This window comes from Phalacrocorax carbo, chromosome 19 (genome assembly GCF_963921805.1).
Source record: "Phalacrocorax carbo chromosome 19, bPhaCar2.1, whole genome shotgun sequence".
NCBI classification, from domain to species: Eukaryota; Metazoa; Chordata; class Aves; order Suliformes; family Phalacrocoracidae; genus Phalacrocorax; species Phalacrocorax carbo.
Window position 1 is genome coordinate 4,877,234 of NC_087531.1, and position 71,090 is coordinate 4,948,323.

At 48.9% G+C, this 71,090-nt stretch overlaps 4 protein-coding genes across 4 annotated transcripts; all 4 read left to right on the top strand.

The window, feature by feature from the left end:
• Positions 1-2,983: 2,983 nt before the first annotated feature.
• On the top strand, positions 2,984-5,623 carry LOC135316349 (adenosine 5'-monophosphoramidase HINT1-like). The gene is given in 4 exon segments (XM_064469550.1): positions 2,984-3,192; positions 3,194-3,223; positions 4,339-4,443; positions 5,283-5,623. Coding segments are annotated over 4 exon segments (450 nt in total). The 5' UTR covers positions 2,984-3,042; the 3' UTR covers positions 5,448-5,623.
• A 9,840-nt stretch (positions 5,624-15,463) lies between these two features.
• On the top strand, positions 15,464-18,103 carry LOC135316346 (adenosine 5'-monophosphoramidase HINT1-like). The gene is given in 4 exon segments (XM_064469547.1): positions 15,464-15,672; positions 15,674-15,703; positions 16,819-16,923; positions 17,763-18,103. Coding segments are annotated over 4 exon segments (450 nt in total). The 5' UTR covers positions 15,464-15,522; the 3' UTR covers positions 17,928-18,103.
• Positions 18,104-27,943: 9,840 nt separating this feature from the next.
• LOC135316323 (adenosine 5'-monophosphoramidase HINT1-like) lies at positions 27,944-30,583 on the top strand. The gene is given in 4 exon segments (XM_064469491.1): positions 27,944-28,152; positions 28,154-28,183; positions 29,299-29,403; positions 30,243-30,583. Coding segments are annotated over 4 exon segments (450 nt in total). The 5' UTR covers positions 27,944-28,002; the 3' UTR covers positions 30,408-30,583.
• A 29,508-nt stretch (positions 30,584-60,091) lies between these two features.
• On the top strand, positions 60,092-62,454 carry LOC135316322 (adenosine 5'-monophosphoramidase HINT1-like). The gene is given in 4 exon segments (XM_064469490.1): positions 60,092-60,287; positions 60,289-60,318; positions 61,089-61,193; positions 62,115-62,454. Coding segments are annotated over 4 exon segments (450 nt in total). The 5' UTR covers positions 60,092-60,137; the 3' UTR covers positions 62,280-62,454.
• The last annotated feature ends 8,636 nt before the right edge of the window (positions 62,455-71,090 follow it).

A 71,090-nucleotide genomic window follows, 5' to 3' on the forward strand; every position in this document is an offset into this window, starting at 1 on the left:
GACTACTCTAGTGGCCTTCTGCGATGGAGTGACTGCATCAGTGGACAAGGGAAGAGCAACTGATGCCCTCTACCTGGACTTCTGTAAGGCCTTTGACACGGTCCCCCACAACGTTCTTGCCTCTGAATTGGAGAGAGATGGATTTGAGGGCAGGACTGTTTGGTGGATAAGGAATTGGTCGGATGGCTGCATCCAAAGAGTTACCATCAACAGCTCAATGTCCAAATGGAAAGCAGTAACGAGTGGTGTCCCTCAAGGGTCCGTACTGGGACCGATGCTGTTTAATATCTTCACTAATGACACAGCTAGTGGTATTGAGTGCACCCTCAGCAAGGTTGCGGATGCCACCAAGCTGAGTGTTGCAGTTGATACTCCAGAGGGAAGGAATGCCATCCAGAGGGGCCTTGGCGGGCTGGAGAAGTGGGCCCGTGTGATCCTCATGCAGTTCCACAAGGCCAAGGGCAAGGTCCTGCACCTGGGTCGGGGTAGTCCCCAATATCAGTACAGACTGGGTGACGAGTGGATTGAGAGCAGTCCTGCAGAGAAGGACTTGGGGATAGTGGTGGACGAAAAATTGGACGTGAGCTGGCAGCGTGCGCTTGCAGCCCAGAAAGCCAATCAAATTCTGGGCCACGTAAAAAGAAGCGTGGCCAGCAGGTCGAGGGGGGTGATTCTCCCACTCTGCTCTCGTGAGACCCCACCTGGAGTACCACGTCCAGCTCTGGGGTTCCCAGTACAAGAAGGACGTGGACCTATTAGAGCAGGTCCAGAGGAGGGCCACGAAAACGGTCAGAGGGCCGGAACACCTCTCCTGTGACGAAAGGCTGAGGAGAAGAGGAGGCTCCTGGGTGACCTCATTGAGGCCTTTCAATACTTAAAGGGGGCTTATAAGAAAGATGGAGAGAGACTTTTTTACCAGGGCCTGTAGTGACAGGACAGGGGGTAAGGGATTTAAACTAAAAGATGGTAGGTTTAGGTTGGAAATAAGGAAGAATTATTTTTTTTTTTATTTTATTTTTTTTTTTTTACAACGAGGGTGGTGAGACACTGTAAAACAGGTTGCCCAGAGAAGTTGTGGATGCCCCATCGTCGGAAGTGTTCAAGGTCAGGTTGGACGGGGCTTTGAGCAACTGAAAGATGTCCCTGCCCATTGCAGAGGGGTTGGGCTAGACGATCTTTAAAAGGTCCCTTCCTACCCAAACCATTCTCTGATTCTATGACTGAATGCCTCCTTTGCCTCAGTCTTTGCTAGCAAGACCAGCCTTTGGAAATCCCAGGCCCCAGAGACCAGGGGGAAAGTCTGGAGCAAGGAGGATGTACCCTTGGTAGAAGAGGATCTGGTCAGGGAGTACTTAAGCAAACCAGAAGTACATAAGTCCACGGGCCCTGATGGGATGCGCGCATGAGCGCTGGGGGAGCAGGCAGATGTCATTGTGAAGCCGCTCTCGACAATCTTTGCTCGATCGTGGTGATTGGGAGAGGTGCCTGAGGACTGGAGGAATGCAAATGTCACCCCTCTCTTCAAGAAGGGCAAGAAAGAGGGCCCGGGGAACGACGAGCTGGTCAGCCTCACCTCGATCCCTGCGAAGGTGATGGAGCAGCTAATCCTGGAAACCACTCCCAGGTGCGTGAAGGAGAAGAGGGTCATCAGGAATAGTCAGCATGGATTCGCCAAGGGCGGGAGGCATGCCTGACCGGCCCGATAACCTGTGATGAAACGACTGGCTTGGTAGATGAGGGGAGAGCAGCGGACAATGCCTACCTAGCCTTCAGGAAGGCTTTTGACACTGTCTCCTGTAAGATCCTCATAGAGAAGCTGATGAAGTATGGGCTGGATGAGCAGACAGCGGGGTGGATTGAAAACTGGGCTGAACAGCTGGGCCCAGAGGGCGGTGATCAGCGACATGAAGTCGAGTTGGAGGCCAGTAACTAGCGGTGTACCCCGGGGGTCAGTGCTGGGTCCGATCCTGTTCAACATCCTACCTAACGATCTGGATGATGGGTAGGCAGGCTGTACCCTCAGCGAGTTTGCTGATGATACGAAACCAGGAGGCGTGGCTGATACACCAGAGGGTTGTGCTGCCGTCCAGAGAGACCTCGACAGGCTGCAGAAATGGGCAGGCAGGAGCCTCGTACGGTTCAACAAGGGGAAGTGCAAAGTCCTGCGCCTGGGGAGGAACGACCCCATGCACCAGCACATGCTGGAGGCTGACCGGCTGGAAAGCAGCTTTGCAGAAAAGGGCGCGGGGGGCTCCCGGTGGACACCAAGTTGAACACGAGCCGACAATGCGCCCTTGCCGCAGAGAGGGCTAAGGATATCCTTAGCCCAATATAGAGGAAATCAGGGTTTATATATGTTCCGGTACAGTTGTGTAGACCAATCAAATTGCTCGCCATCCCCGGGGGAGCAGGGCACCACAGATCACCTTTGGGCAGCTGTGGGGGCACTGCCTTTTTTTCTCAAAGCCTCCTACCCAGCTTAGCGCAAATCCTACCTTGATCTGCCCTCCAGCCCTCAAGCCACCAGTGCTGAACACGCGCTTTCTGTTTTATTTTGTCCCAGGAGGCGTGCAGCTTAGAAACGTCTGCAATTGAGGTGGGGCTTTCAGGGAACAATTGAGAGCAACTTCTGTTGGTTCTGCAGAACGTTCTGAAAAGTTAAGGCCTGCCCTGGCCAAAGCAGGCATTTGACTGGAGGGAGCAGCACCAAAAAGCCACAAGCACGTTTGGGGTGGACTTGATGCGGTAATAAATAACAATAAATAGCGCTTCTGGCTACGACAGCCTCTTCTGAGACCTCGTTGCCCGCCCACAGGGTCAGAGCACCACACGACACAGACCCCTCCGCGGACTCGCCCAGCGCCTTCTCCCTTCACCCCCAGGTCGGATCCCTCCGCGCCCCGAGGGCACGCAAACTCCCTGAGCCCCGGTAAGCACCAGGTCGGCGAGGGCGGACTCGCCAAGGGGGCGGGGACAAGTGAAATCGACAGACGAGACAGCCAATCGAGACGCGGGATCGGCCGGCGGCGATCCGGCGGCCCAATGGGCGCCGCGGAGGGAGGGCCTGGCCGAGTGGAGGAAGAGCGGGGGCGACAACGGGCGTTGTCGTGGCCGACGAGATCGTTTGGGGCGTGGGCTGCCCGGCCTGGTGGCGCCACTACTGTCTTCGGAAAGGTCGTCGGCAAGGCGCTTCCCCGCCAACGTCATCTACGAGGACGAGGAGGTAGCCGCGGCTTTGCTCTGTGCGCGGTTCCTCTTCCCTTCCCTTCCCCCGCTCCCCTCCCTTTCCCCCCGCGCTCGCAGGCACCCTGAGCCGAGGACCCGTTGCGCGGTGCCCGTGAGCGCGGCAGGGCGGGTGGCGGCGTTGCTGCGGGTGGGTGGGGGAGCGGGGACGGACGGGGCCTCTGTGGGTTGTGGCGCTCTCTACTGCACCACCCCTAAAACATCGCGCTTCTTCGGTGCCCCACCCCCATGCCCCTCGGCTGCCGCGGCCCGCGCTGGGTTCCTGGTGCTTTCCGGCTCGCCTCGGTTCGCAGCCCTACCGTGTCGTGCGCGCGCGCGCGCGCGTAGAGGAGGGCCTCTGGCGGTGACGCACTTGGCGGCAGGCGCAGGCGTTTGCCGCGTCATATCCCTTTGGCACTGCAAGTCGTGCAAAGTTTGCTGCCGAGGGATGGGAGTGATCCTACCTCGTGTAGGATGGCGGTCTGGAAGCCTTAGATTAAGCACACGCAGTCGGTCTCCTCGGGGATTCCAGATCTGTCTGTGTGTGTATGTAAAGAGTGAACGTCTGAGTAGTGACCGTAATGAGTTAGTTCTGCATAGGAGAAATGCAGGTCTCGATGTGCCTTGTAATAGCATTTTAGCGATTTCACACCTCTGCTGTGCTAGGCTTTAGTTCTGAGCCCCCACACCGGTTTATGAAAGCAAGGAGTTACAGCTCCTCTTACTTTTCATTAAAACCAAAAACAACAAACAAAAACAACCAACAAACAAACCAACAAGGTACGTCTAGAGACCGGTCCCCCTGCAGGCTGGAGAAGCTTCCCAGGCCTTGTTTCTGTGGTGACGTGGGACTGTGATAACAGCATGCTTGCAAGGTTCACGGATGCTGGTGCAGCACAACGTGCTAAGAACTAGGTCGAGCTCCTTGGACCGTGGGGAAAAATGCAGCCGTTGCCTGTGCGACATTAACTTGAAGTTAGTATCCCGTATAATTTATTTTTTATTAAAATGCTGAGGATTACCAGTTAGGGATGTCTTCTGCTTTTGAAGGTAGGTTTCTCTGAAGGTACCTTTCTCTGAAGCCAATTACGTTTTAACTGTCTACTCTTCCTCCAGTGCCTTGCGTTCCATGATCTTTCACCCCAAGCTCCGATGCTTTTCCTAGTCGTGCCTAAGGAGCCAATCATCATGTTATCTGAAGCAGAAGATTCTGGTGAATCTGTAAGTACCGTGGAAGCTTGCTGTGCGCTAAACCGTACCTGTAATTAGTTCCTAGTCTAGTAGTCTTTCCCATCCCCTCTTTTCCGCTTGATAGGGCACGGTAGGCTACTTTGTTTTTTCTGGCGCTATAATCCTTTGCCTCTAGCTTGTAATGGAATTGAGCTTTTTGCCTAAAAGTAGTGATCTAAAGCAATGCTCGTCCCTGGGTATGTACTTCTGGTGCAAAACACAGTGTTGTTTTGGAGCGCAGTCTGATGCCTACTGTCGTGGTTTAGAGTAAGGGTAGTAGTACTTCTTCTAATACAGAGAAAGAGGGCTTGGGGATTTTGGCAGGTCAGGGGTGAGGAGGGGCAAAGCTGTTTGAGAGGTGCTGGGTGGTTCACTTTTAGCTATAAAAGTCAAGTTCAAAGACTTTGTAAACCCACGCAAAAGGCAGGCTAAAGCTTATTTTCCACCAGGATGGCTTATGTTGCCTGAAGATATAATGGGGGCTTTAACCCGGAGACAAGCTTGGCTTCTGTGGCTGTTTTGTAGTCTGTTACTGTCTAGCTTGAAAAAAATTGCATAGCTGGTTTTTCTGTTGTTGTTGGTTTTGGGTTCCCCCCCCACCACCACCCTTGTAGCATGCATAATTGGTCTTTGTAGCTTTGCTTGGAAAGTGTCGGTTGCAGGCAGACAGACAGTAACTTGAAGCGCAGTGGTCGAATTGCTAGGAATTGGCTGACTGGTTTCTCTGGGTGGGTGGTTCTCTGCTCTCATTCCTTCCCTAACTGCCCTCTCCCCTCTTTGTGTGTGGCTTTTAATTTTGTTTATTTATGGTTTTGTGCTTCCTTCTCCAGCGCCTTGGGCATTTAATGATTGTTGGCAAGAAGCGTGCTGCTCACCTGGGCCTGACCAATGGATTCCGGACGGTTGTGGATGAAGGGTGTGAGGGTGGGCGGTCTGTCTGTCACGTACATCTACGTATTCTGGGTGGCTGTCAGTTGGGCTGGCCGCCTGGCTAAGGTTTTTGCACCACGAGAGTTGCTGCGTGTGTTCAAATCGCCACTGAATGGATTTTGTCTGTTGCCCTTCAGTCTAGCCACTGTTGATGTCTAATTTTTTTGTGACGTGTGTCTGTGGAAGGTAACAGAAGCTCTGAGCAGCAGTTGCACAATAAAGATTTAGCATGGGGATATCACCTCTGTCTTGTGCGTCTTACTGAGGGAAACAGTTCTGCAAGTTAAAATGGCGTCTCGCCGGAGTGTATGTATGTGGAATGTTTCAGTCTGTTAACAGTGTTCTATAGACAGACAGTGATTTGCCCAGTCACATGAAGCGTGACGCTGGAACCACTTTGCAGTCTCCTGCGTCTTGTAGGAGGCAAACTCTTATCTTTTTGGAAGTGGTATGCAAATGTGCATAAAGCCAGTGTGGGCTGCTGCTAATACCTTAGAAAATACTGTATGTGACGCTACAGGCATGCCATACAGGGGTGGTTTTGGCACAGTGCACTGTGTCGGGAGCATCCAACTCCTGTCAGAGTACTTTATCAATGGCCATGTGATAAGGCCCTGTTGATATCCCTTTTCTGGCGAGGAGGGCTATGGCAGGAGCAAACAATCAGTCTGAATGGCAGCTGCGGTGCTTCCATAGCACAGTGGAAGATTATTTTTTTTTATTACTTTATTTTTGTTTTTGTCAATTTGGGTCAGCTGTCCTGGCTCTGTCCCCTCCCAACCTCTTGCCCACCCACAGCTTACTGGACTTTTGGGGTGGGGTGGTTGGAGAGAGAGCCTCCGTGCTGTGGGAGCACCGCTCAGCGGTAGCCAAAACATTGGTGTGTTATCAACACCCTTCTAGCTACTACTACAAAACACAGCACTATGAGGGCTGCTATGGGGAAAGCTAACTCCATTCCAGCCAGATCCAGTGCAGGATGTGCTGTGTGTTTGATGCCTTGCTGTCCTCCCTCTTTTGCATCTGTTTGCATATAAAAAGGCATGATTGTATTGCATAATAATAGCATCAACAACTGACAGTCCTAGACTAATAGAAAAAATAAGGATTGAAGAAAGCTTCCAGGTATCACCTGTTGTATGCCCCTGTCCCAAGGCAGAAAAAACTCTACCTGTATTGTTTCTGACAGATGTTTGCCAACCTGTTCTTAAATAAGCTGTCTTTGAAAGACAGCGATGCATGGGTGAAAATTAGAGGCCAAGCCAACAAGGGAAACCTCATAGTTGGTGTCTACTATAGGCCGCCCGCTCAAGGGGAGGATGTTGACGAAGCGTTCTTACTTCAGCTACCAGAAGCATCACACTCACAGGTGAAGAGTAAAGTCAAGACCTTGAATTTAGGAGAGTGAGATTTCAGGTGTTTAAAGAGCAAGTGGATGGGACCCCCTGGGAAACTGCGCTCAGGGATAAAGGAGCAGAAGGGAGCTGGCAGCTCTTTAAGGCTGTTTTTCTTTGAGCAGAAGAGCTCTCGATTCCCATGCGTTAAGAAATCAGGCAAGGAGGGCAGGAGACCAGCATGGCTGAGTAAGGGCCTTCTGGTCGAGCTGAAGTGCATAGGCAGTGGAAGCAGGGGCACGCATCCTGGGAAGAATATAGGGATGCTGCCTGGGCGTGTAGGGATGGGATCAGGAAAGCTGAGGCACAGCTGGAGCTGAATTTGGCAAGGGGTGTGAAGAATCATAAGAAGGGCTTCTACAGGTGCGTTGGTCAGAAAAGGCAAAAGAAAACGTGTGTACGCACGCACGCACAAGCCCACTCCCATAAATAAGACAGGAGATCTAGCGACAACCGACATGGAGAAGGCTGAGGTAGTCCACGATGGTTTTTTTGCCTCCGTTTTCACTGGCAATCACTCTTCCCACATCTCTCAAGTCCCTGAACCTCAAGGCAGGGACTGGGGGACCAAAGTCCCTCCCATCGTAGGAGACGATCCGGTTCGAGGCCACCTGAGGAACCTGAACATACACAAGTCCATGGGACCTGACGAGATGCATCCCAGGGTCCTGAGGGAACTGGCAGACGTAGTTGCTAAGTCCCTGTCCATCGTATTTGAAAAGTCATGGCAGTCAAGCAAAGACCCAAGTGACTGGAGAGAAGGGAACATCACACCCATTTTTAAAAAGGCGGACCCTGGGAACGACCGACCAGTCAGCCTCACCCCTGTGCCCGGTATAATCATGGAGCATGACGGAAAACCAGCGGGAGACAGGCACCATCCGATGATGATCATCAAGTCTCGTTTATTGGCAATTAGCAAATATCTTTTATACCGTTCGTTAATTAGCTCATACATATTGCAAAAGCGCAGCTCATCATTGGCTGGGAGGTAAATGCCAACTCCTCCCATGCTTATCTCTTGTGTTCAGCCTTGCAATTAGCAGTTACTTGTTTCTCACACTCCTTTACCGGTCAACAACAGCTGGGCCCAAGGTCGCTCCGACCCTGAGCCTGTCCTTCTACTTCAATGCCCGCTTTCTGCTAGCCGTTCCCAGGCTAGAGTTTCCCACATCTCCCCCTTTTTCTTTTGTTCCTTGAGAAAGGAACACGGCACTCATACTTCTTTCCATCATTTGTTGCATACATTGCGATATACAAGGGACATACATTAATATAATAATAAACAGTATAAATATTATTAATCCCATCTGCAAAATACTCTTGATCCAATTGCCAATGCCCCATCCATTAAACAAGCTGTTAAACCAATGCCATGGATCATCTTGTCTTACAGAGTCTACATCTAGTAATAAGTCAGATAATGCCTTTGATGTGGCATTTGTTTGCTTAGCTAGCCAACACCCTACCTTGTTTAATGTCGTGAGGCTTTGAGCAACACCAACTCCAGGAGCCAAGAAGGAAACAGCTATGATCTTTGTAGGATTCCAAAATTCAGCTGTAGAGTCACAGTTATCCTCAAACTTATGAGTGCTCCTTTCGCTTCTCATCTTTCTATGATGTTGATAAATCATTGAAGTGTTAGGGGTAAGAAACGTTAGGCGACCTATAGAGCAAGGCCCTCCCTTTATATGTGACGGGATGCCAGGCCAAGCCCGATCTCCACAAATTAAAAACAAACCTGCAAGTAGCGCAATAGGCATATTGTTAGAGCGTGATATATTTACAGAGGTATAGTTACACCAAGCAGTAGCATTAAGAGAGCCCGCAAGGGCAAGCTCTTGTGGTTCTGGGCCTACGGGGAGTACATCATCCCAGATATCATACTCAACAAACACCGAAGGGGCGTCACGCCACTTAAAGGGAAGCTTCCGAGTTATATTATGCTGCTGTTGCAGCTCCGCTACGGACTGAGTAAAAGTCATAAAGGTTGCATTACTTAAAGGCACCCCAATAAGACATGTGATAAATGGGGAGTCGGGCGTTGCTAGGCTGGCACAAAAGCTAGTTGTATTCAATGATCTAGCTAGCGTGACCCAGATATTTTCTCGTGGGTCAAAAACGTTAGGCACAAAGGCAGTGCTACATACACTTAAAAGGGCTAATACCCATAATTTCTGTTCAGCAGAGCTCATTATCAGTCCGCCTTGTATTCTCGGTCGAAACCAGACCAAACCTCGGGCGCTATGCACCCTCTGGGACCTTTGTTCCTCCTGGACCGTGGTTATTCACTGGTGAGTGCTGCACAGCGCTCCTCTGGGGTTCCTTCCGCTGATCCCAACCGTTCAGGTGCCGCTTCGGCTGGTGCCGCGGTGGGCAACTGTTCTGCGTCGCGCTGTGTGGGGGAGGTGGCGGGTCTGGCACATCTAGCTGGAATCCATTGCGGCCCTGTAGGGGTAGAAACACAGAGATACCCCCTCCCCCAATATAAAACCTCCACAGGCCCTAACCATACACCCGTACGCGGGTCTTTGTATTTGACCCAAACTCGGGGTAGCTCCCATTCGTCTTTTTTCTGTCTATAGTGAACGATGACAGCAGGCACTCCCTCAGAGCCAAATACGCACAAATAGTTTAACACAAACAGTGCTTTTACCAGCCGCTCCTGCGGGTCTTTTATATCTGCATACTTTTGAACATAGGTTTTCAGCAACCCATTAGCTCGTTCCACTATTGCTTGACCCGTTGGGTTGTGAGGGATACCTGCAATGTGTTGTACTGACGCACCCACGCAGGAGGGTTATCGTGTTCTGCAAATAGGCATAAGTGATTTAATACAAACAAAACTTTTGCACAAACAAAACTTTTGCCATTCCAACACCCTTATCTTCTCCCCCTTTTTCTTTTTGCACTGAGTAAGTGCACCCAAAATGTGAGTAGAACCATGGAGTATGGTGAGATCGATGGGGAGATCGGGGTCCAGGCGGTCTACTGCTCTCTGGACGATCTCGGAGCTAAGACGTTGTATCATAGTGTGTTGTTCAGCAGTCGGTCGGACCGGCACGGCAGGGTCAGTGCCCTTTAACATTGAGCGAAAAACTGAGAGTCACTGATGCGCCACCCAAGGTATTTCCGTACCGGTGAACGTTGAACCTTCTCTGCTGCTATTACTAGGTCGTGTAGCTGGAGCTGTTGCTGTAAATATAATTCTTGCTGTGCTGAGAAAGGCTGTACTCGCGCAAACAAGATGTCATCCATGTAATGGTAAATTATAGCGTCCGGCCATTGCTGCCTCACTTCTTTCAATGCAGCATCTACAAAGAGTTGACACAGAGTAGGGCTATTCTGCATGCCTTGTGGCAATACTGTCCATCCGAAGCGTAAGTCAGGACCCTCTCTGTTGATTGCCGGTAATGTAAATGCAAATCGCTGGGTATCCTGAGGATGCAGCTTTGTAGTAAAAAAGCAGTCCTTTAAGTCAATAATTAGTAAATGCCAGTCAGTTGGTAGCATGGCTGGATTTGGAAGGCTAGGCTGTAAAGCCCCCATCGCTTGCATTTGCTGATTTACTGCCCGTAGATCATGTAACAGCTTGAGATGTCCTTGATCTAATTGTTGTTTTATTAATATACAGGCTTGTTGTAGACTTTCCCGTTTGAGCGGTCACTGCCCGACCCATACTGGCTCTTCTGTGAGCCATGTCAGTGGGATTGGGAAAGTCCATGTGGCAGTGACCCTCTTTGGTTACTGTTGAGAGTTTTTGGCTGGACCCAATGGGGCGAGAGCGGCACAAACTTGTTGCTGAACGTGTACCATTCCTTGCCTAACTTCCCTCAATGCTTCAACTAACATAGCTCGGGGGCCGGGAGGTACCCGACTCATGCGTTCAAGCATCACCTCAATGCCTGCGTCTAGGGGAAGTGTAATTAAAATGCTTTTAGTAGTATGGTTGGAGTTTTCCATAACACATTGACGCAGCAATGGGCCCTTCATAAAAATTTTCCAATCAAGAGGATTATGGTGTGCTAATAAATTTTGATTGTTAGCAGGGTCCGGTTGATAGATGACAGGGAAAGCCTGAGCTAACAAATCGGCAGTCTCTAGGTCCCCGTTCTGTAATGCCTCTAACCCGATTTTTCGCCAGTCAACCTGGCTACGCACAGCAGGCACAGAACGGTGACTAGACAGCGTGCTCGGCTTATTTTCCTTCACCGGAGAGACTACATCACATAAATTTTCAATATCTTCACCTCCCTTTCCCAAGCTTATTCCTCCTCTGCTAGTTTCTACAGATGTAGATTTATCAGGGGAGGGAGGGGGGGGAATAAGGGGTTTTCGAGGTACGACAACTGGGATCCCCGAGAAGGGAGGTGAGAGATTGTCTAAGCTAATTCCAATCTTTCCAGCATTGGGGTCACAGCTGTCTAGCCGATCAGAGGCGGCTGTTGCTAATCTTTTTTCAGTTTTATATTTTTTTCATACAGTTAATCACTTCCCGCCAAGGTTTCATTAACTTTTCCGCTGTCTTATCGTCATCTATCACCCAATCCCACAAACAATCACCATAGGCTCCCCACTCCTCTACTTCAAAAATCGACTCCGGTTCTTTAAAAAACTCTTTCGCTTTACCCACTGCAACTAATCCTGACAAGTCTTTTAACTGACTTACTCCCCGCTTTTCTAAAAAGCGCTTTAATAATTCGAAAGCTACCTCGACCTCCATCGCCCGATGTGAGGAAAATCAGCGTCTTTGTACGGCTCTCGCTCCCGGGTTAGCTTCAGCTGCGGAAAGCGGATCCCCTCTTGAATCCCGAGGTTGGATCCAGGCCGGAGGGTCGGGACGTATCAGAAATGATGCATAAATCGACTCCTCTTTGCCCCCTGGCCGCCGTCGGCCAGTGCATCTCCGTCTCTCGCTGCTGTATCCGAAATAATCCTTTTCAGGTGTGGGTTACTAAAGTGTCCTTTCTCGCATCCCCAGCTTATGAGCAATGGTAGTTCTTTGCGTAGATCTATACCCTTAATGCTACGCCTTTCTAAGAGGGATGTAAAGAAATCATATGCTGCTTGCCTCTGCGTTGTGCTCGTCGGCGCCGTTGCAGCTCCCAAGGTCTCGGCAGCACGTATCGGCTGAGCCCACCTATGTGGTCGCCCAGGGCACGCAGACTGAGCCCACCTATGTGGTCGCCCAGGGTACGCAGACCAGCTGCGCTGTCTGTTTTGCCGTCCCTCTGCTTGCAGGACTCGAACCCTACGCTGGACCGTCCGTGGTATCACGTCAGGGTCACCATTTGACGGAAAACCAGCGGGAGACAGGCACCATCCGATGATGATCATCAAGTCTCGTTTATTGGCAATTAGCAAATATCTTTTATACCGTTCGTTAATTAGCTCATACATATTGCAAAAGCGCAGCTCATCATTGGCTGGGAGGTAAATGCCAACTCCTCCCATGCTTATCTCTTGTGTTCAGCCTTGCAATTAGCAGTTACTTGTTTCTCACACTCCTTTACCGGTCAACAACAGCTGGGCCCAAGGTCGCTCCGACCCTGAGCCTGTCCTTCTACTTCAATGCCCGCTTTCTGCTAGCCGTTCCCGGGCTAGAGTTTCCCACAGAGCAGATTCTCCTGGAAGCTATGTCGAAGCATAGGGAAGACAGCGAGGTGATTGCAGAAAGCCACCGTGGCTTCACCAAGGGCAAATCGTGCCTGACTACTCTAGTGGCCTTCTGCGATGGAGTGACTGCATCAGTGGACAAGGGAAGAGCAACTGATGCCCTCTACCTGGACTTCTGTAAGGCCTTTGACACGGTCCCCCACAACGTTCTTGCCTCTGAATTGGAGAGAGATGGATTTGAGGGCAGGACTGTTTGGTGGATAAGGAATTGGTCGGATGGCTGCATCCAAAGAGTTACCATCAACAGCTCAATGTCCAAATGGAAAGCAGTAACGAGTGGTGTCCCTCAAGGGTCCGTACTGGGACCGATGCTGTTTAATATCTTCACTAATGACACAGCTAGTGGTATTGAGTGCACCCTCAGCAAGGTTGCGGATGCCACCAAGCTGAGTGTTGCAGTTGATACTCCAGAGGGAAGGAATGCCATCCAGAGGGGCCTTGGCGGGCTGGAGAAGTGGGCCCGTGTGATCCTCATGCAGTTCCACAAGGCCAAGGGCAAGGTCCTGCACCTGGGTCGGGGTAGTCCCCAATATCAGTACAGACTGGGTGACGAGTGGATTGAGAGCAGTCCTGCAGAGAAGGACTTGGGGATAGTGGTGGACGAAAAATTGGACGTGAGCTGGCAGCGTGCGCTTGCAGCCCAGAAAGCCAATCAAATTCTGGGCCACGTAAAAAGAAGCGTGGCCAGCAGGTCGAGGGGGGTGATTCTCCCACTCTGCTCTCGTGAGACCCCACCTGGAGTACCACGTCCAGCTCTGGGGTTCCCAGTACAAGAAGGACGTGGACCTATTAGAGCAGGTCCAGAGGAGGGCCACGAAAACGGTCAGAGGGCCGGAACACCTCTCCTGTGACGAAAGGCTGAGGAGAAGAGGAGGCTCCTGGGTGACCTCATTGAGGCCTTTCAATACTTAAAGGGGGCTTATAAGAAAGATGGAGAGAGACTTTTTTACCAGGGCCTGTAGTGACAGGACAGGGGGTAAGGGATTTAAACTAAAAGATGGTAGGTTTAGGTTGGAAATAAGGAAGAATTATTTTTTTAATTTTTTTTTTTTTTTTTTTTACAACGAGGGTGGTGAGACACTGTAAAACAGGTTGCCCAGAGAAGTTGTGGATGCCCCATCGTCGGAAGTGTTCAAGGTCAGGTTGGACGGGGCTTTGAGCAACTGAAAGATGTCCCTGCCCATTGCAGAGGGGTTGGGCTAGATGATCTTTAAAAGGTCCCTTCCTACCCAAACCATTCTCTGATTCTATGACTGAATGCCTCCTTTGCCTCAGTCTTTGCTAGCAAGACCAGCCTTTGGAAATCCCGGGCCCCAGAGACCAGGGGGAAAGTCTGGAGCAAGGAGGATGTACCCTTGGTAGAAGAGGATCTGGTCAGGGAGTACTTAAGCAAACCAGAAGTACATAAGTCCACGGGCCCTGATGGGATGCGCGCATGAGCGCTGGGAGAGCAGGCAGATGTCATTGTGAAGCCGCTCTCGATAATCTTTGCTCGATCGTGGTGATTGGGAGAGGTGCCTGAGGACTGGAGGAATGCAAATGTCACCCCTCTCTTCAAGAAGGGCAAGAAAGAGGGCCCGGGGAACGACGAGCTGGTCAGCCTCACCTCGATCCCTGCGAAGGTGATGGAGCAGCTAATCCTGGAAACCACTCCCAGGTGCGTGAAGGAGAAGAGGGTCATCAGGAATAGTCAGCATGGATTCGCCAAGGGCGGGAGGCATGCCTGACCGGCCCGATAACCTGTGATGAAACGACTGGCTTGGTAGATGAGAGCAGCGGACATTGCCTACCTAGCCTTCAGGAAGGCTTTTGACACTGTCTCCTGTAAGATCCTCATAGAGAAGCTGATGAAGTATGGGCTGGATGAGCAGACAGCGGGGTGGATTGAAAACTGGGCTGAACAGCTGGGCCCAGAGGGCGGTGATCAGCGACATGAAGTCGAGTTGGAGGCCAGTAACTAGCGGTGTACCCCGGGGGTCAGTGCTGGGTCCGATCCTGTTCAACATCCTACCTAACGATCTGGATGATGGGTAGGCAGGCTGTACCCTCAGCGAGTTTGCTGATGATACGAAACCAGGAGGCGTGGCTGATACACCAGAGGGTTGTGCTGCCGTCCAGAGAGACCTCGACAGGCTGCAGAAATGGGCAGGCAGGAGCCTCGTACGGTTCAACAAGGGGAAGTGCAAAGTCCTGCGCCTGGGGAGGAACGACCCCATGCACCAGCACATGCTGGAGGCTGACCGGCTGGAAAGCAGCTTTGCAGAAAAGGGCGCGGGGGGCTCCCGGTGGACACCAAGTTGAACACGAGCCGACAATGCGCCCTTGCCGCAGAGAGGGCTAAGGATATCCTTAGCCCAATATAGAGGAAATCAGGGTTTATATATGTTCCGGTACAGTTGTGTAGACCAATCAAATTGCTCGCCATCCCCGGGGGAGCAGGGCACCACAGATCACCTTTGGGCAGCTGTGGGGGCACTGCCTTTTTTTCTCAAAGCCTCCTACCCAGCTTAGCGCAAATCCTACCTTGATCTGCCCTCCAGCCCTCAAGCCACCAGTGCTGAACACGCGCTTTCTGTTTTATTTTGTCCCAGGAGGCGTGCAGCTTAGAAACGTCTGCAATTGAGGTGGGGCTTTCAGGGAACAATTGAGAGCAACTTCTGTTGGTTCTGCAGAACGTTCTGAAAAGTTAAGGCCTGCCCTGGCCAAAGCAGGCATTTGACTGGAGGGAGCAGCACCAAAAAGCCACAAGCACGTTTGGGGTGGACTTGATGCGGTAATAAATAACAATAAATAGCGCTTCTGGCTACGACAGCCTCTTCTGAGACCTCGTTGCCCGCCCACAGGGTCAGAGCACCACACGACACAGACCCCTCCGCGGACTCGCCCAGCGCCTTCTCCCTTCACCCCCAGGTCGGATCCCTCCGCGCCCCGAGGGCACGCAAACTCCCTGAGCCCCGGTAAGCACCAGGTCGGCGAGGGCGGACTCGCCAAGGGGGCGGGGACAAGTGAAATCGACAGACGAGACAGCCAATCGAGACGCGGGATCGGCCGGCGGCGATCCGGCGGCCCAATGGGCGCCGCGGAGGGAGGGCCTGGCCGAGTGGAGGAAGAGCGGGGGCGACAACGGGCGTTGTCGTGGCCGACGAGATCGTTTGGGGCGTGGGCTGCCCGGCCTGGTGGCGCCACTACTGTCTTCGGAAAGGTCGTCGGCAAGGCGCTTCCCCGCCAACGTCATCTACGAGGACGAGGAGGTAGCCGCGGCTTTGCTCTGTGCGCGGTTCCTCTTCCCTTCCCTTCCCCCGCTCCCCTCCCTTTCCCCCCGCGCTCGCAGGCACCCTGAGCCGAGGACCCGTTGCGCGGTGCCCGTGAGCGCGGCAGGGCGGGTGGCGGCGTTGCTGCGGGTGGGTGGGGGAGCGGGGACGGACGGGGCCTCTGTGGGTTGTGGCGCTCTCTACTGCACCACCCCTAAAACATCGCGCTTCTTCGGTGCCCCACCCCCATGCCCCTCGGCTGCCGCGGCCCGCGCTGGGTTCCTGGTGCTTTCCGGCTCGCCTCGGTTCGCAGCCCTACCGTGTCGTGCGCGCGCGCGCGCGCGTAGAGGAGGGCCTCTGGCGGTGACGCACTTGGCGGCAGGCGCAGGCGTTTGCCGCGTCATATCCCTTTGGCACTGCAAGTCGTGCAAAGTTTGCTGCCGAGGGATGGGAGTGATCCTACCTCGTGTAGGATGGCGGTCTGGAAGCCTTAGATTAAGCACACGCAGTCGGTCTCCTCGGGGATTCCAGATCTGTCTGTGTGTGTATGTAAAGAGTGAACGTCTGAGTAGTGACCGTAATGAGTTAGTTCTGCATAGGAGAAATGCAGGTCTCGATGTGCCTTGTAATAGCATTTTAGCGATTTCACACCTCTGCTGTGCTAGGCTTTAGTTCTGAGCCCCCACACCGGTTTATGAAAGCAAGGAGTTACAGCTCCTCTTACTTTTCATTAAAACCAAAAACAACAAACAAAAACAACCAACAAACAAACCAACAAGGTACGTCTAGAGACCGGTCCCCCTGCAGGCTGGAGAAGCTTCCCAGGCCTTGTTTCTGTGGTGACGTGGGACTGTGATAACAGCATGCTTGCAAGGTTCACGGATGCTGGTGCAGCACAACGTGCTAAGAACTAGGTCGAGCTCCTTGGACCGTGGGGAAAAATGCAGCCGTTGCCTGTGCGACATTAACTTGAAGTTAGTATCCCGTATAATTTATTTTTTATTAAAATGCTGAGGATTACCAGTTAGGGATGTCTTCTGCTTTTGAAGGTAGGTTTCTCTGAAGGTACCTTTCTCTGAAGCCAATTACGTTTTAACTGTCTACTCTTCCTCCAGTGCCTTGCGTTCCATGATCTTTCACCCCAAGCTCCGATGCTTTTCCTAGTCGTGCCTAAGGAGCCAATCATCATGTTATCTGAAGCAGAAGATTCTGGTGAATCTGTAAGTACCGTGGAAGCTTGCTGTGCGCTAAACCGTACCTGTAATTAGTTCCTAGTCTAGTAGTCTTTCCCATCCCCTCTTTTCCGCTTGATAGGGCACGGTAGGCTACTTTGTTTTTTCTGGCGCTATAATCCTTTGCCTCTAGCTTGTAATGGAATTGAGCTTTTTGCCTAAAAGTAGTGATCTAAAGCAATGCTCGTCCCTGGGTATGTACTTCTGGTGCAAAACACAGTGTTGTTTTGGAGCGCAGTCTGATGCCTACTGTCGTGGTTTAGAGTAAGGGTAGTAGTACTTCTTCTAATACAGAGAAAGAGGGCTTGGGGATTTTGGCAGGTCAGGGGTGAGGAGGGGCAAAGCTGTTTGAGAGGTGCTGGGTGGTTCACTTTTAGCTATAAAAGTCAAGTTCAAAGACTTTGTAAACCCACGCAAAAGGCAGGCTAAAGCTTATTTTCCACCAGGATGGCTTATGTTGCCTGAAGATATAATGGGGGCTTTAACCCGGAGACAAGCTTGGCTTCTGTGGCTGTTTTGTAGTCTGTTACTGTCTAGCTTGAAAAAAATTGCATAGCTGGTTTTTCTGTTGTTGTTGGTTTTGGGTTCCCCCCCCACCACCACCCTTGTAGCATGCATAATTGGTCTTTGTAGCTTTGCTTGGAAAGTGTCGGTTGCAGGCAGACAGACAGTAACTTGAAGCGCAGTGGTCGAATTGCTAGGAATTGGCTGACTGGTTTCTCTGGGTGGGTGGTTCTCTGCTCTCATTCCTTCCCTAACTGCCCTCTCCCCTCTTTGTGTGTGGCTTTTAATTTTGTTTATTTATGGTTTTGTGCTTCCTTCTCCAGCGCCTTGGGCATTTAATGATTGTTGGCAAGAAGCGTGCTGCTCACCTGGGCCTGACCAATGGATTCCGGACGGTTGTGGATGAAGGGTGTGAGGGTGGGCGGTCTGTCTGTCACGTACATCTACGTATTCTGGGTGGCTGTCAGTTGGGCTGGCCGCCTGGCTAAGGTTTTTGCACCACGAGAGTTGCTGCGTGTGTTCAAATCGCCACTGAATGGATTTTGTCTGTTGCCCTTCAGTCTAGCCACTGTTGATGTCTAATTTTTTTGTGACGTGTGTCTGTGGAAGGTAACAGAAGCTCTGAGCAGCAGTTGCACAATAAAGATTTAGCATGGGGATATCACCTCTGTCTTGTGCGTCTTACTGAGGGAAACAGTTCTGCAAGTTAAAATGGCGTCTCGCCGGAGTGTATGTATGTGGAATGTTTCAGTCTGTTAACAGTGTTCTATAGACAGACAGTGATTTGCCCAGTCACATGAAGCGTGACGCTGGAACCACTTTGCAGTCTCCTGCGTCTTGTAGGAGGCAAACTCTTATCTTTTTGGAAGTGGTATGCAAATGTGCATAAAGCCAGTGTGGGCTGCTGCTAATACCTTAGAAAATACTGTATGTGACGCTACAGGCATGCCATACAGGGGTGGTTTTGGCACAGTGCACTGTGTCGGGAGCATCCAACTCCTGTCAGAGTACTTTATCAATGGCCATGTGATAAGGCCCTGTTGATATCCCTTTTCTGGCGAGGAGGGCTATGGCAGGAGCAAACAATCAGTCTGAATGGCAGCTGCGGTGCTTCCATAGCACAGTGGAAGATTATTTTTTTTTATTACTTTATTTTTGTTTTTGTCAATTTGGGTCAGCTGTCCTGGCTCTGTCCCCTCCCAACCTCTTGCCCACCCACAGCTTACTGGACTTTTGGGGTGGGGTGGTTGGAGAGAGAGCCTCCGTGCTGTGGGAGCACCGCTCAGCGGTAGCCAAAACATTGGTGTGTTATCAACACCCTTCTAGCTACTACTACAAAACACAGCACTATGAGGGCTGCTATGGGGAAAGCTAACTCCATTCCAGCCAGATCCAGTGCAGGATGTGCTGTGTGTTTGATGCCTTGCTGTCCTCCCTCTTTTGCATCTGTTTGCATATAAAAAGGCATGATTGTATTGCATAATAATAGCATCAACAACTGACAGTCCTAGACTAATAGAAAAAATAAGGATTGAAGAAAGCTTCCAGGTATCACCTGTTGTATGCCCCTGTCCCAAGGCAGAAAAAACTCTACCTGTATTGTTTCTGACAGATGTTTGCCAACCTGTTCTTAAATAAGCTGTCTTTGAAAGACAGCGATGCATGGGTGAAAATTAGAGGCCAAGCCAACAAGGGAAACCTCATAGTTGGTGTCTACTATAGGCCGCCCGCTCAAGGGGAGGATGTTGACGAAGCGTTCTTACTTCAGCTACCAGAAGCATCACACTCACAGGTGAAGAGTAAAGTCAAGACCTTGAATTTAGGAGAGTGAGATTTCAGGTGTTTAAAGAGCAAGTGGATGGGACCCCCTGGGAAACTGCGCTCAGGGATAAAGGAGCAGAAGGGAGCTGGCAGCTCTTTAAGGCTGTTTTTCTTTGAGCAGAAGAGCTCTCGATTCCCATGCGTTAAGAAATCAGGCAAGGAGGGCAGGAGACCAGCATGGCTGAGTAAGGGCCTTCTGGTCGAGCTGAAGTGCATAGGCAGTGGAAGCAGGGGCACGCATCCTGGGAAGAATATAGGGATGCTGCCTGGGCGTGTAGGGATGGGATCAGGAAAGCTGAGGCACAGCTGGAGCTGAATTTGGCAAGGGGTGTGAAGAATCATAAGAAGGGCTTCTACAGGTGCGTTGGTCAGAAAAGGCAAAAGAAAACGTGTGTACGCACGCACGCACAAGCCCACTCCCATAAATAAGACAGGAGATCTAGCGACAACCGACATGGAGAAGGCTGAGGTAGTCCACGATGGTTTTTTTGCCTCCGTTTTCACTGGCAATCACTCTTCCCACATCTCTCAAGTCCCTGAACCTCAAGGCAGGGACTGGGGGACCAAAGTCCCTCCCATCGTAGGAGACGATCCGGTTCGAGGCCACCTGAGGAACCTGAACATACACAAGTCCATGGGACCTGACGAGATGCATCCCAGGGTCCTGAGGGAACTGGCAGACGTAGTTGCTAAGTCCCTGTCCATCGTATTTGAAAAGTCATGGCAGTCAAGCAAAGACCCAAGTGACTGGAGAGAAGGGAACATCACACCCATTTTTAAAAAGGCGGACCCTGGGAACGACCGACCAGTCAGCCTCACCCCTGTGCCCGGTATAATCATGGAGCATGACGGAAAACCAGCGGGAGACAGGCACCATCCGATGATGATCATCAAGTCTCGTTTATTGGCAATTAGCAAATATCTTTTATACCGTTCGTTAATTAGCTCATACATATTGCAAAAGCGCAGCTCATCATTGGCTGGGAGGTAAATGCCAACTCCTCCCATGCTTATCTCTTGTGTTCAGCCTTGCAATTAGCAGTTACTTGTTTCTCACACTCCTTTACCGGTCAACAACAGCTGGGCCCAAGGTCGCTCCGACCCTGAGCCTGTCCTTCTACTTCAATGCCCGCTTTCTGCTAGCCGTTCCCAGGCTAGAGTTTCCCACATCTCCCCCTTTTTCTTTTGTTCCTTGAGAAAGGAACACGGCACTCATACTTCTTTCCATCATTTGTTGCATACATTGCGATATACAAGGGACATACATTAATATAATAATAAACAGTATAAATATTATTAATCCCATCTGCAAAATACTCTTGATCCAATTGCCAATGCCCCATCCATTAAACAAGCTGTTAAACCAATGCCATGGATCATCTTGTCTTACAGAGTCTACATCTAGTAATAAGTCAGATAATGCCTTTGATGTGGCATTTGTTTGCTTAGCTAGCCAACACCCTACCTTGTTTAATGTCGTGAGGCTTTGAGCAACACCAACTCCAGGAGCCAAGAAGGAAACAGCTATGATCTTTGTAGGATTCCAAAATTCAGCTGTAGAGTCACAGTTATCCTCAAACTTATGAGTGCTCCTTTCGCTTCTCATCTTTCTATGATGTTGATAAATCATTGAAGTGTTAGGGGTAAGAAACGTTAGGCGACCTATAGAGCAAGGCCCTCCCTTTATATGTGACGGGATGCCAGGCCAAGCCCGATCTCCACAAATTAAAAACAAACCTGCAAGTAGCGCAATAGGCATATTGTTAGAGCGTGATATATTTACAGAGGTATAGTTACACCAAGCAGTAGCATTAAGAGAGCCCGCAAGGGCAAGCTCTTGTGGTTCTGGGCCTACGGGGAGTACATCATCCCAGATATCATACTCAACAAACACCGAAGGGGCGTCACGCCACTTAAAGGGAAGCTTCCGAGTTATATTATGCTGCTGTTGCAGCTCCGCTACGGACTGAGTAAAAGTCATAAAGGTTGCATTACTTAAAGGCACCCCAATAAGACATGTGATAAATGGGGAGTCGGGCGTTGCTAGGCTGGCACAAAAGCTAGTTGTATTCAATGATCTAGCTAGCGTGACCCAGATATTTTCTCGTGGGTCAAAAACGTTAGGCACAAAGGCAGTGCTACATACACTTAAAAGGGCTAATACCCATAATTTCTGTTCAGCAGAGCTCATTATCAGTCCGCCTTGTATTCTCGGTCGAAACCAGACCAAACCTCGGGCGCTATGCACCCTCTGGGACCTTTGTTCCTCCTGGACCGTGGTTATTCACTGGTGAGTGCTGCACAGCGCTCCTCTGGGGTTCCTTCCGCTGATCCCAACCGTTCAGGTGCCGCTTCGGCTGGTGCCGCGGTGGGCAACTGTTCTGCGTCGCGCTGTGTGGGGGAGGTGGCGGGTCTGGCACATCTAGCTGGAATCCATTGCGGCCCTGTAGGGGTAGAAACACAGAGATACCCCCTCCCCCAATATAAAACCTCCACAGGCCCTAACCATACACCCGTACGCGGGTCTTTGTATTTGACCCAAACTCGGGGTAGCTCCCATTCGTCTTTTTTCTGTCTATAGTGAACGATGACAGCAGGCACTCCCTCAGAGCCAAATACGCACAAATAGTTTAACACAAACAGTGCTTTTACCAGCCGCTCCTGCGGGTCTTTTATATCTGCATACTTTTGAACATAGGTTTTCAGCAACCCATTAGCTCGTTCCACTATTGCTTGACCCGTTGGGTTGTGAGGGATACCTGCAATGTGTTGTACTGACGCACCCACGCAGGAGGGTTATCGTGTTCTGCAAATAGGCATAAGTGATTTAATACAAACAAAACTTTTGCACAAACAAAACTTTTGCCATTCCAACACCCTTATCTTCTCCCCCTTTTTCTTTTTGCACTGAGTAAGTGCACCCAAAATGTGAGTAGAACCATGGAGTATGGTGAGATCGATGGGGAGATCGGGGTCCAGGCGGTCTACTGCTCTCTGGACGATCTCGGAGCTAAGACGTTGTATCATAGTGTGTTGTTCAGCAGTCGGTCGGACCGGCACGGCAGGGTCAGTGCCCTTTAACATTGAGCGAAAAACTGAGAGTCACTGATGCGCCACCCAAGGTATTTCCGTACCGGTGAACGTTGAACCTTCTCTGCTGCTATTACTAGGTCGTGTAGCTGGAGCTGTTGCTGTAAATATAATTCTTGCTGTGCTGAGAAAGGCTGTACTCGCGCAAACAAGATGTCATCCATGTAATGGTAAATTATAGCGTCCGGCCATTGCTGCCTCACTTCTTTCAATGCAGCATCTACAAAGAGTTGACACAGAGTAGGGCTATTCTGCATGCCTTGTGGCAATACTGTCCATCCGAAGCGTAAGTCAGGACCCTCTCTGTTGATTGCCGGTAATGTAAATGCAAATCGCTGGGTATCCTGAGGATGCAGCTTTGTAGTAAAAAAGCAGTCCTTTAAGTCAATAATTAGTAAATGCCAGTCAGTTGGTAGCATGGCTGGATTTGGAAGGCTAGGCTGTAAAGCCCCCATCGCTTGCATTTGCTGATTTACTGCCCGTAGATCATGTAACAGCTTGAGATGTCCTTGATCTAATTGTTGTTTTATTAATATACAGGCTTGTTGTAGACTTTCCCGTTTGAGCGGTCACTGCCCGACCCATACTGGCTCTTCTGTGAGCCATGTCAGTGGGATTGGGAAAGTCCATGTGGCAGTGACCCTCTTTGGTTACTGTTGAGAGTTTTTGGCTGGACCCAATGGGGCGAGAGCGGCACAAACTTGTTGCTGAACGTGTACCATTCCTTGCCTAACTTCCCTCAATGCTTCAACTAACATAGCTCGGGGGCCGGGAGGTACCCGACTCATGCGTTCAAGCATCACCTCAATGCCTGCGTCTAGGGGAAGTGTAATTAAAATGCTTTTAGTAGTATGGTTGGAGTTTTCCATAACACATTGACGCAGCAATGGGCCCTTCATAAAAATTTTCCAATCAAGAGGATTATGGTGTGCTAATAAATTTTGATTGTTAGCAGGGTCCGGTTGATAGATGACAGGGAAAGCCTGAGCTAACAAATCGGCAGTCTCTAGGTCCCCGTTCTGTAATGCCTCTAACCCGATTTTTCGCCAGTCAACCTGGCTACGCACAGCAGGCACAGAACGGTGACTAGACAGCGTGCTCGGCTTATTTTCCTTCACCGGAGAGACTACATCACATAAATTTTCAATATCTTCACCTCCCTTTCCCAAGCTTATTCCTCCTCTGCTAGTTTCTACAGATGTAGATTTATCAGGGGAGGGAGGGGGGGGAATAAGGGGTTTTCGAGGTACGACAACTGGGATCCCCGAGAAGGGAGGTGAGAGATTGTCTAAGCTAATTCCAATCTTTCCAGCATTGGGGTCACAGCTGTCTAGCCGATCAGAGGCGGCTGTTGCTAATCTTTTTTCAGTTTTATATTTTTTTCATACAGTTAATCACTTCCCGCCAAGGTTTCATTAACTTTTCCGCTGTCTTATCGTCATCTATCACCCAATCCCACAAACAATCACCATAGGCTCCCCACTCCTCTACTTCAAAAATCGACTCCGGTTCTTTAAAAAACTCTTTCGCTTTACCCACTGCAACTAATCCTGACAAGTCTTTTAACTGACTTACTCCCCGCTTTTCTAAAAAGCGCTTTAATAATTCGAAAGCTACCTCGACCTCCATCGCCCGATGTGAGGAAAATCAGCGTCTTTGTACGGCTCTCGCTCCCGGGTTAGCTTCAGCTGCGGAAAGCGGATCCCCTCTTGAATCCCGAGGTTGGATCCAGGCCGGAGGGTCGGGACGTATCAGAAATGATGCATAAATCGACTCCTCTTTGCCCCCTGGCCGCCGTCGGCCAGTGCATCTCCGTCTCTCGCTGCTGTATCCGAAATAATCCTTTTCAGGTGTGGGTTACTAAAGTGTCCTTTCTCGCATCCCCAGCTTATGAGCAATGGTAGTTCTTTGCGTAGATCTATACCCTTAATGCTACGCCTTTCTAAGAGGGATGTAAAGAAATCATATGCTGCTTGCCTCTGCGTTGTGCTCGTCGGCGCCGTTGCAGCTCCCAAGGTCTCGGCAGCACGTATCGGCTGAGCCCACCTATGTGGTCGCCCAGGGCACGCAGACTGAGCCCACCTATGTGGTCGCCCAGGGTACGCAGACCAGCTGCGCTGTCTGTTTTGCCGTCCCTCTGCTTGCAGGACTCGAACCCTACGCTGGACCGTCCGTGGTATCACGTCAGGGTCACCATTTGACGGAAAACCAGCGGGAGACAGGCACCATCCGATGATGATCATCAAGTCTCGTTTATTGGCAATTAGCAAATATCTTTTATACCGTTCGTTAATTAGCTCATACATATTGCAAAAGCGCAGCTCATCATTGGCTGGGAGGTAAATGCCAACTCCTCCCATGCTTATCTCTTGTGTTCAGCCTTGCAATTAGCAGTTACTTGTTTCTCACACTCCTTTACCGGTCAACAACAGCTGGGCCCAAGGTCGCTCCGACCCTGAGCCTGTCCTTCTACTTCAATGCCCGCTTTCTGCTAGCCGTTCCCGGGCTAGAGTTTCCCACAGAGCAGATTCTCCTGGAAGCTATGTCGAAGCATAGGGAAGACAGCGAGGTGATTGCAGAAAGCCACCGTGGCTTCACCAAGGGCAAATCGTGCCTGACTACTCTAGTGGCCTTCTGCGATGGAGTGACTGCATCAGTGGACAAGGGAAGAGCAACTGATGCCCTCTACCTGGACTTCTGTAAGGCCTTTGACACGGTCCCCCACAACGTTCTTGCCTCTGAATTGGAGAGAGATGGATTTGAGGGCAGGACTGTTTGGTGGATAAGGAATTGGTCGGATGGCTGCATCCAAAGAGTTACCATCAACAGCTCAATGTCCAAATGGAAAGCAGTAACGAGTGGTGTCCCTCAAGGGTCCGTACTGGGACCGATGCTGTTTAATATCTTCACTAATGACACAGCTAGTGGTATTGAGTGCACCCTCAGCAAGGTTGCGGATGCCACCAAGCTGAGTGTTGCAGTTGATACTCCAGAGGGAAGGAATGCCATCCAGAGGGGCCTTGGCGGGCTGGAGAAGTGGGCCCGTGTGATCCTCATGCAGTTCCACAAGGCCAAGGGCAAGGTCCTGCACCTGGGTCGGGGTAGTCCCCAATATCAGTACAGACTGGGTGACGAGTGGATTGAGAGCAGTCCTGCAGAGAAGGACTTGGGGATAGTGGTGGACGAAAAATTGGACGTGAGCTGGCAGCGTGCGCTTGCAGCCCAGAAAGCCAATCAAATTCTGGGCCACGTAAAAAGAAGCGTGGCCAGCAGGTCGAGGGGGGTGATTCTCCCACTCTGCTCTCGTGAGACCCCACCTGGAGTACCACGTCCAGCTCTGGGGTTCCCAGTACAAGAAGGACGTGGACCTATTAGAGCAGGTCCAGAGGAGGGCCACGAAAACGGTCAGAGGGCCGGAACACCTCTCCTGTGACGAAAGGCTGAGGAGAAGAGGAGGCTCCTGGGTGACCTCATTGAGGCCTTTCAATACTTAAAGGGGGCTTATAAGAAAGATGGAGAGAGACTTTTTTACCAGGGCCTGTAGTGACAGGACAGGGGGTAAGGGATTTAAACTAAAAGATGGTAGGTTTAGGTTGGAAATAAGGAAGAATTATTTTTTTAATTTTTTTTTTTTTTTTTTTTACAACGAGGGTGGTGAGACACTGTAAAACAGGTTGCCCAGAGAAGTTGTGGATGCCCCATCGTCGGAAGTGTTCAAGGTCAGGTTGGACGGGGCTTTGAGCAACTGAAAGATGTCCCTGCCCATTGCAGAGGGGTTGGGCTAGATGATCTTTAAAAGGTCCCTTCCTACCCAAACCATTCTCTGATTCTATGACTGAATGCCTCCTTTGCCTCAGTCTTTGCTAGCAAGACCAGCCTTTGGAAATCCCGGGCCCCAGAGACCAGGGGGAAAGTCTGGAGCAAGGAGGATGTACCCTTGGTAGAAGAGGATCTGGTCAGGGAGTACTTAAGCAAACCAGAAGTACATAAGTCCACGGGCCCTGATGGGATGCGCGCATGAGCGCTGGGAGAGCAGGCAGATGTCATTGTGAAGCCGCTCTCGATAATCTTTGCTCGATCGTGGTGATTGGGAGAGGTGCCTGAGGACTGGAGGAATGCAAATGTCACCCCTCTCTTCAAGAAGGGCAAGAAAGAGGGCCCGGGGAACGACGAGCTGGTCAGCCTCACCTCGATCCCTGCGAAGGTGATGGAGCAGCTAATCCTGGAAACCACTCCCAGGTGCGTGAAGGAGAAGAGGGTCATCAGGAATAGTCAGCATGGATTCGCCAAGGGCGGGAGGCATGCCTGACCGGCCCGATAACCTGTGATGAAACGACTGGCTTGGTAGATGAGAGCAGCGGACATTGCCTACCTAGCCTTCAGGAAGGCTTTTGACACTGTCTCCTGTAAGATCCTCATAGAGAAGCTGATGAAGTATGGGCTGGATGAGCAGACAGCGGGGTGGATTGAAAACTGGGCTGAACAGCTGGGCCCAGAGGGCGGTGATCAGCGACATGAAGTCGAGTTGGAGGCCAGTAACTAGCGGTGTACCCCGGGGGTCAGTGCTGGGTCCGATCCTGTTCAACATCCTACCTAACGATCTGGATGATGGGTAGGCAGGCTGTACCCTCAGCGAGTTTGCTGATGATACGAAACCAGGAGGCGTGGCTGATACACCAGAGGGTTGTGCTGCCGTCCAGAGAGACCTCGACAGGCTGCAGAAATGGGCAGGCAGGAGCCTCGTACGGTTCAACAAGGGGAAGTGCAAAGTCCTGCGCCTGGGGAGGAACGACCCCATGCACCAGCACATGCTGGAGGCTGACCGGCTGGAAAGCAGCTTTGCAGAAAAGGGCGCGGGGGGCTCCCGGTGGACACCAAGTTGAACACGAGCCGACAATGCGCCCTTGCCGCAGAGAGGGCTAAGGATATCCTTAGCCCAATATAGAGGAAATCAGGGTTTATATATGTTCCGGTACAGTTGTGTAGACCAATCAAATTGCTCGCCATCCCCGGGGGAGCAGGGCACCACAGATCACCTTTGGGCAGCTGTGGGGGCACTGCCTTTTTTTCTCAAAGCCTCCTACCCAGCTTAGCGCAAATCCTACCTTGATCTGCCCTCCAGCCCTCAAGCCACCAGTGCTGAACACGCGCTTTCTGTTTTATTTTGTCCCAGGAGGCGTGCAGCTTAGAAACGTCTGCAATTGAGGTGGGGCTTTCAGGGAACAATTGAGAGCAACTTCTGTTGGTTCTGCAGAACGTTCTGAAAAGTTAAGGCCTGCCCTGGCCAAAGCAGGCATTTGACTGGAGGGAGCAGCACCAAAAAGCCACAAGCACGTTTGGGGTGGACTTGATGCGGTAATAAATAACAATAAATAGCGCTTCTGGCTACGACAGCCTCTTCTGAGACCTCGTTGCCCGCCCACAGGGTCAGAGCACCACACGACACAGACCCCTCCGCGGACTCGCCCAGCGCCTTCTCCCTTCACCCCCAGGTCGGATCCCTCCGCGCCCCGAGGGCACGCAAACTCCCTGAGCCCCGGTAAGCACCAGGTCGGCGAGGGCGGACTCGCCAAGGGGGCGGGGACAAGTGAAATCGACAGACGAGACAGCCAATCGAGACGCGGGATCGGCCGGCGGCGATCCGGCGGCCCAATGGGCGCCGCGGAGGGAGGGCCTGGCCGAGTGGAGGAAGAGCGGGGGCGACAACGGGCGTTGTCGTGGCCGACGAGATCGTTTGGGGCGTGGGCTGCCCGGCCTGGTGGCGCCACTACTGTCTTCGGAAAGGTCGTCGGCAAGGCGCTTCCCCGCCAACGTCATCTACGAGGACGAGGAGGTAGCCGCGGCTTTGCTCTGTGCGCGGTTCCTCTTCCCTTCCCTTCCCCCGCTCCCCTCCCTTTCCCCCCGCGCTCGCAGGCACCCTGAGCCGAGGACCCGTTGCGCGGTGCCCGTGAGCGCGGCAGGGCGGGTGGCGGCGTTGCTGCGGGTGGGTGGGGGAGCGGGGACGGACGGGGCCTCTGTGGGTTGTGGCGCTCTCTACTGCACCACCCCTAAAACATCGCGCTTCTTCGGTGCCCCACCCCCATGCCCCTCGGCTGCCGCGGCCCGCGCTGGGTTCCTGGTGCTTTCCGGCTCGCCTCGGTTCGCAGCCCTACCGTGTCGTGCGCGCGCGCGCGCGCGTAGAGGAGGGCCTCTGGCGGTGACGCACTTGGCGGCAGGCGCAGGCGTTTGCCGCGTCATATCCCTTTGGCACTGCAAGTCGTGCAAAGTTTGCTGCCGAGGGATGGGAGTGATCCTACCTCGTGTAGGATGGCGGTCTGGAAGCCTTAGATTAAGCACACGCAGTCGGTCTCCTCGGGGATTCCAGATCTGTCTGTGTGTGTATGTAAAGAGTGAACGTCTGAGTAGTGACCGTAATGAGTTAGTTCTGCATAGGAGAAATGCAGGTCTCGATGTGCCTTGTAATAGCATTTTAGCGATTTCACACCTCTGCTGTGCTAGGCTTTAGTTCTGAGCCCCCACACCGGTTTATGAAAGCAAGGAGTTACAGCTCCTCTTACTTTTCATTAAAACCAAAAACAACAAACAAAAACAACCAACAAACAAACCAACAAGGTACGTCTAGAGACCGGTCCCCCTGCAGGCTGGAGAAGCTTCCCAGGCCTTGTTTCTGTGGTGACGTGGGACTGTGATAACAGCATGCTTGCAAGGTTCACGGATGCTGGTGCAGCACAACGTGCTAAGAACTAGGTCGAGCTCCTTGGACCGTGGGGAAAAATGCAGCCGTTGCCTGTGCGACATTAACTTGAAGTTAGTATCCCGTATAATTTATTTTTTATTAAAATGCTGAGGATTACCAGTTAGGGATGTCTTCTGCTTTTGAAGGTAGGTTTCTCTGAAGGTACCTTTCTCTGAAGCCAATTACGTTTTAACTGTCTACTCTTCCTCCAGTGCCTTGCGTTCCATGATCTTTCACCCCAAGCTCCGATGCTTTTCCTAGTCGTGCCTAAGGAGCCAATCATCATGTTATCTGAAGCAGAAGATTCTGGTGAATCTGTAAGTACCGTGGAAGCTTGCTGTGCGCTAAACCGTACCTGTAATTAGTTCCTAGTCTAGTAGTCTTTCCCATCCCCTCTTTTCCGCTTGATAGGGCACGGTAGGCTACTTTGTTTTTTCTGGCGCTATAATCCTTTGCCTCTAGCTTGTAATGGAATTGAGCTTTTTGCCTAAAAGTAGTGATCTAAAGCAATGCTCGTCCCTGGGTATGTACTTCTGGTGCAAAACACAGTGTTGTTTTGGAGCGCAGTCTGATGCCTACTGTCGTGGTTTAGAGTAAGGGTAGTAGTACTTCTTCTAATACAGAGAAAGAGGGCTTGGGGATTTTGGCAGGTCAGGGGTGAGGAGGGGCAAAGCTGTTTGAGAGGTGCTGGGTGGTTCACTTTTAGCTATAAAAGTCAAGTTCAAAGACTTTGTAAACCCACGCAAAAGGCAGGCTAAAGCTTATTTTCCACCAGGATGGCTTATGTTGCCTGAAGATATAATGGGGGCTTTAACCCGGAGACAAGCTTGGCTTCTGTGGCTGTTTTGTAGTCTGTTACTGTCTAGCTTGAAAAAAATTGCATAGCTGGTTTTTCTGTTGTTGTTGGTTTTGGGTTCCCCCCCCACCACCACCCTTGTAGCATGCATAATTGGTCTTTGTAGCTTTGCTTGGAAAGTGTCGGTTGCAGGCAGACAGACAGTAACTTGAAGCGCAGTGGTCGAATTGCTAGGAATTGGCTGACTGGTTTCTCTGGGTGGGTGGTTCTCTGCTCTCATTCCTTCCCTAACTGCCCTCTCCCCTCTTTGTGTGTGGCTTTTAATTTTGTTTATTTATGGTTTTGTGCTTCCTTCTCCAGCGCCTTGGGCATTTAATGATTGTTGGCAAGAAGCGTGCTGCTCACCTGGGCCTGACCAATGGATTCCGGACGGTTGTGGATGAAGGGTGTGAGGGTGGGCGGTCTGTCTGTCACGTACATCTACGTATTCTGGGTGGCTGTCAGTTGGGCTGGCCGCCTGGCTAAGGTTTTTGCACCACGAGAGTTGCTGCGTGTGTTCAAATCGCCACTGAATGGATTTTGTCTGTTGCCCTTCAGTCTAGCCACTGTTGATGTCTAATTTTTTTGTGACGTGTGTCTGTGGAAGGTAACAGAAGCTCTGAGCAGCAGTTGCACAATAAAGATTTAGCATGGGGATATCACCTCTGTCTTGTGCGTCTTACTGAGGGAAACAGTTCTGCAAGTTAAAATGGCGTCTCGCCGGAGTGTATGTATGTGGAATGTTTCAGTCTGTTAACAGTGTTCTATAGACAGACAGTGATTTGCCCAGTCACATGAAGCGTGACGCTGGAACTGCTTAGCAGTCTCCTGCATCTTGTAGTGGTAGAGTTAGAACTGTTGTGACTAAAACTTGTTGCTTTGGGGGAGTCATAAAGGCTTCAAGACAAGGTCCTAAACAAATTTATGACGACGACATCTGACGTTAGAAAAGCAGATGTGAGAACCATAAATATAAGGATCTGCAAAGGAAACACTAAACCAGAACAGACCATCCTTCAAGGACAGTATATACGTGATCTCAGAACTGAGTTTGCGTAAAAGTTAACTAGCGGACACAGTGAGGAGGAGTATATCCTTCATCCGGAGACCCCTGAAGATCACCCGGAGACACCAACAGGCATGTGCAAAGGACATGTGCATATGATAATGATTTCTTGGAAAGCTAATGAATATGTATGTATAACTTGCATAAGTTATGCAACTAACCCTGTGCAGGCACTCACATTAGGAGGAGTGATCCTTTGTGCATCCAGCACTCCACTAAAGAATACCTGCTTAATAGTCGCTCAGACTATTGAGTCCTGATTTCGGCTTTTCTCAGCATCAGTAGGAAGCAAACTCTTAGCTTTTTGGAAGTGGTACGCAGATGTGCATAAAGCCAGTGTCGGCTGCTGCTGATACTTTAGAAAATACTGTATGTGATGCTACAGGCATGCCATACAGGGGTGTTTTTGGCACAGTGCAATGTATTGGGAGCATCCAACTCCTGCCAGAGCACTTTATCAATGGCCGTGTGATGAGGCCCTGTTGATATCCCTTTTTTGGCGAGGAGGGCTATGGCAGGAGCAAACAATCAGTCTGAATGGCAGCTGTGGTGTTTACATAGCACAGTGGAAGATATATCTTTTGTTTTGTTTTGTTTTGTCAATTTGGGTCTGCTGTCCTGCTCCATCCCTTCCCAGCCTCTTGCCCACCCACAGCTTACTGGACTTGTGGGGTGGGGTGGTTGGAGAGGCAGCCTCCATGCTGTGGGAGCATTGCTCAGCAGTAGCCAAAACATTGGTGTGTTATCAACACCCTTCTAGCTACAAATACAAAGCACAGCACTATGAGCAAACTTCTTTAATGGCTATTAAGAAAGGGAAATGGGTATGGGAAAGCAGGGGGATCCTTTGTTGCCCTTGAACACTTTGTTACTGTGGCATCTGAGATGCCCAGTGGGAGGCGTCTTCATCTTTCCTATATCCCCAAGCAGTCAGGTGAAGTTTGGTGACACAGGTGCATAAATAACCAAGGGAGAAATGACTCAACTCCTACAGTCCTTCCTCATAGGGCAGGTTCTCCAGCCCTTTGATCATCTTCATGGCCTTTCTTGAGACCCTCTCCAGTGTGTCTGCTTTTTTTTTTTTCTTTAATTCTGGGGATCTGAACTAGACACAGTGCTACAGGTGTTGCTTGCAGGGGTGGCTTCTGTGAGAAACCAGCTAGGCACTGGACTCACCATGGGTAAAATCTGAGCAACTCAGCAAAGCTGGTGGTGCCCTGTGAAAACATATTTAGGAAAGGGCAAAACCCTGTGTGGGGCAGGTATTTCCCTGCTGCCCATGGATCCGGCAGGTGGATTTTTCCTGGAGCAGCTTCATCCTATTTTCTCCCTCTGTCAGCAGCTGGGTGGGCCCCTGGCAGCTGGCCAAGGTCAACCTATCACAAAGCCTAAAAGGCAGATTCCTCCATGTAGAAGCTGAAGGGGGGGTGGTCGTTTCAAGACTGATAGTGACTGGGGTAGGAACAGGATGTTTTGGAGATAGGAAAGTCAGGATATATCTGGGGATCCAGTCACTCTGAGGGGGGGAAATTTCAAGTGAAAAAAGCCCTCTTTCTGAGCAATAAGAGGTTCTTGTGAGAAAACGGGTCTAGACTCCATTTTTTTCTCACTTGGCAGTAGAAGGGACAAAGAACTGGAACTCTTGCGTGCAAAGGGATGAAAATGTACGGAGCCTGTTGGATGCGCTTTGTGCGTGTGTTGGAAACCCAGGAACAGCTATAAAGAGGTCATGGTGTAGATGCGAGCTTGGTTAACTTGGTCTTGCTAAACCTGATTAAAACAGAGCCTTAGAGAAGGCGATGCCTTGAGGATGTGAAGGGTAAAAGGACAATAAGTAAGGCTGGAGATGTAATTCCTGACCCTTTTGTCAGGAAGGGTTAGGGCTGAATGTTGATTTGACTGGAGTGCAGGTACCAATCCGTCTTCTCTAACTGAAATTTCAGTAGCAAAGGAGACTCAGTGCTGAGAATTGGGCACCAATGAAGCTTTTGATACCGTCCAGGTGTCGCAGGAGAAGAGTCAGAGATCACTCAGATGTGATCTAGTAGTTAGTTTACTGAGTTCTAATCAGTAAATTTAGGTATTTAAAATATTTAATAAGTGCAGATGGGTTGGCAGTCAATACTCTGCTATTTAATACACTACAAGTTAGTATGGGAGACAAAGATTATCGCGTAAGCTTACTATATGTATCTTAAATGTTACATGTGTGCAAAAAAAGTCACTTACTAACCCACCAATGCCTGGTGTCAGGTAAGTGATCTCTCGGCCTCAAGGGGTAACCTTGAGAGGCATCCCTGCTCAAGGGGAGATCACTGCCATGCAGCTAGCTGCTATGGAGGGAGAGCTCAATGGACCCTGATGGCTGCATATATGTAGAGTGTAAAGCGGTTGACTCGTAGTCAGGTTTTCTGCTGTGTTCATGCAGTTTTGGCCGCTTATGAGCCCAGTCTCTAGCCAAACTGGTTTGTTTGCTTTGGTGCTGGGTTCTCGCTGATAGCTTCACACAGTAGGATTAACTTCGTGTCCTGGTTTCAGCTGGGATAGAGTTAATTTTCTTCATAGTAGCTAGTATGGGGCTGTGTTTTGGATTTTTGCTGTAAACAGCGGTGATAATGTGGAGATGTTTCAGTTGTTGCTATTAGCAGTTACACTGGTCAAGGACTTTTTCAGCTCCCCATGCTCTGCCGGGTGCACAAGAAGCTGGGAGGGGACACAGTGGGACAGCTGACCCAAACTGACCAATGGGATATTACATACCATATGACCTCATACTCAGTATAGAAAGCTGGGGAAGAAGAAGGAAGGGGGGACATTTGGAGTAATGGCATTTGTCTTCCCAAGTAACCGTTACACATGATGGAGCCCTGCTTTCCTGGAGATGGCTGAACACCTGCCTGCTCATGGGAAGTGGTGAATGAATTCCTTGTTTTGCTTTGCTTCCGCACGCAGTTTCTGCTTTACCTATTAAACTGTCTTTATCTCAAACCATGAGTTTCCTTACTTTTACTCTTCCGATTCTCTCCCCCGTCCCACCAGGGGGGAGTGAGCGAGCAGCTGCGTGGTGCTTGGTTGCTGACTGGGGCTAAACCACGACACTTTGGTTAGGCCTACTTGTTGAGCATCTGCCTGGACCCAAGTTCAGTTAGTTCAAACAGGAGGAGTGCATCCGTCACACCAGGTTTCCCCTAGCGATGACCCCAGAGCTCTGAGGACGGGGGTCAAGGGCGTGGGGGCCCAGGTGGTGTTCTCCTCAGTCCTGCCGGTGAGGGGAAAGGGTGGGAGGAGGAGTGCACTGATAATGCGGGTCAGTAATTAGCTGTGGAGCTGGTGCTGGCAACAGGGTTTTGGGTTCTATGACCGTGGGACCCTGTTTGTGGATCAGCATCTGCTTGGGGGAGAGGGGATCCATCTCACTATGCAGGGCAAAGGTATTTTTGCCAGTAGGATAGCTGACCTCATTAGGAGGGCCTTTAAACTAAGAATGAGGGGGGAGGGAGAGAGTAACCAGCAGCCCTGTGAGGGAGTGACGGACAGGGTCAATGAGCAAAGGGCAGGGGGTGATGTGACAGGAAGGGATCACAAAATCAAGACAAACAGGGCTTAAGCAGGGTCGCCTCCAGCATGTGCATGTAAGTAAGGAAGTGCCTACAAGGCACCGTTGCGGAGAAATCCCCCAACCCTTTCTAGGGAGTCAATGTGCTGGGGTGCCTCTCTGAAGTGCCTGTACACTAGCGCATGCAGTATGGGGAATAAGCATAAGGAGCCAGAGATGTGTGTGCAGTTGCAGGGCTACGATCTTGTTGGGATCACAGAGACGTGGCGGGATGGGTCCCATGACTGGAGTGTTGCAATGGAGGGCTACAGGCTCTTTAGGAAGGACAGGCTGGGAAGGTGAGGAGTGGGAGTGGCCCTTTTACATGAGAGAACAGCTCTGGAATGCATGGAGCCCTGCCTGGGGATGGCTGATGAGCTGACTGAGAGGTTATGGGTAAGGACTGAAGAGAATACGGGTAAGGGTGGCATTGTAGCTGGTGTCTGCTATAGGCCGCCCAACCAAGAAGAACAAGCGAATGAGGCCCTCTACAGACAGGAGCAGCCTTGTGCTTGCAGGCCCTGGTCTTCACTGGGGACTTCAACCACCCCGATAGCTACTGAAGGGACAACACAGCAGGGCATAAGCAATCTAGGAGGTTCCTGGAGTGCATTGACAACAACTTCCTCACTCAAGTGATAGAGGAGCCAACAAGGAGAGGCGCTCTGCCGGACCTCCTACTGACCAACAAGGAGGGGGTCTTGGGGGATGCGAAGGTCAAAGGCAGCCTTGGTGGCTATGACTGTGAGGTGATGGAGTTCAGGATCCCGAGAGAAGGGTAAAAAGCAAGCTCACAACCCTGGACTTGAGGAGAGCTGACTCTGGCCTCTTCAGGGATCTGCTTGGAAGCATCCTGTGGGGTAAGGCCCTGGAGGGAAGAGCAGCCCAAGAAAGCTGGTTAATATTGGAGAGTCACCTCCTCCAAGCTCAAGAGCAGTCCATCCCAACGGGCAGGAAGTCGGGCATAAGTGCCAGGAGGCCTGCGTGGCTGAGCAAGGAGCTCCTGGTCAAACTCAAGCACATAAAGGAAGCCTGCAGAGGGTGGAAGCAAGGACAGGTAAACTGGGAGGAATACGGAGACATTGTCTGAGCATGCAGGGCTGAGGTTAAGAAAGCTGGAATTCCCAACTGGAACTGAATCTGGCAAGGGATGTCAAAGAGAAGAAGTAGTTTTTCTATAAGTACATAGGTGACTCTCATGGTTTAGCCCCAGTCAGCAACCAAGCACCACACAGCCGCTCGCTCGCTCCCCCTCTGGTGGGACGGGGGAGAGAATCGGAAGAGTATAAGTGAGGAAACTCCCGGGCTGAGATAAATACAGTTTATTAGGTAAAGCAAAATCCATGTGTGCAAGCAAAGCAAAACAAGGAATTCATTCACCAGTTCCCATGGGCAGGCAGGTGTTCAGCCATCTCCAGGAAAGCAGGGCTCCATCACGTGTAACAGTTACTTGGGAAGACAAACGCCATCACTCTGAACTTCCCCCCTTCCTTGTTCTTCCCCCAGCTTTATATACTGAGCATGACATCATATGGTATGGAATATCCCTTTGGTCAGTTGGGGTCAGCTGTCCCAGCTGTGTCCCCTCCCAGCTACCCATGCACCCAGCAGAGCACAGGAAGCTGAAAAAGTCCTTGACTAGTGTGAGCCCTACTAAGCAACAACTGAAACACCTCAGCGTTATCACCATTGTTTCCAGCACAAATCCAAAACACAGCCCCATACTAGCTACTATGAAGAAAATTAACTCTATCCCAGCTGAAACCAGGACAGCAGGGCTGCTCTCAATCCCTTCATCCACCAGCCTGTATTGATACGGGGGGTTGCCCCAACCCAGGTGCAGGACCTTGCACTTGGCCTTGTTGAACCTCATGAGGTTCTCACAGGCCCACCTCTCCAGCTTGTCCAGGTGTCTCTGGATGACATTCTGTCCTTCTGGTGTGTCAACCGCACCGTTCAGCTTGGTGTCATCTGCACCAGTTCCTTATCCACCGAACAGTCTACCCATTAACTCCATATCTCTCCAGTTTAGAGAGAAGGATGCTGTGGGGGACTGTGTCAAAGGCCTTACAGAAGTCCAGATCGATGACATCCATAGCTCTTCCTTTGTCCATTGATGTAGTCACTCCATCATAGAAGGCCACTAGGTTGGTCAGGCAGGACTTGACTTGCCCTTGGTGAAGCCATGCTGGCTGCCTTGGATCACCTCCCTGTCCTCTATGTGCCTTAGCATAGTTTCTAGGGGGATCTGTTCCATGATCTTCCCTGGCACAGAGGTGAGGCTGACAGGATGGTAGTTCCCTGGGTCCTCCTTTCTACCCTTTTTAAAGATGGGCACAATGTTTCCCTTTTTCCAGTCCCCAGGCTCTTCACCCGATTGCCATGACTTTTCAAATATCATGGAGAGTGGCTTAGTGACTACATCAGCCAATTCCGTCAGGACTCTCGGATGCATCTCATAGTTCCCATAGACTGGTGTATATCCAGGATAAAAGCACTGGCCTTGAGCCTAATCTGGTATTTGTGCCCTATGCTGCTGTCCCAGTACTCTGAGAACCATCTCATGGAGACAATCAGAAATTACACCTTTCCCCTTTTCTCCTCTAAGAGGCACTTTGTGGAGAAAATGAATAGCACCTCCACCTTCCTCTCCTCTCAATTTCTGGAATACCCTTCTGTAATCAGACTGTTAATATCTTGGTCATGGTGTCACATGGTATGGAATGAACATCCCATTGGCCAGTTGGGGTCATCTGCCCCGGCCATGGCCCCACCCCTCCCAGCCTCCTGCCCACGTGGCAGAGCATAGGAAGATGGAAAGGTCCCTGACCACCACAGGCACTACAGTGACGAGAATTAACCCCTTCTCAGCCAAAACCAGCACACCAAGTAACACCACCTACTCAAAAGAGAACAATGGGAAAGGACAACTGAGTCTGCGCAATAATTTACATGTGAAGCGAGCAAGTTTGTGCCAATCACCAAAGAGAATACTATTGAATATGTATGGATAAAATGAACATGTATGGTTTTGGTCTATATAAATCACATGGGAAAGATGTGTAAGGTATGCATGTTAGGAGGAGCGCTCCCCCATGCATCTGGTGCCGTAAATAAAGAATGCCTGCCTTTTAACACTACATTGGTGTTACGAGGTTTATTCCCCATTTCGGTGACAGTTTTGGTGACCCAGATGGGATTCCGCTTGTGAATCTCGATGGATCTGCGGGATCACGGGACCTCCAGCCAGCACCAAGGGATTCTCAGGGAGAACCTCTGATCCCTGGACCGAAGAATTCCAAGCAAGTCCCCTGGAAAGGTAATAAGGCATTCTTTTAAGGGGGTAACGGAACGTGGGTTTGAGTCCCACCAGCCTGCTTATAAGATGTGGCGAAAGCTACGCAGCGTTGTGCTGAGAGGAACCTCTATAGGGTTGGAGTCCCCACAGGTAATGCCTGACTATAAGGCATGGCGAAAGCCTTGCAGGGTTGGGCTAGGGTCCCAGGCAAGGAGGTTGGGATTTCCAGTAGGGGGCTAGAATCCCAGAGGGAGCTTCAACAGGGGTTGGGGTCCCTCTGACTAGTGCCTGTGATAGTGCACAATCACACCCACTAGTCTCTTGGGAGAATGGGTACATTTCTGAGTAAGAAACCTATCCCACAAGGAACACCTTTGGGATGTATCTTGAGACATTGGAAAGATCTGGGAGATGATCCTTTGACTCGGAAACAATTAATTGAATATTGCAGTCACTGGTAGCCAATGTATCGGTTGGAAGGTGGGGAGAAATGGCCAGAAAATGGGACATCGCAATGTAATACCATCTTGCAATTAATGCTGTTTTGTAAAAAGGGAAGGTAAACGGGAGGAAGTGGCATATGTTGATTTGTTCTTTACATTGCGGAATCATCCAGAGTGGCAGAAACAGTGTGGGATATGTCCCCAAAATTCTATGGCAATGTTTTTAAAGGGAGGGAAATGTGGTGAGAACTTGAAAAAGTGTTGTTCTACTTGTGATATTGGATACTTTGCTTTATGAAACTGACAAGAAAATGGTATTGAATACAGCCAGAAGGCAGGTGGAGGGAGCACATGCTAATGGGAATTTACAGGGGACAGTGGATCAGAATTTTCCATCTACAAATCCCAAGTGGGACCCTAATCAACCAGGACCCAGGGGAATGTTGACTAGATATCAGAGGTGGATTTTATTTGATGTAAGACATGCAATGCCAAAAGCAATAAATTGGTTAAAAATTTTTGAAGTGAGACAAGAATTAAATGAGTCCCCTTCAGCCTTTATGGAAAGACTGAAGGTGACTGCTAGAAAATATACTAATTTGGACCCAGAAAAAACAGAAGCAGCAATACAGTTGGCCTCTATATTCATGGGACAATCAGCCCCAGATATTGGAAAGAAACTTCAGAAACTGGAAGGACCTGAATCTAGAGATTTGGGTAAAATGTTTGAAGTAGCTTGGCATGAAGGAGACCAGGGGAATCAACCCTAGCTGAACCCCTGGTTACCTTGAAGCTAGGGAATAAAGAAATAGAATTTTTGGTAGATATGGGGGCCACTTATTCGGTATTGAATACATGTAAAGGGAAATTTAGTCATAAATCAGTAGATGTTGGTGCGACAGGGCAAAAAGAAAATTGGCCTTTCTTAGAGCCATTAAAGTTTAAATTGGGGAAACAGTGGGTAACTCACCAGTTTCTGTATATGCCTGAATGTCCACTACCTCTGTTAGGACGAGATCTATTAAGTGAATTAGATGCACAAATAACTTTTAAAGATGGAGAGATTAAATTACTAATACCAGAATCAAAAGCCATAGAGGCGAGAGTGTTTATGTTACAGGATTCCTCCAGGGAGGAACAGATTCCCAAAGAAGTGGAAAATGCAGTAATTCCTTTGGTTTGGGTGAGCAAGTTCCAGGACGATCTAAATTGGCAGAGCTGGTAAAAGTAACTTTAAAACCTGGAGCCAAGCCGGTAAGACAAAACAATATCCTATTAAGTGGGAGGCTCGAAAAGGATTAGAGGGGTTAATACAAAATTTTCGAATATGGGCTTTTGGTGGAATGTGAATCAGAATATAATACTCCTATATTGTCAGTAAGGAAATCTGAAGGCAAGGAATATCGACTAGTTCAGGATTTAAGGGCTATAAATCAGATAGTCCAAGATATACACCCAGTAGTGGCTAATCCATACACTTTACTGACCTCTTTAAAAGAGGAACGTAAATGGTTTACTGTACTAGATTTGAAGGATGCCTTCTTTTGCATACCTCTGGACATAAAAAGCCAAAGTATATTTGCTTTTGAATGGGAAAGCCCCGCCACAGGACGAAAGGCACAGCTAACATGGACTGTACTTCCACATGGATTTAAAAATAGCCCTATGATATTTGGGAATCAGCTGGCAAAAGAATTAGAGATATGGAAAAAACAGAACCAAGAGAGAGGCATATTGTTACAGTATGTGGATGACATTCTGATAGCAGCAGGAAGTAAAGAAAAATGTTTTGACATTACTATCAGCTTATTAAATTTTCTGGGCCAGGGAGGATACAGAGTTTCCAGAAACAAAGCCCAAATAGGGAAAAAAAGAAAAGGAGCAGTGATTTATTTGGGATTTGAGATATCTCAAGGACAAAGACAATTAGGAAATGAAAGGAAAGAAGCTATTTGTCAAATTCCTGAATCTAGCAGCCCGAAGGAACTGAGAGCTTTTCTGGGGATGACTGGATGGTGTCAGCTCTGGATTCTGAACTATGAACTGCATGTGAAGCCACTATATGAGGCTTTAAGAGAATCTAAAGATCGGTATTTGACTTGGACACCTGACTGTCAGAAATCATTCAAAGAACTTAAAAAGGCACTAATGATGGCCCCTGCATTGGGTTTACCTGATCTGACCAAATCTTTTGAGTTGTTTGTACATGAAAGGCAACATCTGGCCCTTGGAGTGCTGGCACAATGGGTGGGATCCTGGAGGCGGCCGGTGGGATACTTTTCCAAACAACTTGATAATGTGAGTAAAGGATGGCCAGGATGTTTGCATGCTGTGGCAGCAACAATATTGCTGATCCAAGAATCTTGAAAATTGACCATGGGTCAAAAGATGGTGGTATATGTACCACACATGGTAATGACTGTCTTAGAGCAAAAGGGGGGTCATTGGTTATCCCCCTGCAGAATGCTGAAATATCAGATTGTCTTATTGGAACAAGATGATGTAGAAACCACAGCAATTGTTAATCCAGCAATGTTCTTGTCAGCAGAAAATCTGACAGGAAATTTAGAACATGATTGCCTGCTAGCTCTTGAACAAATCTATTCCAGCAGACCAGACCTGAGAGATGAACCTCTGGAAAATCCTGATCTGGAATTATTTACGGATGGAAGAAGCTTTGTGCAAGAAGGGAAGCAAATGGCCGGATATGCTGTCGTTACCACCACCAAGGTATTGGAGTCAGGGACACTGCCTGCAAATACCTCAGCACAGAAAGCAGAATTGGTGGCATTGAAGCAGGCTCTGTGAATGGCAGAAGGACAAAGGGTAAATATTTGGACCAATTCCAAGTATGCATTTGGTGTGATCCATGCTCATGGAGCTATTTGGAAGGAAAGAGGACTGCTATCAGCCCAAGGATCATCACTAAAGCATAAAGAAGAAATTCTCCAACTTCTGGAAGATGTGCAGAAACCAAAAGAAGTGGCGGTAATGCATTGCAAAGCTCATCAGTTCGGTCAGTTGGCTGTAAACATAGGTAATCAATTGGCAGATAAAGATGCAAAGGAGGCTGCAGAACAGGGTATCCTTGCACTAGTACCAGTAAAACAGATAAAAATTCCAAACTTGAAACTGAGATACAATAAATTGGATGAGCAATTAGCAGAACAATTGGAAGCATCACAAAATACAGAAGCATGGTGGGTAACACCAGAAAAACAGGTAATAGTAACCCCGCAAGTTATGACAGAACTTGCAAAAGAAAAGCATGAGCAAACACATTGGGGTGTAGATGCTATGGTTTCAAGTTTGAAAACATCTGTAGTGTGTGTAGGGATGACAGGAATAGTTAAATCCATAGTAGCTAAGTGTCCAATCTGTCTTAAAAATAACCCCCTGAACCAAAAGAAACCACCTTTAGGAGTAACAAAACAAGGAAATTCTCCTGGAGATTATTGGCAAAATGATTTTTCTGAGTTACCCAGACAAAATGGATATAGGTATTTGTTAGTGCTGATTGACACATTTTCTGGATGGCCAGAAGCTTTCCCTTGCTGCACCAACAAAGCTAGAGAAGTAGTTAAAATATTGCTGAAGGAAATAATACCAAGATTTGGAGTGTCAATAGGAATGTCCTCTGATAGAGGACCACATTTTGTGGCAGATGTAGTTCAAATTAGTAACATTTTGGGTATAAACTGGAACCTACATACCCCCTGGAGACCACAGTCAAGTGGGAAAATTGAGAGGATGAACCAAACACTAAATTGATATAATGGAATATTATTGATCTAAGATGGAAGTATTGAAAAGAGGATTATTTCAAAACTTCCAAAGGGGGGAAATGTAACCAGGGTGATGGAATTAACCAACCAGGGATGTTGCTATACTCCTTGTACAGCCCTGTCCAACTGGACATTAAGTCTGGGGACATGGAGTATGCCAATCAGTGTATTTGTTGATCTGTATTTTAGTCTCTAGGTAATCATTAATTTGAACGAAACCATAGACAATGTGTTTCTGTCAGAAGAGGATGACAAAATGTGATTTTGTGCAGTGGACTGAGAAAACTGGCCAGGACTACCAAGATTAAGAACCAAGTAGGTAAAAGGTAATTCTGGCAGGGGGAGATCGCGACCACTGACTCATGGACCACCTACCCAAAAGAGAACAATGGGAAAGGACAACTGGGTCTGCGCAATAATTTACATGTGAAGCGAGCAAGTTTGTGCCAATCACCAAAGAGAATAATATTGAATATGTATGGATAAAATGAACATGTATGGTTTTGGTCTATATAAATCACATGGGAAAGATGTGTAAGGTATGCATGTTAGGAGGAGCGCTCCCCCATGCATCTGGTGCCGTAAATAAAGAATGCCTGCCTTTTAACACTACATTGGTGTTACGAGGTTTATTCCTGATTTCGGTGACAATATCATGAAAAGGAAAATAATGAGAGAGAGAAAGGTGAAACCTTGGGAGGAGGGAAAAAAACCCTGTAGGGGAATAGACAGGGATCGGCAACTGGAAGATTACGGGATGTGACGGAAAGATAGACTCCTCCCCATAGGAGTGGCAGGAACAGGAAGCACAAGAGCTATATAAGCGTGTGACGCAGCTAAATAAACGGACATTTTGTATCCATCATATTGATGTCTGTGCATCACTGTCCCCAGGGTGGGTAGAGCCCTGTGTCCCGGAGATATGCGGCCCAAGATAAGTTCTCCCGTAGAAGCGTACAGCTACAAACCCAAACAAACAAGTGATGCAAACGCTCACCACCCACCGATGCCACGATCACTGCTTCCCCCAGCCAACTCCCCCAGTTAATATACTGGGCATGACGTCACATGATATGGACTATCCCTTTGGTCAGTTTGGATCAGCTATCTTGGCTGTGCCCCCTCCCTCGCTCCCGGCTTCTTGTGCACCCAGCACAAGGCACCGCTGTGGGTAGTGACTGGCACCAATTATTCTTCAAGCCTCAGCAACCCCACAACAGAAGGTTCCTCCAAGAGACTGGGCAGGGTAGACAACTGTTTAATTTCTTCTGTCTCCAGGGCAGCTACACCAAAAGCCCACCAGTACCCTTTGGGTCCTTGAAATACCCTCTCCTGAGGTAGTCTAGACCAAGGATGCACGGAGCCTCTGGGCCAGTCACAATGGGGTGCTTCTGCCACTCATTCCCAGTTAGGCTCACTTCGGCCTCCAATACAGTTAGCTCTTGGGATCCCCCTGTCACTCCAGCAATACTGATGGGTTCTGCCCCTATATCGTTTGATGGCATTAGGGTGCACTGTGCGCCGGTGTCCACTAAAGCTTTATACTCCTGTGGGTCTGATGTGCCAGGCCATCAGATCCACACAGTCCAGTAAACCCAGTTATCCCTTTCCTCCACCTGGCTGGAGGCAGGGCCCCTCTAGTCCTGGTCATAGTATCCGTTACTCACTTCTTGTAAATGTGAATCAAAAGCCCCTTTAAGATCGGAGCTAGTATCAATGCTTCTGCTCCTCTGTCTGGGGAACTGCTCGCTGGAAACTGAAGCAGCAATTTTCCTGGAAGAAGCCCCTTTTGTGATGTTTTTTCCTTGCAGCTCACACACCCGTGCCTCTAGGATCGAGGTAGGTTTTTCCATCCCACTTCCTCATGTCCTCTCCATGGTCACGCAGGCAAAACCACAGGGTGTCCTGTGGTGTGTATCCATTATAGCATCTCTCTTCAGCAGAGGGACACTTATTCCTAATTGCTGAGATACTGGTCCGTACAGGTGGGGAGTAGGAGATATCCTCTTTGAATTGCTGGACCTTCCGGGACAGTTTTTCCACAGCTGAGACACAGGGCTGTAGGGAGGAAGAGAGATTTTCTTTGTATTGCCGGAGTTGGCCAGCCATTTCATCCACCACTGGTTCCTCTCCTTCTCTCCAGGTCATTACTGCCAATGAGTTTGCATGTGACGATGGTGCGCTCCGTACAGTCTTCCGCCACGTGGGTCGTGTGCGCCTGACTTCATCTGGATCTTTGGATGACTGCTCATTGTTCAGGTCATCATAAATCACCTGCAGCATGGCTAATTCCCTCAGGTACTGGCTCCCTCGCTTCATGGTGGTCCACTTGCCTGGGCAATATACAACATCTTCCTTGAAGGGATACCTTTCCTTCACACTGGACAGGAGCTGCCTCCAGAGGCTGAGGGCTTGTGTCCCTTTTCCAATCACTTTGTCAATTCCCTCTTCCCTAGAAAGGGATCCCAGCTGCTTGGCTTCCCTACCCTCTAATTCCAGGCTACTGGCCCCATTATCCCGGCATCGGAGCAGCCAGGTGACAATGTGCTTGCTTGGATGACGACTGAAATCTTTTCGCATATCTCGTAGCTCACTCAGGGATAGGTATCGGGTGGTTAGTATGTCATTTATAGGTTCTGGCTCTTCCTCCTCCTGTTCTCGTGATGGCCCTGATTCATCTTCATCCCTTACTAAATGAGTTTATTTTCTTGTATATTTCTCCTTGTGTATAGGGGTGACTGGTACTGGCATGGGTTGGTTCTCTGGTTTAGCCACACTACCTGTTGCTGGGGTTGGAGTAGCCGCAGTGCCTGTCACGTTGTCATCAGATCCAGAGACCTCTTCCCCTTGAGGGTTCTGAATAGTGTTGAACAGGGCTTAGTAGGCATGGGACAAGCCCCAGCACATTGCAGTGATTTGTGTCTCCCTAGAATTGCCAGGGTGACAACATATTTTCTCCAAATACTCTACTAGTTTTTCAGGATTCTGCACTTGTTCAGGGGTGACATTCCAAAACACTGGAGGTGCCCACTGTCCTAGGTTTTGCCCATACTATCCCACATACCCTGCCACACATAGCTATCGATCCTTGGGGCAGATCTCTGGATGATATTCTTAAATTGCTTATTAACCTTAGACAGAACTGAAACTGGCTGCCAAAGCAATACCAGCAGATGTATCTTAACTACCCAAGGATGTTCAAGATACTGAAAAGTTACTGTAATGAAGGAGGAAACATCCTAGAAGAAGGTAGTGAAGGTGCCATTATGTAGTTCCTCCATAAAAACCCTCCCAGAGGAAGAGGTATAATTGCTGTCTCCATGAGGTGGTACCTGGAGTATGGTAATGGCTTCAGTACAAAACATAAATATCAAATAAAGCTCAAGGCTTGTGTTTTAATAACAAATCTCCCAGGCAAAACATCGCTAACCACTGCCGAGCACAGCAAACTGCAAAAACCAACACCAGTCTTTAACGTGTACAGCAAAAACAAGAGCATGGTGCTGATCGGATAAAATAATATTGAGAACAGATGAATCAATATTGTGACCAGCAACTGTTAATAGATATAAATTCCTTAATACACTCTAGCTAGTCTGTTATTATCTCAAACTGTTCATGCCCTACGCTGGGCACCAAAAAGGACTATTGTGGTTTAACCCCAGCTAGCAACTAAGCACCACACAGCCACTTGCTCACTCCCCCTGCCGTGGAATGGGGAAGAGAATTGGAAGAGTAAAAGAAAACTCGTGGGTTAAGAACAGTTTAATAATTAAAATAAAGTGAAATATTATTATTAGTAGTAATAATAATAATATGCAAAGCAAGTGGCGCATGATACAATTGCTCACCACTGGCTGACCAATGCCCAGCCCATCCCTGAACAGTGATCGCTGCCCCCCCCAGTCAACTGCCTTCAGCTTATATACTGAGTATGATGTCATATGGTATGGAATATCCCTTTGGCCAGTTTGGGTCAGCTGTCCCAGCTGTGCCCCCTCCCAGCTTGTTGTTGTGTTCCTGACAGGAACACATATGCATCCTGTTGCCTCAGAGCACATAGGCCTAGTTCTCTGCACATGCGCCTGGGCCCAGGGTCCACTGACCACATATGGGGGGGCTCGGACCCTCTAGACCCTCTAGTGATGGTACTGGGCATGTGTCCCCATCACCAAATGGGAGGTGTGGGTATGCAAAACAGTTATGAGACCAACAAGGCAAAACCAGCAGAGAGCAGGACAAAGGGAGGAGGGGAAGGAAGGGAGGAGGGGAAGGAAGGGAGGAGGGGAAGGAAGGACGTTTCTCCCACCAGATTTGAAGATACATCAGACCGATGGGATGCCACAGATCCTTGGTGGTAGCTATCACAACTCTCTGCCTTTCTCACTCTTTTCTCGGTTTCTCTCCTTTTCTCTTCCATACTTGTTGTTGGCCAAATAACATGACTTGGCACTTGACTCCATTTTGAGTCTTAATTCTATTTCTAAGAATGCAAAAGAAACCTAGTCACGATAAAACATTTGAGTTAATCAGAAGTTAAGCCCAGCCACCCCCACCCTCCCATAGCTACCTGAGGTTGGTCGGCAAGCAAGGGGGTTTAACCTCTGCCAAATTGTTCAACCCAACAGTGGATCGTGACATTTTAGCATCACGGACAGGATACTCAGAGAACAGGAAGTGCACAATTAAGGTGTGACCTCCTGAGGGTGAATAGGGGAAAATTGGAGTATTAAAGTGTGGCCCCCTCAGGACGATATAGCCCCTTTGTGTTAGGTAAGAGCCCTTGAGAAGGCAGTTGATGCTGTTGATGTTGCCATAGGACCAAGGAAAAGACCAGTAATTTTTCTAATTGATACCGGGTCACAAATCTCTGCATTGATGCAGACCGACGCAGACCAGTGTGGGATCTTGATCCCATATAGAAATCTAATTATCTTAAATGCGCTGGGAAAAACACAGTAGATGTCTACAACTTCAGTGACACTATGGTTACCAGGAGAGGAAGCCCCCATCAATACCATAGTAGCCATAGGACCTTTTCAGATTAACCTTTTAGGCATAGATGTGTTGAGAAGGCAGTGGTGTGACACCCAGGGGAACTCGTGGTCCTTTGGCATCCCCCAGATCAGGCAATTAACTTAAATGTCTTGGGCAGAGGTGCACCTATTGCAAACGGCACCTGCCCTTCCCCCTCCAAGATTACCAACGTAAAACCCTATCCATTGCCATTAGGGGCCAGAGAAGGAATAGCCCCAGTAATTGAGGATCTCAAACAACAGGGAATTTTAGTGTTTACCCACTCTCTGTACAATTCACCAGTGTGGCCGGTACACAAACCTAATGGAAAATGGTGACTGACCATTGACTATCAGCGTTTGAGTGCAAACACTGGTCCCCTGACTGCAGCTGTACCCAACATAGCTGAATTAATTGCAACCATTCAAGAACAGGCCCACCCTATCTTAGCAACCACTGATTGTGAAGGACATTTTTTTTTTAATGGTTCCACTCCAGGAGTGTGATTGAGATCAATTTGCTTTTACCTGGGAAGGACAACCCATTTGCCTCAAGGATATACACACTTGCCTACCCTGCCCCACCGTGCCCTAGCACAGGAATTGACATCAGAAAGAGAGGTCAAAGTCTTTCAGTATATTGATGACATACTAATAGGGGGACATACCATAGCTTTGGTGTAGACTATGCAGGACAGAATTATTAACCCTCTGGAAGGAACAGGCCTTCAAATACCCAAAGGAAAAATACAAACAGCTGCCAGTGAAATTACATTTTTGGGTATCTGGTGGAAAGGAGGGTCAGTCTGTATTCCTTGGGACACCCTCTCAGCATTAGATCAGGTAAAAATCCCAGAAAGTAAAAAAGAGCTGCAACATGCCTTGGGATTATTGGTCTTTTGGAGAAAACATATTCCAGACTTTTAAATAATTGTACATCCCTTATATGACCTTGTCATGGTTCAGCCTCAGTTGGCAACTAAACACCATGCAGCCACTCACTCACTCCCCCCACCCCTCTGGGATGGGGGAGAGAATCAGAAGAGCAAAAGAACTTGTGGGTTGAGCACAGTTTAAAATTTAAAATAAAAATAATAATTATTAAAATTAAAATTAAAATTAAAAATTATTATTATAATAATGACAAAAATGTTAATATAATAAAATGGAAAAGGAAAAGGAAAAAACCCAGAAACACAAACGATAAAACCTGCCGACCGACGCTACCCCCTCCCCAAGCCACGATTGCTGCCTCCCTCCCCCGGCCAGCTCCTCCCAGTTAACGTACTGGGCATGACGTTACATGATATGGAATATCCCTTTGGCCAGTTTGAATCCACTCTCTTAGCTGTGCCCCCTCCCCTCCCGGCTTCCTGTGCACCTGGCAGAGCATGGGAAGCTAGAAAAGTCCTTGACTAGTACAAGAACTACCCAGCAACAAGCAAAACAGCCGTGTGTTATCAACATTATTTTCATACTAAGTCCAAAGCACAGCACTATGCCAGCTACAGTGAAGAAAATTAACTCTATCCCAGCTAAAACTATTACAGACCTATGTCACGATCCACTGTTGCACAATTTGGCAGAAGTTGAGCCCCTTTGTTTTCTAACCAACCCCAGATAATTCTGGGTTACTAGGGGTGGCTGGGCTTAAGTTCTGAGTGATGTTCAATTGGATGTGTTATCGTGACCAGGTTTGTTGTATTCTCGGGAACAGAGTCAAACCAGAGTCAAGTGCCAAGTCACTTTATTTGGCTGCCAACAAGTATGCAAGAGAAAAGGAGAGACAGAGGAAAAAGAGAGAGAGAGCGAGAGAGAAAGAGAGCGAGCGTGTTACAATAGCTACCACCACGAACTAGTCTCCGCTGGTTCCGCCTTCTATAGCATTGTTCCGTTGCATAGTTAATGAGCTGTTTTGCATAGCCACACCTCCCACTCGGCAGTGGGGCGCATGCACAGTATCGTTGCTAGAGTGTGCTCGACGGTTCCAGGGGGTCCAAGCCGTATGTTGTAAAATGACCCTGGGGCCAGGCGCATGTGCAGAGGACTGGGCCTATGTGCTCCAAGACAAGAAGATATAGAGAGATAGATATATGTTCCTGTTGGGTAGAACTTCGTCAGTTGCCGTCGTGGTGAAGCCTTGGTAGTCAAGCCATTCTGCCGACAATGTTGAGACAAGTTTCTAGTCCCTTACAACCTGTTGTGAAAGAGGGCGATTTGGGAGTGGACTCCAGCCCATGAGGAGGCATTGCAACTTCTGGTGATTGAAGGACGCACCCGTCAAGTTTTGGGCCCTATCCACCCCACCAACCCGGTTCAGATTGAATGGGGGATTGTCAATTCATTTTTGGCAGAAAGGACCAGAAGGTCCTATTCGACTGATTGGGTTTTATTCTAGGAGCTTTAAGGACACTGAAAAACAGTACTCCAGTTGGGAAAAGGGTTTGTTTGTAGCGAGCTTAGCTCTTAGAGAAGCGGAGCAAACCATATGCCAACAACCTATGGTTTTAAGGGGACCCTTTAGGGTAATTAAGCCTGTGTTAGCAGGGACCCCTCCCCCTGACGGGGTGGCCCAAAGGGATACTGTGAGGAAATGGTATGCTAAAATTGAACATTATTGTAGTGTTTTTACAGTCACTGAAGTGATGCAATAAAAAGCCGAAATCAGGACTCAATAGTCTGACTGACTATTAAGCAGGTATTCTTTATTGCAGCACTGGACACACAGGAAATCACTCCTCCTAATGTGTTCTATTATTATGTTCCCCTTTAAGAGTTCCCCATATCTGTTTGGCAGGAATTATAATTTGGCCGTCACTCAAATAGGCCCATCCTCTGGAGGGAACCTGCCCCCCATTTCTTCTATTAATTATTTGTTGGCCTTAGAATATTCAATATTTTCTTGGTCACCTAGGCTCTTACTTCTATTATCTGGAATTAAGGCTAAAATCTCTTGCATTCTCTTTGCTGCCTGTTTAGCCTCATAGTCAGCCAATCTATTACCTTTTTCCTGTTCAGTATTACCCTTTGGGTGTCCTCGACAGTGCATGATGGTGACTTTGGTTGGTAATCGGACTGCTTCTAATAAGCGCAGGATTTCCTCAGCGTGCTTAATCTGCCATCCTTGTGTGGTTAGTAGCCCTCGCTCTTTCCAAATTGTTCCATGAGCATGGACAACTCCAAAGGCGTATTTGGAATCTGTCCATATATTTATCTTTTTCCCTTTTGCCAGGTCCAGGGCCCTCGTCAGGGCAATAATTTCAGCCTTTTGAGCTGATGTTCCAGCAGGTAGTGATTGAGATTCAATTATTTCGTTCACTGTTGTCACCGCGTATCTGGCCTTTCGAGTACCTTGTCGGCTGAAGCTGCTTCCGTCCATGAACCATGAATCTTGTGCACCTTCCAGAGGTTCTTCTTTCAAATATGGTCTGCTAGAATATACAGACTCTATGGTCTCTAAGCAAGCGTGTGTCAACAACTCAGATGTCACCCCACTGAGGAAAGAAGCTGCGTTCGTAACATTAGTTACTTCAATAGTAACATTATCTGGTTCAATTAAAATGGCCTGCTATTGTAGAAATCAAGATGGGGAAAGCCAGTGGGTCCCTTTCTGTTCCAACACAGCTGATACTGCATGTGAAACCAGTACTGTGATCTTTTGGCCTAAGGTGAATTTCCAGGCCTCCTGAATATTCAAGACCACAGCCACCACAGCTCGCAGGCACCCTGGCCACCCCTTGCTTACGTCATCAAACTGTTTAGAAAAATAGGCCACAGCTCAGCTCTTCTGTAGGGCCCTAGCCATTGAGCTAGGACTCCCAGAGCTACACCTTGTCTTTCATGGGACAACAGCCAGAAGGTTTAGTCACATCAGGTAGGTAGGCCCAGGGCCGGGGCCTTCATTAGTTCCTTTTTAAGTGTCTTGAATGCATTTTGAGCTTCTTTGGACCAGACCAATCAAGTGGGGTTGTTTTTCAAAAGTTCATACAAAGTTTTTACTATTATTCCATAATTATAAATCCATAACTGGCATCAACCTGTCATTCCAAAAAAGGTCCTGAGTTCTTTTACCATCTGAGGGAGGGGGTTCTACAGATGGCTTCTTTTTGTTCTGTTCCTAATTCCCATTGTCCTCCAGATAATTCATATACAAGGTAGGTTACTTGTTGCCGCACCATCTGAGCTTTCTGTTGAGAGACTCAATACCCATTTAGTCCCAAAAAGTTCAACAAACTGATAGTCTGTTGTATACAGTCAGGTTTTGTTTCAGTTGCTATTAATAACTCATCCACATACTGTAAAAGGACTCCTTCCCTGGAGGGAGAATCCCATGTTTCAAGCTCTCGTGCTAATTGATTTCCAAAGATTGTTGGACTATTTTTTAAAACCTTGGGGTAACACTGTCCAGGTAAGCTGGGTTTTCCTACCAGTGGTAGGACTTTCTCATTCAAATGCAAATAAATTTTTACTTTCTTTGGCTAAAGGCAAACAGAAGAATGTGTCTTTTAAATCTAATACTGTAAACCATACTTGATTATCCCATAATTTAGTAATTAAGGTATAAGGATTAGCTACCATAGGGTGTAGGTCCTTAATAATTTTGTTCATTTCTCTTAAATCTTGTACTACCCGATAAGTTCCATCTGGCTTTTTTTACCCGTAATATAGGGGCATTATATTCTGATTCACATTCTATTAATAACCTGTGCTGTAAAAAATTATTAATTGGTCCTTCTAGTCCCTTTCAGTCTTCTAACTTCTAACTTCTTTTTTCCAATGTCCTTCCTCCCAACAATACACACACTGATTCTTTCCCAGTTCCCCTCTATTTCCAAAGGGTCTTCCCCTTCCTCATCCTCTAAATCCTCCTCTGTTTTGCCATTCCTCTCTGTTCCAAGGCTGCCACCATAGGTGTTGCCATCACTTTCGTCAGTTTTCCTCTATCCACATTTTCCTGATTCCTCTAAACTTTCCATGCCTCCTCAAGCAATTTCTCTAAGTTTCTTATTTCCGGTTCCTTCAGTTTCTGTAGCTTCTTTCTTATATCTGTAGACGATTGCCCCAAAAATAGAGAAACAAGTTGTTGTCGTCCCACATCCAAAGAGAGATCTAGGGCAGTGTACTGTCACATGGCATTTCTCAGTTGATCCAGAAATTCAGTAGGGGTCTCTTTCTGCCTCTGTTTGATAGCATATAATGCTGACCAATTTACAGCTTTTGCATTGTCTAATCCCAATTTTATCCAATCTCAGTGTCTTTTTAATAATCTATATTCATGCCCGTCATTGGGGCCCCAATGTGGGTCAGTCAGGGGAATGCAATCGTCCACATTCCCTTGTAAGGTTTCCCCAGTAATTTGGGCCTGCACATGAGTTTGTGCAGTTTTTAATACTAATTGTTTTTCTGTTTCTGTCATTTCCCCCAAAATCAAATCTACATCTGTCCAATCAGGGTCCTGGGTTTTTTTATTATTATTCAAATCATTCTGCCACTCGAGAGGGGTCATCCCAGTATCCCCTAGCTACCGCTTTCCAGGCATCTAAATCATTAGTGGAGAAGGTGACTTTTACTCTATCCGGTCGTCCTGCCCCCATTACCTCTTGCAATGGAGCCAGGAGTTGTGGAGCTTTCTTTGTTCTATTCTGGGTCCGTGCTGTAACAGGAGTAAAAGCACTTATTGCTCCTTCCTCCTCGCTGTTATCATCTGTTTCAGATAACAATGATGGATGAGGGGGAGACAGATTAAGGGGTGAAGGGGGCAATCCCAAATCCTCGGGTTGATCCTGTATTTCCTCCCTTTTCTTTCTGGGGTTTGTTATTTTCAACCATCTCTGCCCAGCACTACATGCTGAACAGCATCTCCTTATTTTCTCCCGCTCCTTCTTTTCATTTCTCTCTTTTTTTCTAAAGATAAAACCAGGGCATCTTCTGGTGGAATATTAATACCACAATCTCCCTGCCACTCCAGATGATTCTGCAAAGTGGAAAACATATCTGCATACATAACCTCATCCCACTTTTCTTCTTTCCTTAAAAAAACATCATCATCCACAATACGGTGTTTTCTTATTCACACTCCCACCCGGCAGTCCCCCTATATCTTTCCAGTGTGCTAGGATACATCCTAGGGGAGTTTTCTTTGGAATTTAACTGCTCTGATTCCACCCCCCCATTCCGTTTTGTTATTTACCAGGCACACAGGATGTCAATGTGTACATAGGTAGCACAATATTGGTCCGTAATAAAGTTAACAATCTCTTCGTTTCAGTCATACCCCTCGCGGGATAGCGGAACCAAGGGTCAGAACTCCACACTCGCTTTGCAGCTATGCTGTGTCTCAGTCACTCATTCATTCCCCAGGCACACCAGAGTTAACTCAGCTTGTTCATACTTAGTTAGAAATTTTACAACGCTTGACGGGTATATCCAAATTCAATGTCAACAAGCCAGTATCTGAGTTCAGTATCAATAAATCTGTACCACCAGAAGTACAAAACTTATGCAGGTTACATAAGTGTACCAATACCAAAAGTACATTACTGCAGAAGTACAAAACCTAACCCGCACCCGTACCCACATACTAAATACCAGAGTACACTACCCATGATGAACATGCACCACCAAATGTATCCCTCAGGCACTAGTAGCCTGGATACATGGTGCTCTGCATAGTATGTCTCCTACAGCTTACGAGAACCACAAATGACCGGTCCCAAGTTCCAAAACAGAAAACCAGAAATATTTGAAGAACACATTTATTCCTTTAGATGGTCCTTGTCTGCTCACGCAGTGATCCGATTGAGGCGAGGAGTCCCTCTGGGAAATCCTGGGGGAACCCTAGGGAGTCCTGTTCTCAGGGGGTACTGCAGCCGAGCACAGAGGGAGGCAGCAATCGCTGCTCGGGAACGGGCAGCGTTGGTTGGCAGGTGGTGAGTGATTGTATTGTTTGTGTTTCTGGTATTTTCCCTTTTTCCTTTTACCTTTTTATTATATTATCATTGCTGTTATTATTATAATAATCAAAATTATTATCATTATGATTTTATTCTACTTATTAAACTGTTCTTATCTCAAACCACAAGTATTCTTTGCTGACTATTGTCCCCCCTATCCTAGCATCAGGAGCAGCCAGGCAGCAATCCGCTCACCTGGCTGGTGGCTGTAATCTTTCCACATGTCTCAAAGTTCTGATGAGGTCAGGGCCCAGATAGTTTCTGCTGCCTGTCTGGTTCCTCTCACTCCTTCGTCCCATTTCTTTGCCATCTTGTTAAAATTTTCAGGTGCTAGTTTCCACTCCTGATTGTGAGCCTTTCTTACTTACTAATTATCTCTGCACTATTTCATGTCATCCAAGAATAATATATATATATTTGAGGGAACACCATCACGCTTATCAGTTACATGGGAAGACAAACACCATAACTCCGAATGTCCCCACCTTCCCCCTTCTTCCCCCGGATGCTATTGCTGAGCACGACGTCATAGGGTATGAAATATCCCTTTTGTCTCTTTGGGTCAGCTGTCCTGGCTCTGTCCCCTCCCAACATCCTGCCCACTCCCAGCTTACTGGACTTTTTAGGGTGGGGTGGGGTGGGGTGGCTGGAGAGGCAGCCTCCATGCTGTGGGAGCGCTGCTCAGCGGTAGCCAAAACGCTGGTACGTTATCAACGCCCTTCTAGCTACAACTCCAAAGCACAGCACTATGAGGGCTACTATGGGGAAAGTTAACTCCATCCCAGCCAGACCCACTGCGGATGTGCTGTGTGTTTGAGGCCTTGCTGCACGAGATGAAGCAGACTGGACGCTGAACCTTCTGTGATGAAATGACTGGCTTGGTAGATGAGGGGAGAGCAGCGGACAATGCCTACCTAGCCTCCTGGAAGGCTTCTGACGCTGTCTCCCGTAAGATCCTCATAGAGAAGCTGATGAGGTATGGGCTGGATGAGCAGACAGCGGAGTGGGTTGAAAACTGGGCCGAACAGCTGGGCCCAGAGGGTGGTGATCAGCGGCATGAAGTCGAGTTGGAGGCCAGTAACTAGCGGTGTACCCCGGGGGTCAATGTTGGGTCCGATCCTATTCAACATCCTAATTAACTGTCGTGGTTTAGCCGGCAACTCAGCCCCACAGTGTCATTTGCTCACTCTCCCACCGGTGAGATGGAGGAGAGAATCAGAAGGGTAACGCTCGTGGGTTTAGATAAGAATAGTTTAATAATTAAAATAAAACAATGACAACAAAAATGCAATGGAAAGGAAAACAACGAGAGGTGCGAATCCCGGTGGGGGGAGGGGGATGAACCACCAAAACAAACCACACGCAACAAAGCCGCTCACCGCCCACCAACCTGACAACGCGCCTCCCCAAGCCGCAAACTGCCCCCCTTAATATACTGATCATGGTGTCACATGGTATGGAATGAACATCCCATTGGCCAGTCGGGGTCAGCCACCCCGGCCATGGCCCTGCCCCTCCCTGCCCCTGCCAACAGAGCAGAGCACAGGAAGCTGGAAAGGACCCCGACCACCACAGTGAAGAGAATTAACCCCTTCTCAGCCAAAACCAGCACAGTCTCCACCCCTTATTCCATACCATTTACACCATGCCCAGGTCCCATATGATGCAATACAACCGTACCAACCACCACCCCTCCCCTTCCCATCCTTTAACATAATACACAGACATCATTTCCTTAGTCTATGGACCTTCCCTGTAAAATGCCCATTAAAATGTCCATTGAGTTCACCCAGTCCATGACTCTGGGCTCCATCTGTCGTATCAGTCTTTCCGGGTGGGAGAGATGGTGTGTGGCATTGGGTTGCTGCATACCGAGTCAGTCATTGTTCCATCACTGCTGCACTTTGCTTGTTTCACAGTTTATCTTCCATGGATTGGGAGGCGTGTATTATGATATCATTGATACAATACAGAGATGACACACAATATTATATAGCAGTTCACATTGTACCATTCAGTTCATCGGCTGTTTTCACCCAAAATCAAATCCCCTTGAGGCAGACTTCGGGCTCCTCCATCCTCCCGCATCACCCACCAAGTGCACCCAGGTCCTCGGGCGAAAGCAATCCCACGAATGGGTTTGCCTTTGCCGGAGGCAGGAATAACACAGACTGTTTTGCCCAGCATATTTTTTACGGGTACCACAGGGACTCTATCCCCTTCCACAGTATGTAGGATTTCTGACTGGGCAGGGCCAGCTCTATTGGCAGATCCCCTTGTGTTGACTAACCACGTGGCTTTTGCTAAATGTGTATCCCAGTGCTTGAATGTTCCACCCCCCCAATGCTCTCAGTGTAGTTTTTAACAGTCCATTGCACCGTTCAATTTTCCCAGAGGCTGGTGCGTGATAGGGGATGTGATACACCCACTCAATGCCATGCTCTTTGGCCCATCTATCTATGAGGTTATTTCAGAGATGAGTCCCGTTGTCTGACTCAATTCTCTCTGGAGTGCCATGTCGCCACAGGACTTGTTTTTTGAGACCCAGGATAGTGTCCCGGGCAGTGGCGTGGGGGACAGGATATGTTTCCAGCCAGCCGGTGGTTGCTTCTACCATTGTAAGCACATGGCGCTTGCCTTGGCAGGTTTGTGGGAGTGTGATATAGTCAATTTGCCAGGCCTCCCCATATTTATCTTTCAGCCGTCGTCCCCCATACCACAGAGGCTTTACCCGCTTCGCTTGCTTGATTGCAGCGCATGTGTCACATTCGTGGATAACCTGTGCAATAATATCCATGGTCAAGTCCACCCCTCGATCACGAGCCCACCTGTGTGTTGCATCTCTCCCTTGATGGCCTGAGGTGTCATGGGCCCATCGAGCTAGAAATAGGTCACCCTTATGTTGCCAGTCCAGATCCACCTCAGCCACTTCAATCTTGGCAGCCTGATCTACCTGCTGGTTGTTCCGATGTTCTTCAGTGGCCCGACTCTTGGGGACGTGAGCAGCCACATGCCGTACCTTTACAACCAGGTTCTCTACCCGGGCAGCAATATCTTGCCACAATGTGGCAGCCCAGGTGGGTTTGCCTCTGCGCTGCCAGTTGCTTTGCTTCCACTGCTGTAGCCAGCCCCACAAGGCATTTGCCACCATCCAGGAGTCAGTATAGAGATTGAGCACTGGCCACTTTTCCCGTTCAGCGATGTCTAAGGCCAGCTGGATGGCCTTTACCTCTGCAAACTGGCTCGATTCACCTTCTCCTTCAGCAGTTTCTGCTACTTGTCGTGTAGGACTCCATACAGCAGCCTTCCATCTCCGGTGCTTTCCCACAAGGCGACAGGACCCATCAGTGAACAGGGCATACTGCTTTTCATCTTCTGGCAGTTTGTTATACAGTGGGGCTTCTTCAGCACGTGTCACCTCCTCCTCTGATGATATTCCAAAGTCTTTGCCTTCTGGCCAGTCCATAATCACTTGCAAGATTCCTGGGCGACTGGGGTTTCCTACTCGAGCCCGCTGGGTGATCAGGGCAACCCATTTACTCCATGTAGCATCAGTTGCATGGTGTGTAGAGGGGATGTTTCCTTTGAACATCCAGCCCAGCACTGGCAGTCGGGGTGCCAGGAGCAACTGTGCCTCAGTACCAACCACTTCTGAAGCAACTCGGACCCCTTCATATGCTGCCAATATCTCTTTTTCAGTTGTAACAAAGGCTCAGACATCATAGAAAAAAGTTGCAAAGGTACCATTCTGTATTTCCTCCATATAAAATCTCTCAGAGGAGGAGGTATAATTGCTAATTGCCTCAACAAGGTGGTATCCGAAGTACAGTAACGGTTTCAGCAAAAACCCCAAATACCAGATAAAGCTGAAAACGAGTGTTTGTATAACAAATCTTGTAGGCAAAACGTTACTAATCACAGCAGAACACAGCAGACTCAACAAACCAACACCAATCTTTAATGCCAACTGCAAAAAGGACAACATGGTGCTGTGACCAGCAGCTGTTGTTATCTCCAACCCTTGAGCCCCATGTTGGGCGCCAAAAAGACTGTCGTGGTTTAGCCGGCAGCTCAGCCCCACACAGTCGCTTGCTCACTCCCCCACCGGTAGATGGGGGAGAGAATCAGAAGGGTAACGCTCATGGGTTGGGATAAGAACAGTTTAATAATTAAACTTAAAAGAAACAACAACAGAAATGCAATGTAAAGGAGAACAATGACAGGCGCAAAGCCCCGGGGGAGGGGGGAAGGGAGGGGAGAGGGAAAATGAACCACCGTAACGAACCGCACACACCGCAGCCGCCCGCCGACACGACGCCACGCCACTCCCCAGCTGCAACCTGCCTCCCCTCAATATATTGGTCATGGTGTCACATGGTATGGAATGAACATGCCATTGGCCAGTCGGGGTCAGTCGCCCCCACCACGGCCCTGCCCCTCCCAGCCCCCCCCGCCCAGCCCCCGCCGCACGGCAGAGCACGGGAAGCTGGAAAGGTAGCTGACCCCCACGGTGAGGACAATTAACCCCTTCTCAGCCAAAACCAGCACACCTCTCCATATTTATATTTCAGCCATCGTCCCCCATACCACAGAGGCTTTACCCTCTTCTTTTGCTTGATTGCAGTGCACGTTTCACATTCATGGATAGCCTGTGCAATAGCGTCCGTGTTCAAGTCCACCCCTCGATCACGAGCCCACCTGTATGTTGCATCTCTCCCTCGATGGCCTGAGGTGTCATGGGCCCACCGAGCTAGAACTAGTTCACCCTTATGTTGCCAGTCCAGATCCACCTCAGCCACTTCACTCTTGGCAGCCTGATCTACCTGCTGGTTGTTTCAATGTTCTTCAGTGGCCCGACTCTTGGGGACGTGAGCATCCACATGCCGTACCTTTACAACCAGGTTCTCTACCCGGGCAGCAATATCTTGCCACAATGTGGCAGCCCAAATGGTTTTGCCTCTATGCTGCCAGTTGCTCTGCTTCCATTCCTGTAACCAGCACATTAACGATCTGGATGATGGGTAGGCAGGCTGTACCCTCAGCGAGTTTGCTGATGATACGAAACCAGGAGGCGTGGCTAATACACCAGAGGGTTGTGCTGCCGTCCAGAGAGACCTCGACAGGCTGCAGAAATGGGCAGGCAGGAGCCTCGTGCGGTTCAACAAGGGGAAGTGCAAAGTCCTGCGCCTGGCGAGGAACGACCCCATGCACCAGCACATGCTGGAGGCTGACCGGCTGGAAAGCAGCTTTGCAGAAAAGGGCGCGGGGGGCTCCCGGTGGACACCAAGTTGAACACGAGCCGACAATGCGCCCTTGCCGCAGAGAAGGCTAAGGATATCCTTAGCCCGATATAGAGGAAATCAGGGTTTATATATGTTCCGGTACAGTTGTGTAGACCAATCAAATTGCTCGCCATCCCCGGGGGAGCAGGGCACCACAGATCACTTTTGGGCAGCTGTGGGGGCACTGCCTTTTTTTCTCAAAGCCTCCTACCCAGCTTAGCGCAAATCCTACCTTGATCTGCCCTCCAGCCCTCAAGCCACCAGTGCTGAACACGCGCTTTCTGTTTTATTTTGTCCCAGGAGGCGTGCAGCTTAGAAACGTCTGCAATTGAGGTGGGGCTTTCAGGGAACAATTGAGAGCAACTTCTGTTGGTTCTGCAGAACGTTCTGAAAAGTTAAGGCCTGCCCTGGCCAAAGCAGGCATTTGACTGGAGGGAGCAGCACCAAAAAGCCACAAGCACGTTTGGGGTGGACTTGATGCGGTAATAAATAACAATAAATAGCGCTTCTGGCTACGACAGCCTCTTCTGAGACCTCGTTGCCCGCCCACAGGGTCAGAGCACCACACGACACAGACACCTCCGCGGACTCGCCCAGCGCCTTCTCCCTTCACCCCCAGGTCGGATCCCTCCGCGCCCCGAGGGCACGCAAACTCCCTGAGCCCCGGTAAGCACCAGGTCGGCGAGGGCGGACTCGCCAAGGGGGCGGGGACAAGTGAAATCGACAGACGAGACAGCCAATCGAGACGCGGGATCGGCCGGCGGCGATCCGGCGGCCCAATGGGCGCCGCGGAGGGAGGGCCTGGCCGAGTGGAGGAAGAGCGGGGGCGACAACGGGCGTTGTCGTGGCCGACGAGATCGTTTGGGGCGCGGGCTGCCCGGCCTGGTGGCGCCACTACTGTCTTCGGAAAGGTCGTCGGCAAGGCGCTTCCCCGCCAACGTCATCTACGAGGACGAGGAGGTAGCCGCGGCTTTGCTCTGTGCGCGGTTCCTCTTCCCTTCCCTTCCCCCGCTCCCCTCCCTTTCCCCCCGCGCTCGCAGGCACCCTGAGCCGAGGACCCGTTGCGCGGTGCCCGTGAGCGCGGCAGGGCGGGTGGCGGCGTTGCTGCGGGTGGGTGGGGGAGCGGGGACGGACGGGGCCTCTGTGGGTTGTGGCGCTCTCTACTGCACCACCCGTAAAACATCGCGCTTCTTCGGTGCCCCACCCCCATGCCCCTCGGCTGCCGCGGCCCGCGCTGGGTTCCTGGTGCTTTCCGGCTCGCCTCGGTTCGCAGCCCTACCGTGTCGTGCGCGCGCGCGTAGAGGGGGGCCTCTGGCGGTGACGCACTTGGCGGCAGGCGCAGGCGTTTGCCGCGTCATATCCCTTTGGCACTGCAAGTCGTGCAAAGTTTGCTGCCGAGGGATGGGAGTGATCCTACCTCGTGTAGGATGGCGGTCTGGAAGCCTTAGATTAAGCACACGCAGTCGGTCTCCTCGGGGATTCCAGATCAGTCTGTGTGTGTATGTAAAGAGTGAACGTCTGAGTAGTGACCGTAATGAGTTAGTTCTGCATAGGAGAAATGCAGGTCTCGATGAGGCCTTGTAATAGCATTTTAGCGATTTCACACCTCTGCTGTGCTAGGCTTTAGTTCTGAGCCCCCCCACTGGTTTACGAAAGCAAGGAGTTACAGCTCCTCTTATTTAAAAAACAAAAAAAGCCAATTATATTTTAACTGTCTACTCTTTTTCCAGTTCCTTGCGTTCCGTGATCTTTCACCCCAAGCTCCGATGCTTTTCCTAGTCGTGCCTAAGGAGCCAATCATCATGTTCTCTGAAGCAGAAGATTCTGGTGAATCTGTAAGTACCGTGGAAGCTTGCTGTGCACTAAACCGTACCTGTAATTAGTTCCTAGTCTAGTACTAGTCTTTCCCATCCCCTCTTTTCTGCTTGATAGGGCACAGTAGGCTACTTTGGCTTTTCTGGCGCTATAATCCTTTGCCTCTAGCTTGTAATGGAATTGAGCTTTTTGCCTAAAAGTAGTGATCTAAAGCAATGCTCGTCCCTGGGTATGTACTTCTGGTGCAAAGCACAGTGGTGTTTTGGAGCGCAGTCTGATGCCTACTGTCGTGGTTTAGAGTAAGGGTAGTAGTACTTCTTCTAATACAGAGAAAGAGGGCTTGGGGATTTTGGCAGGTCAGGGGTGAGGAGGGGCAAAGCTGTTTGAGAGGTGCTGGGTGGTTCACTTTTAGCTATAAAAGTCAAGTTCAAAGACTTTGTAAACCCACGCAAAAGGCAGGCTAAAGCTTATTTTCCACCAGGATGGCTTATGTTGCCTGAAGATATAATGGGGGCTTTAACCCGGAGACAAACTTGGCTTCTGTGGCTGTTCTGTAGTCTGTTACTGTCTAGCTTGAAAAAATTTGCTTAGCTGGTGGTTGTTTTTCAGGTTTTGTTTGTTGGAGGTTTTTTTGGTGAGTTTTTTGTTTTTCTTTTTTTGCCGGGGGGTGTTCTTTTTGGGAGGGATTGGGGGTAGGTTTTTGGGGCGTTTGGTGTTCTTTTTCCCCCTTATAGCGTGCATAATTGGTCTTTGTAGCTTTGCTTGGAAAATGTCAGTTGCAGGCAGACAGTAACTTGAAGCGCAGTGGTTGAATTGCTAGGAATTGGCTGACTGGTTTCTCTGGGTGGTGGTTCTCTGCTCTCATTCCTTCCCTAACTGCCTTCTCCCCTCTTTGTGTGTGGCTTTTTATTTTATTTATGGTTTTGTGCTTCCTTCTCCAGCGCCTTGGGCATTTAATGATTGTTGGCAAGAAGCCTGCTGCTCACCTGGGCCCGACCAATGGATTCCGGACGGTTGTGGATGAAGGGTGTGAGGGTGGGCGGTCTGTCTGTCACGTACATCTACGTATTCTGGGTGGCTGTCAGTTGGGCTGGCCGCCTGGCTAAGATTTTTGTACCACGGGAGTTGCTGCGTGTGTTCAAATCGCCACTGAATGGATTTTGTCTGTTGCCCTTCAGTCTAGCCACTGTTGATGTCTAATTTTTTGTGACGTGTGTCTGTGGAAGGTAACAGAAGCTCTGAGCAGCAGTTGCACAATAAAGATTTAGCATGGGGATATCACCTCTGTCTTGTGTGTCTTACTGAGGGAAACAGTTCTGCAAGTTAAAATGGCGTCTCGCCGGAGTGTATGTATGTGGAATGTTTCAGTCTGTTAACAGTGTTCTATAGACAGACAGTGATTTGCCCAGTCACATGAAGCGTGATGCTGGAACCGCTTAGCAGTCTCCTGCATCTTGTAGTGATAGAGTTAGAACTGTTGTGTCGTAAAACTTGTTGCTTTGGGGGAGTCATAAAGGCTTCAAGACAAGGTCCTAAACAAATTTATGACGACGACATCTGACGTTAGAAAAGCAGATGTAGAGAACCATAAATATAAGGATCTGCAAAGGAAATACTAAACCAGAACAGACCATCCTTCAAGGACAGTATATACGTGATCTCAGAACTGAGTTTGCGTAAAAGTTAACTAGCGGACACAGTGAGGAGGAGTATATCCTTCATCCGGAGACCCCTGAAGACCACCCGGAGACACCAACAGGCATGTGCAAAGGACATGTGCATATGATAATGATTTCTTGGAAAGCTAATGAATATGTATGTATAACTTGCATAAGTTATGCAACTAACCCTGTGCAGGCACTCACATTAGGAGGAGTGATCCTTTGTGCATCCAGCACTCCACTAAAGAATACCTGCTTAATAGTATAATCAGACTTAATAGCTTAATCAGACTATTGAGTCCTGATTTCGGCTTTTCTCAGCATCAGTAGGAAGCAAACTCTTAGCTTTTTGGAAGTGGTACGCAGATGTGCATAAAGCCAGTGTCGGCTGCTGCTGATACTTTAGAAAATACTGTATGTGATGCTACAGGCATGCCATACAGGGGTGTTTTTGGCACAGTGCAATGTATTGGGAGCATCCAACTCCTGCCAGAGCACTTTATCAATGGCCGTGTGATGAGGCCCTGTTGATATCCCTTTTCTGGCGAGGAGGGCTATGGCAGGAGCAAACAATCAGTCTGAATGGCAGCTGTGGTGTTTCCATAGCACAGTGGAAGTTATATCTTTTTTTTGTTTTGTTTTTTTTTTTGTCAATTTGGGTCTGCTGTCCTGCTCCATCCCCTCCCAACCTCTTGCCCACCCACAGCTTACTGGACTTTTGGGGTGGGGTGGTTGGAGAGGCAGCCTCCATGCTGTGGGAGCATTGCTCAGCAGTAGCCAAAACATTGGTGTGTTATCAACACCCTTCTAGCTACTACTACAAAGCACAGCACTATGTGGGCTGCTATGAGGAAAGTTAACTCCATCTCAGCCAGTGCCAAACCAAAACTTCATCACAGAGAGACAGCAAACTTCATCTATCTTTAATGGCTATTAAGAAAGGGAAATGGGTATGGGAAAGCAGGGGGATCCTTTGTTGCCCTTGAACACTGTTACTGAGGCATCTGAGATGCCCAGTGGGAGGCGTCTTCATCTTTTCTATATCCCCAAGCGGTCAGGGTGAAGTTTGGTGACACAGGTGTGTAAGTAACCCAAGACCTTCACCTTTATTTAATTTTCCTGTTGTGCAGAATAGTTGCTGGAGGTGACTTAGAAATTAAACTTATGTTTTTAGAAAAGGTGTAGCACTGAAGAAGCTTTCAGGGTGGAATGCAGCTGGTGTGTGAGGAATCCATTCCCTAGTAACCTTAGATGTCGGCAATTCCAGGAGAGCTTGGCCTGCTGACTCTAAGAGTTGTCATCCGGACGATGGAGCAGTGTGGAGGCATCACGGCCAGGCTCTGTGATAAATGGGAAGTCGTCGAAGTCACCACGTCAATCTCCATTGCATAGAGTCACCTTATATTCATTTAGCATACTTGTAGCCTAGCAGTTTACTCATATCTTTGGTATTTGTGTGACTTATAACCAGCAATCTTATCACCGGTAATCCAAAGAACCTATGTATCTGTTGCTTTAATAAATTGCACTATTTGTTCATCTAGCCGTGATCATTCTCATTGAACGTGACCGGCCTGGGCATCTGCCAAATTAGTTACTAACAACAAATACTTTGATGAATGGTTACTTCTACAACCCTTAGAAAATAAACCATTGACCAAGTCTGAGACGAAGACTGGGCTTAGCTGCACACAGACTCCTCTTGGAGAACGAGTTTAGAAAGCAAAGGAGTCCTGTCTGAACCTCGTGACTCAACGGTAGGATCTCCCCTTAGCCACTCCTCAGACTCCTACTATTAATGCAACATGGGGAGGAGATGGAAATTATTTCTGTGAAGCAGATGGAAACTGACCTACAATGTTTCCTTGAAACTACACTGGTACAGTGTTTGCTTACTGAATGATTGAGCTAGGCAACATCTATTGTTCTGTCTGTGTAAACTCCCTAAGGGATCTAGAAGGTGTTCCTGCTTCTGGGGGTGGGGGAATTTTGAAGCAGCTAGGTATGGCTTATGCGTTCAGAGAGACTGGGCGATTACCATAGGTTTTGGAAGTCTGTGACACCCGGTGGAATTTACGTCTCGCCTCGCAGGCAACCTTGCTGATACTTTCCTCCAAACCAGAGAGAGCAAAGGGTTATTAAACAGTGATCCACTGAAGAATCGTAGAATCCTAGAGCAGCCCAGGTGGGAAGGGACCTCGAAAGATCGTCTGGTCCAACATTTTGTGGGAAAGGGAGCCTAGATGAGATCATCTAGTGCCCTGTCCAATCGCATCTTGGAAACCTCCAGCGATGGGGACTCTACCACATCCTTGGGGAAGCTGTTCCAGTGGATGATTGTTCTCACTGCAAAAAACCCAAACCAACAAACAAACAAGCAAACAAAAAAATCCCCAGAAATACCCCAGTCTGTCTTGTATCAAGATGAAACCTCTCTCCTGGTGTAACTTGCATCCATTGCCCCTTGTCTTCTTCATGTGGCCCCTTGTGAAGAGGGAGCCTCTGTCCTCTTTGTAGCCACCCTTTAAGTACTGGGATACTGTAATGAGGTCCCCCTGAGCCTTCTCTTCTCCAAGGGAGAAAAGACCCAACTCCTTCAGTCTTTCCTCATAGGGCGGGTCCTCCAGCTGGTGGCGCCCCTGTGAAAACATATTTAGGAAAGGGCAAAACCCTGTGCGGGGCAGGTATTTCCCCGCTGCGTGTGGATCTGGCAGGTGGGTAGTTCCTGGAGCAACTTCTTCAGCCTATTTTCTCCCTCTGTCCTGTTGAGGAGGGGCAGTGAGAGAGCAGCTGTGTGGGCCCCTGGCAGCTGGCCAAGTTCAACCCATCACAAAGCCTAAAAGGCAGATTTCTCCATGTAGAAGCTGAAGGGGGGTGGTCGTTTCAAGACTGATAGTTACTGGGGTAGGAACAGGATGTTTTGGAGATAGGAAAGTCAGGATATATCTGGGGATCCAGTCACTCTGAGGGGGGGAAATTTCAAGTGAAAAAAGCCCTCTTTCTGAGCAATAAGAGGTTCTTGTGAGAAAAAGGGTCTAGACTCCATTTTTTTCTCATTTGGCAATAGAAGTGACAAAGAACTGGAACTCCTGCATGCAAAGGGATGAAAATGTACAGAGCCTGTTGGATGCTCTTTGTGTGTGTGTGTTGGAAACCCAGGAACAGCTATAAAGAGGTCATGGCGTAGATGCGAGCTTGGTTAACTTGGTCTTGCTAAACCTGATTAAAACAGAGCCTTAGAGAAGGCGATGCCTTGGGGATGTGAAGGGTAAAAGGACAATAAGGCTGGAGATGTAATTCCTAACCCTTTTGTCAGGAAGGGTTAGGGCTGAATGTTGATTTGACTGGAGTGCAGGTACCAATCCGTCTTCTCTAACTGAAATTTCAGTAGCAAAGGAGACCCAGTGCTGAGAATTGGGCACCAATGAAGCTTTTGATACCGTCCAGGTGTTGCAGGAGGAGAGTCAGAGATCACTCAGACAGGTGTGGTCTAGTAGTTAGTTTACTGAGTTCTAATCAGTAAATTTAGGTATGTAAAATATTTAATAAGTGCAGATGGGTTGGCAGTCAATACTCTGCTATTTAATACACTACAAGTTAGTATGGGAGACAAAGATTATCGCGTAAGCTTACTATACGTATCTTAAATGTTACATGCGTGCAAAAAAAGTCACTTACTAGCCCACTGATGCCTGGTGTCAGGTAAGTGATCTCTCGGCCTCAAGGGGTAACCTTGAGAGGCATCCCTGCTCAAGGGGAGATCACTGCCACGCACCCAGCTGCTATGGTGGGGTGACTCACAGAACTGTTCAGCAGGAAGGAGTGGTGGGGTGGTTGTCTGCTATGTGAAAAAAAAAAAGATGAAAAAAGGAAAAAAAAAGAGGATTGCTTGGTTGCACAGAGCTGCCTTTGAAAGACAGCAATGCACAGGTTGAGAGCTTATGGGCAAAAACTATAGGCCAATCCAACACAGGAAACCTCGGGGTTGGCGTCTACTATAGGCCGCCCGATCAAGGGGAGGATGCTGACGAAGCGTTCTTACTTCAGCTACGAGAAGCATCACCCTTGCTGGCGAAGAGTAAAGTCAAGATCCTGAATTTTAGGAGCGCGAACTTTCAGGTGTTTAAAGAGCGAGTGGATGGGACCCCCTGGGAAACCAGCATGGCTGAGTCGTGGTTCAGCCCCAGTCAGCCAACTAAACACCTTGCAGCTGCTCGCTCACTCCCCCCACCCCTGTGGGTTGGGGGAAAGAATCAGAAGAGCAAAAGCAAAAAAAAAACTTCTGGGTTGAGATAAGAACAGTTTAATAATTAAAATAATAATGATTATTATTATTATAACAACAATAATGATACTATAATAAAAAGGAAAAAGGAAAAAAGGGAAAAAACCAGAAACACAAACAATACAACTGCTCACCACCCGCCGACTGACACTGCCTGTCCCTGAGCCGGGATTGCTGCCTCCCTCCCCCAGCCAGCTCCTCCCAGTTAACATACTGGGCATGACATTACATGATAGGGAATATCCCTTTGGCCAGTTTGAATCCACTCTCTTAGCTGTGCCCCCTCCCCTCCTGGCTTCTTGTGCACCTGGCAGGGCATGGGAAGCTAGAAAAGTCCTTGAACAGTATAAGCACTACCAAGCAACAACCAAAACATCGGTGTGTTATCAACATTATTTTCATACTAATTCTAAAGCACAGCACTATGCCAGCTGCAGTAAAGAGAATTAAATCTATCCTAGGTAAAACCATGACAGTATCCACCCCTTATTCCATATCATTTACGTCATGCTCAGGTCCCATACTATCCAGTACAATTTCAATAACCCCTACCCACCTTCTCATCCTTTAACAGAATATACAGATTTCATTTATCATTCCCCTAGTCTATCATTTTACCCCTGTAAAATGTCCATGAAATGTCCATTGAGTTCCTTTAGTCCATGAATTTGGGTTCCATCTATTGTAAGAGTCTTTCAGAGAGGTGCTGTGTGTGGTGTTGGCTTGCTGCAGGCTGAAGTCAGTCCTCATTCCATCTCTGCTGCACTGTTAGTCCTTGTTCTATCACCGCTGCGCTTTGCTTGGTTCATTGGAAGTTCATTTTTTATTAATTTGGGAGATTTCCCACCATGATACCATTGCTATGGCATATAGCAACTATAGTAGTGATGACATACAACATTATATAGCAATTAACAGCATACCATTCAGTTCATTGACTGTTTTCACCCACAATCAAATCACCTTGAGGCAGACTTCGGGCTCCTCCATCCTCGACCAAGTGCACCCAGGTCCTCGAGCAAAAGCAATCCCATGAATGGGTTTGCCTTTGCCTGAGGCAGGAATAACCCAGACTGTTTTCCCCAGCATATTTTTCACATGCACTACAGGGACTTTATCCCCTTCCGTAGTATGTAAGGGTTCTGATTGGGCAGGGCCAGCTCGATTGGCAGATCCCCTCGTGTTGACTAACCAGGTGGCTTTTGCTAAATGTATATCCCAGTGTTTAAATGTTCCACCCCCCCATTGCTCAGTGTAGTCTTTAACAGTCCATTGTATCTTTTGATTTTTCCAGAGGCTGGTGCGTGATAGCGGATGTGATACACCCACTCAATGCTGAGATCTTTGGCCCAGGTGTCTATGAGGTTGTTTCGGAAATGAGTCCCGTTGTCTGACTCAATTCTCTCTGGGGTGCCATGTCGCCACAGGACTTGTTTTTTGAGACCCAGGATAGTGTCCCGGGCAGTGGCGTGGGGGACAGGATATGTTTCCAGCCAGCCGGTGGTTGCTTCTACCATTGTAAGCACATGGCGCTTGCCTTGGCAGGTCTGTGGGAGTGTGATATAGTCAATTTGCCAGGCCTCCCCATATTTATATTTCAGCCATCGTCCCCCATACCATAGAGGCTTTACCCGCTTCGCTTGCTTGATTGCAGCGCACGTTTCACATTCGTGGATAGCCTGTGCAATAGCGTCCATGTTCAAGTCCACCCCTCGATCATGAGCCCACCTGTATGTTGCATCTCTCCCTTGATGGCCTGAGGTGTCATGGGCCCACCAAGCTAGAAATAGTTCACCCTTATGCTCCCTGTCCAGATCCACCTCAGCCACTTCAATCTTGGCAGCCTGATCTAACTGCTGGTTGTTTTGATGTTCTTCAGTGGCCCGACTCCTGGGGACATGACCATCCACATGACGTACTTTCACAACCAGGTTCTGTACCAGGGCAGCAATATCACTTCTGCAGGTCCCTTAACTTTACTTTGTTTTATGGCAAAACCAGCCTTCAGAAGGGTTTGGGCTATTTTCTTCGCTTTTTCAAAAACTTCTTCTGTATTGCCCCACACGATGATGTCATCAATCTATTGTAGGGGATCGGGAGCTCCACCTTGTTCCAAGGCATTATGGCTCAGTCCATGGCAAATGGTAGGGTTCTGTTTCACCCCTGGGGCAGTCAATTCCAGGTGTACTAGACACCCCTCCATGTAAAAGCAAACTGTGGCCTGCACTCTGCTGCCAAAGGGATTGAGAAGAATGCATTAGAAATATCAGTTGTGGCATACCGCTTGGCTGCCATTGAGTCCAGTTCATATTGAAGTTCTAGCATGTCTGGCACAGCAGCGCTCAGTGGTGGCTCAGTAGGCACAGGCCAAGCCCCAGTACAGTGCTAGAAGCTGCTGGTTTTCATTGGGGTAGGCAAGGCACCCTTCTATCAGGCGGCGTGTCAGTTTACCAGAAAACGAAAATGGCAGCCACTAACAAGAACTAGACTCTAATATGCAGTAAGGCAAGCAAGCCCCGTGGCAAGCACAGGAGCCTGCCAATTAATAGCTAAACAGCCGTAACAGCTATAAATCTGATCTAGCACATTTCCAATCAATCAAATATGTTATTCTCGCGAACCCTTCGAGCCCCACGTTGGGCGCCAAAAAGGACTGTTGTGGTTCAACCCCAGCCGGCAACTAAGCACCACACAGCCGCTCGCTCGCTCCCCTCCCCCATAGCGGGACGGGGGAGAGAATCGGAAGAGGGAAAAAAACCTGTGGCTGGAGAGAAAGACAGTTTAATAGGCAAAGCAAAAGCTGCGCGCGCAAAGCAAAGCAAAGCAAAGCAAAATAAGGAATTCATTCACTGCTTCCCATCAGCAGGCAGATGTTTAGCCATCTCCAGGAAAGTAGGGCTCCACTGTCACCGAAATCGGGAATAAAACTCCTTAACACCAGCGTAGGGTTAAGAAGCAGGCATTCTTTATTACGGCGCCGGATGCACGGGGGATAATTCCTCCTAGCGTGCGTACCCACTGGAGTTCACTTTTGACATTTCTACGTGAAAGTGAACACACCGTGCCTATCTAATACGTAATCGTTGACCTAAGCATCCTCTTCTTCCATCGGTCTGTATCTTCTTTTGCTCTAAATTTAAAGCTAGTGTGATTTTTAATTCACTGCGCGTGCTCAAGAGGAGCGAGGGGAGGGGGTAGTCCTTTCGTCCCTCAGTTGAGTTGGCGGTCGCGATCTCCCCCTGCCGGAATTACCTTTCCCCCAGTTACCGTGCTTCGGAGCCTTCTGGGCCAAGATGTTCCCTTTTATCGCTGCAGACTGATTTGTGGCCTTCCCTTATCTTCACAGCCTTCTTTGTAGCAGCACGTTTCCACTGTTAGTCCTTGAAGTGCTACTGATTTGTATTCTTTTAGGAGGCTCTTGCTAATGAGGCATTCATCGCTAATACCCTCCTATCTGGCCCAAGCATTATTTACTATCTTGTTCAAATTCTCAGGTGCTAGTTTCCACTCCTGACTGTGAGCCTTTCTTAATCACTAACAGCTCCTGCGCTATTCCATTTCATCCGAGAAGAACATATACACACGTTTGAGGGAACACCATCACGCTTATCAGTTACTTGGGAAGACAAACACCATAACTGTGAACGTGTCCCCCCCCTTCCTCCTCCTTCCCCCAGCTTCTGTTGCTGAGCGCGACGTCATATGGTGTGGAATATCCCTTTGGTCAGTTGGGGTCAGCTGTCCCAGCTGCGTCCCCTCCCAACTTCTTGTTCACCCCCAGCCTACTTGCTGGTGGAGCAGCGCGGGGAGCAGAAAAGGCCCTGATGCCGTATAAACACTGTTCAGCAATAACTAAAACATCCCTGTATTATCAACGCTGTTTTCATCACAACTCCAAAACAAAGGCCAATACCAGCTACTGTGAATAAATTTAGCTCTATTCCAGCCAAGACCAGTACATCCGCATCACA